A 72,089-nucleotide genomic window follows, 5' to 3' on the forward strand; every position below is an offset into this window, starting at 1 on the left:
GGTGTCGTCATCAAAATGCTGCATAGCCAACCACTTCTTCATTGCTGGGAATAAGTGGAAGTCGCTTGGTGCCAGGTCGGGACTGTACGGCGAATGAGGAAGCAACTCCCACTTAAAAGATTCAAGAACTTCACGAGTGGCATTTGGCGTGTGGGCCCAGGCGTTGTCATGAATCAGCAAGATCTTTGAGCCCAACTTTCCCCTGCGCTTGTTTTGTATTGCTCTTCTGAGGTTGTGCAGAGTTTGACAATACCTTTGAGAGTTTATTGTAGTGCCTCTTTCCAGGAAATCCACAAAAATCACACCTTTTCTGCCTCAAAAGAGGTAACCACGTGGTTGAAGGCACAGGCGGCCGAATTTTACGACGAAGGAATTTCCAAGCTCGTCCATCGCTATGATAAGTGCCTTAATTTAAATGGCAACTATGTAGAAAAGTAGTATTTAAGTGTGGCTTTCATCTGTATACAATAAAAAAATTTCCAATACTTTATTTATTTTTAATTCCTAAACGTAATGTACTTTGTGGATAGCTCTCGTATATTTTTGACACATAGTGATGAGTGCAGTCTTTATGTTTTGTTTTTGCTTGACTGTGAGGTCAGAGCAAATCAGTGGGTTAGGTCAGGGGTTGAGTTCAGTAGATAACAAGTGAACTCAGATTTATTTTGAGGAGGCACAAATATAAGTGCTAGTTTGCACCTGGTAGGGATGGGAAATATGAGTGATAGTATAGAGAAATGTATTAGTGTTACAGTTAAGAGCCCTCAAAATCTAATTCTGTTTCATGCAGAGCAAGCAAAATGGCTCAGTATTTAAGAATCTAAGATAGAGAGATGTTAGGACGGTGGTATGTTTAAATGTTTCTTTCTCATTTATGATTGTGTAATTGATAAGAGATAATCGCATTGTAGTCAGTACCATAGGGAGCAGGGATTTTGATACTGCAAGGGGCTACAACAGAGGAGATATTGAGAATTTTAAGAGGCAAAGCAGATAAGTTGCTTTTGGAGAAGGGACAGTGATATAAAAGGTTAGAAGCACTTGAAATAGTTTACCACAAAACTGTGGAGTATAGGGAGGGGCCAGAGAGACCATGAGGATTGGAAAACAGGAAGTGGGTGTCAGAATGTGAGGAATGTGTTGAAGAAAAAGAGAGGAAGCACAAAGGAGGGAGATGGAGGAAGCTGAAAGGGACAAGAACATGCATGTGGATAGTTTACTTGTTCCTGTGGAATGGCTGTCTGCTGTAAATGTAGTAGAACCTGTCTGTCCTGGGAAGATTAAATTAGATGTAGAGAATGACAAAGTACAAGTTCCTGAGAATTTACATGAGGCACTGGATAATGATATTATTAAAGTTAGGGTGGATAATGTAGAAGTGCCACCCCAATATCCAGGGGAATTGTGGAGTCTGAGGTAGCAGGAATGAGTGTGGGCTGTACAAAAGTGATTAAGTATGGGGAAGGCAACATGGGTGATTTAAATGTAGTAATATCTCCCCCATTGGGCAACAGTGGGTGTTGTGTTGAGGCCAGAGAGGTAGATCCAGATGCACAGGGAAGTGCATTGGGCAACAGTGGGTGTTGTGCTGAGGCCAGAGAGGTAGAGCACAGGGAGGTGCATGTGCTAATGATTTTTGTGTACTGCAGAGCGGAACTGCAAATGATTTTGTTGTTTTAGATACTACTCAGAATGCACAAGAACTTGCTGATAGTGTTGTTGCAGATAACCAAGTCAACAGGACTCAATCTGCTCAAGAGTGTATGCTATAGGTTCAGAATGTGGCACGGTTGCAAATACTGGATCATAGCCTTGCAGGGCAAGCAGCTGACATGTGCAGTGTGCTGTTTACTGTACAGCCAAAGTCTCACGTATGTGACGAGTATGAACTGGGTGAAGGGTGCTCTGCGAGCCTGACTGTTCTGATTGAACATCATGCCTAAGTTAACCTTCAGTGACACAAAGCTGTTGCCAGTGTAGAGCCGTCATGAGGTGTAGCTATTGTACAAGACAAACCAGTTAAACTGTATACAAATCCATTAAGGAGTAATTTACTCATCAAGAGTTGGCAGAACACATACATAAAAGAAGGTTATAGTTAGGGAAGTTTTCAGAGCCAGTGGCTCCTTCTTCAGGCAGAAAGGTTGAAGGGGAGGGAAGAGGGATGAAGTGAAAGGACTGGAGAGGGCTAGCAAAAGGGGTAGATTTCAGGAAAGTCACTCAGAATCGCAGGTCAGGGGAAACTTACTGCACAGGATGAGAAGGTAAGACTGCTGAGGCTGCATTGGACAAGATTTGAAAACCTGAGAGCTTACAGGAAATGGTTGGTATCTTTGGTATAAGAGGGAAGTCTTTGTACCATGGGTTGCAGGTATTGATCAACTAAGGGTGATATATGTACAGTGGGTGTTTCGAAACCAGTAACTATTGGATGTCCAGGATGATTTGGTTTATGGATCTTATGAAGAAGTGAAAGGTGGAGGTGCATGGTTTGGGTAGAGTGACGAGTTCTATGGAGTGAGGTGTTAGGCCTTGAGAGGGGCCTGTGGTTTTAAGGAGGGGTGCAGGTCAGTTTGATTCAGAAGGACAGGAGCCTGATGGCAGACACTGTATGAAGAGGTGTCAGACAACTAGTGTAGACCTTCACTAACATACTCCTTTCGGTCAAGTGCCACAGTGGTCAATCCTTTGTCTGTTGGGAGGATAATGATGGAGTTATCAACTTTTACAGAACATGTCTGCTTGTGTCTGTGTATATGTGGATGGATATGTGTGTGTGTGCGAGTGTATACCTGTCCTCTTTCCCCCTAAGGTAAGTCTTTCCACTCCCGGGATTGGGATGACTCCTTACCCTCTCCCTTAAAACCCACATCCTTTCATCTTTCCCTCTTCTTCCCTCTTTCCTGATGAAGCAACCGTTTGTCGCGAAAGCTTGAATTTTGTGTGTATGTTTGTGTTTGTGTGTGTGTCTATCGACCTGCCAGCGCTTATGTTTGGTAAGTCTCATCATCTTTGTTTTTAGATATATTTACAGAACATAGGTTGGACAAGCTCGATTTGTAGGAGTAGTGGTTGATGGTGTGGCTGTTTAAGAAGCTGCAGAGAGACAGGAAGGGAAACATCACTATTCAGGTAGTTTAGGAGAAGGTGGGATACCTTTCTGAGGTGAAGTCTGGCATGCTGTTGCCGCTTGAAGTTGGCTTGGAGGATGATACCATCCAAGGAAACATGAGGGGCAGATAACTGTAGGATTTTGTAGAAGGAGAGAAGTCTGGTGGAGTGGAAATTGGCTGGTGAGGCATATAGGTTACAGGTTAGCCAGGTTAGAGCAAGAGAATGCTGTATTTGAAACTGTAAAAGAGCCTGGTGTAGAGTAGGATTACATCCAGAAACAGGGACTTTCAATGATAGGCCTTTTGGAGTAACTCCAAGCACCCACCGAACTTATATCTGCCTTAGTTGATCAGTACCTTCCACACACAGTACAAAATTTCCCTCCAATATCAAAGATACCAACCATTTCCCAGATCACTGAAATCCATGCCCGTCCCACTCCCACCACACACCTTGCTTGTTATCATTGATGCCACCTCCCTGTATACCGACATTCCCTATGTACATGGTCTGTCTGCTGCGGAACATTTCCTCAGTCAGTGCCAATCTGACACAAACCTATGACATTCTTCCTACTCACTTTAATCAACTTTATACTTACCAACAACTACTTCACCTTTGAGGGGCATATATACATACAGCTCAGGGCTAAGGTCATGGAAACCAGGATGGCTCCTTCCTATGCCAACCTTTTTATGGATCACTTGGAAGGAACTTTCCTGGGTTCTATGTCTTCAGCTGCTGGTTTGGTTTAGATACACTGATGACATCTTTACCACATGGACTCATGGTGAGGCTGACCTATTAAAGTTCCTGGAATCTCTGAATACCTTCTCCCAATTACGTTTCACATGGTCCTATACCAAATCCCAAGCCATTTTCCTTTATTTTAATCTCATCCTCCCCATAGACCAGCTACACATTTCTGTCTACATTAAACCTACCAACAAACAACAATACTTACATTTTGACATTGCCATCCTTTCCATGTCAAACATTCCCTCCCATACAGCCTTGGCATTCGAGGCAAATGTATTTGTTCTGATGAACTCTTTATGGCAATGCACCACCATTCTAACCTCAGCCTTCACTGGATGTAATTACCCCACTGGGCTAGTTCAAAAGCAGATTTCCTAGGCCATCACATCCAATCCTGGTACTGCTGATACCTTCACACCACTGGTCACTCAGTATTATCCTGATCTGGAATGTATTGATCACCTACTTCAACAGGGCCTTGACTTCCTAAAATCAAGCCCTGAAAAGAGATCTATTCTGTCTGAAACCTTGCCCACCACTCCTAGAATAGCTTTTTGTTGACCTTCCAGTCTCACGATATTCTTGTCAGACCCCATGCTCCTTCTGCACCCTATGGCTCCTACCCCTGTGACCATCCCCACTGCAACACTTACCCTATGCACCCTCCTATCTCTACCTATACCTGTTCTGTAAAGGGCAAAACACTTACTATCTAACAGAGAGCCACCTATGAATCAACACCTGTCATACACCAGGTGTTATGTAAAGATTGTTTGGCCATTTATATTGGCATGACTACCCCCAAATTATCAATTAAGATGAATCAGCATAGGCAGAGGGCGTATACTGACAACATGCCATATCTGTTGCAGGGCATGCTCTAAAACATGACAATCATGACCCCGGTGCCCGTTTCATCCCCACGTGCCATCTGTATTCTTCCCCCAGGCACCAGTTTCTCAGAACTCCACAGGTGAGAACTAGCAGTGCAACATGTCCTTGGTTCTTGCCACCCACCTGACCTTAATTTATGTTAATTCCTTCCATCTTAACATTTCTTCACAGTAACTAGTCTTTTCTTCACTCTCTTTTAGTTCTCTACATCTTTCATTGTCTTACCTGTCTGTTTTTCACTGCCCTCCTTCCCACCTCTGTTATGTACAATGCACTTAGCTTTTCACTCTTATTAACTAATGCATGATATTTAAGCAGTAATTTCTGTCTTGCATATTATCGTGTCCTCCACCTTTACGCTCTCAGGTTTTCAAATCCTGACCCATGGTTCTGGATTACTTTCCTGGAGTCTACCCTTATTCTAGACTTCTCCGGTCCTTTTGCTTCACCCTTCTTCATTTCCCTTCAACCTTTCTGCCTAAAGAAGGAGCCACTGGCTTCGAAAGCTTGCTTAATTATTACTTCCTTTTGTATATGTGTTCTGTCACCGCTTGTGTAGATTTTTTATCTATCCAATTAACTTACTTTGGGAAAAATTAAGGAGTAATTTGTGTGCTTTAGCGCTGCCAGGCACCATGAAGTTGTTTTGGGTGAGCAAGAGTATCGGTAAACCAAGCGTTTAGAGAAGAATTTGGTTTATAGTGGACACTACAATAGAAGGGATGCATGGGAATATCTGTGAAAGTATTGTGAATGGTAGTAGTGTATGTGGTTTTCTCATGATAGTTTTTGAAGCATGTTGTCTTTGGAAGTATAAGGAGAACTGCTGTTGCAAGGACAAAGTGCTAAAAGTTGTTCGAAAACAAAGGATGGGCATTAGCGAGGAGGGTGGAATTGAAACTACAATAATACAGGTAATTATGGGAAGAGAGAAGGAGGAAATTAAAGGAATAATTATTAGGAAAGAGGTGACAGAAAAGAACCAGAGTGGAATGACAGGAATAAGAATGGAAGTAGAATATACAAAAATAGAAATAGATCATGACAGGGAAATAACAGAACATTTCACAACAATAGATATGAGAATAGGGGTAGTGATCAGATAAATTAGGTATCATTCCACTGGGGGCCTGTAAGTTTGAGGAGAGGAAAGGCAGACCAAATCAGGCTAATTATCACAAAAAAGATTATGAAACAGGGAGAAATTTTGGGCCCTAAAGGTAACGAGAAGCAATAAATAGATCATATTTTAATCGGAAATTTTGGCAGCGAATGAACATTGACACTTGTGGGGCAGATAAGTAAAAAGTTATTCACAGTGTGGAAGTAGGGCCAGGTGCATAATCATTAACAAATTTTACAGTCTTTCATGTAATGAGGTTTTATTGGGAGAGGAAAGAACTGATGATAATGTTCATGATGTTGAATTTGGGCTACATAAGTTAATGATTGAGAATATTGCAGATTAAAAAAGGGGAATTTACTGTTTTTTTATGTTGAAGATGGTCATTAGACAATGAAATTCCTGAGGAGGAGGTGGTGATGTCAGATAATAGCAGTAAGAAGAGTGAAGAGGATGTGATGTTTGAAATTTTCCCGACGTACTGATTGTTCTATAAAAACACGGAAGAACTGCCGTAAGTCAGTAACATCTTGCCACGATACTTCTCCAGCTGTACTCACCTGAAGATGGCCAAAAGACTTTGTGCCAAAATATCGTGGCAAGATGTTACTGACTTACGGCAGTTCTCCCGTGTTTTTATAGAACAGTGAAGAGGATGTTTTAGATAATTAATGAAGAAGATATGACTGCCATTAAAGTTGTTCATGACATCTTTCATAAAAAGTTTCCTGAAAGTAATATTCCTGCAAAATCAACAGTTCAGGATCTAGTGAGAAAGTGGCTTTTGACAGACAGTGTTGTTAATTCAAAGAGAAATAAGGCACCAACTCTACGTACACCTGAAGTTGTGGCAAACGTGATGGCACACATTGAAAGAAGTCCCTACAAGTCAACACGATGATTATCACAGCAATGTGGAATATCTTGCAGGTCATGTCAACGCATCCTTCAGGGCTTAAAATGTAACCTTACTGTGTGAGTGTTGTTCAGCAAATAAAAGAAGCGGACAAGGGTAAGCTTACACATTACTGTAATTGGTTGCTGGAAAATGTTGTTGGGGGCATCTTGATCCATTCCTCCTTTTTTGATAGATGAAGCTTGGTTTCATCTGGCAGGTTACATTAATTCACAAAACACACGACACTGGGCTACAGAGAATCCCCATGGCATTCTGCAAAAGCTGTTATGTGATTTAAAAATTGGTGTATGGTGTGCTGTATCTGGTAACAGAATTATCGGGCCATTGTTCTTCAATGAAACTGTCAACACACATGTTTACTTGCAATGAATTTTTGGCTCTGTTAACTCCAAATGAAAAAATGTGCATATTTCCAGCAAGATGGGGCAACTTCTCAAACATCAGAGTTGTCCTTAGTTTGTATACATACTGATTTTACAGAAGAGAGGACCATTAGTAAGGGCTTGTGGTCAACCCACTCTCCCGACATGTCACCATGTGACTTTTACCTCTGGGGATTTCTAAAGGCTAGATTCTACTGCAGCAATCCCAGTACACTTGACACATTAAAAAACAACAAATGAGAAGAAATTTTGAACATTCCTCAAAGAGTACTGAAAAGTGTTTTCCTTAACATCCTTTGATGTGCACAACTTTGCTTGGATGTTGGCGGAGAACATTTTGAACACAGACTTTAAATTCTTTTCTAAAATATGCTCATGAAACTAATAAAAGTAAGTCTGTCACTTAAACAGTTAATTACATAGTTAATAATGAAACTGAACAATAAAAATATAAGAAAGCAATGATGTACGTTGATTTTCTTCATTCATATCCCATTCAGTGCAGGGGTCGGTTTTATGTGTGCCACTCTGTACCTATAATAGTACTCAAACAACTGTAGATTAGTGCAACACTTTTAAAAAGGACTAAGAAATTTAAGTCACTGCCAAGACTTTCTAATACATATCAATCTATTTTCCTTAGTGCTGCAGTAGAAATGGCTACTTTTGGAAATGTCACCACAAAAATTTATCTAAACAAAGTGCAAAATTTAGAGAACTTTGCATGTACATTGCCTTTTACATACCCTTCATCCCAGGTTTGATTTGTCAATGCCTTAGAAAGAATATGTATCTTATGATCTGAGAAAATCATTTATAGGCTTGCAGTTTTGCAGGTTTCACTGAACCTTTCTTTACCTTTATTATCTGACAGTAATGATCCAAAGTGTCAAGATCTCTTATAAATACTTCACAATTTTCCCCTTCAGTGTCCATAAGTACATGGTCTAAAATTGAAGCCTAACTTTTTGAAATCCTCGTAGCAATGTTTACCATTCGTGCTATGCCAAAATTGCTCAAAATATTTAGAAAGTTATTACTAACTTTGCCCTCAGCACCTGATTAATATTCATGTCTCTCCACATTATTGTGCTAGTTTTGGGGGCTGAGATTCTTTTCAGGACTTCAGTTAATTTGTTGAAGAAAGTTTCCACATTACCACTAGGTCAGCAGTAGACAAACATAACGATTAGCTTCTTATAGGGATCTAGTTTTGTTGCTTCAATGGCTGACAATTTGAAATATTTATCTTCACTAATTGTGGTCAAATCTTCTGTAGCTTTAAAATGTGTACCACTCATTATATACATAAATGACCCTCCACCCTTTAAGATAGATCTACAGTAGCAACTTACACCTATATGGGGTGATAGCACTGTATGCTGCAATTCATCCTCTCTTAATCACTGCTCTATAATGCATACTACCATGCTGCTCAAAGACTAATTCAGCTTCATGATGGTGTACTTTATTTTCAATGAACTGAACATTTTTATGAATAATAGATAAATATGAGCAAATTTACATGGTGCTTACACACTCCATTGTGGTACATTCTATTTCTAACATACACAGTGCACGTCTCCAAGCTGGTTGAGATACTTTTAAGAGAATGGAACCTATTGTCACGGTGTATCATACCAAAGGCGTAGGTCTCCTATGCATGCAACAGGTATTTGATCATGTGTGGCACCACACCCATCCACTATACTCTCACTAATCAATTTCACCAACCTCTCTTTCCCAAACCCGTTGAGGTGCAGACCTGCCACGTGTAGCCTCATCTCTCTACAGCCCCACAAGCATCAACGCAATGTGTGACTGGCCAACAGTCATCAGCATCATTTCTGACTTTACATTGCATTGTCTTACAGCCCTGCCAAGATGAGGCCAATCATGCCACTGGAACAGCTCTACCATGCTCACATTGGTGCCACCAGTTAGGGAAGCTATCTTCTTCAGGTCACCACCTATTTGTATGCCATATCCCCATCCAGACTGTTCCCTGCCCCATCAATTGTCACAACCTGATCATTTTTTGTGAAACACTTACATAAAGGGCGTAAACCCTCAATCACCTGATCAAGCCCAACAATCAGATCATAAATACTGGTGTTGTTGTTGTTGTTGTGGTCTTCAGTCCTGAGACTGGTTTGATGCAGCTCTCCATGCTACTCTATCCTGTGCAAGCTTTTTCATCTCCCAGTACCTACTGCAACCTACATCCTTCTGAATCTGCTTAGTGTATTCATCTCTTGGTCTCCCTCTATGATTTTTACCCTCCACGCTGCCCTCCAATACTAAATTGGTGATCCCTTGATGCCTCAGAACATGTCCTACCAACCGATCCCTTCTTCTGGTCAAGTTGTGCCACAAACTTCTATTCTCCCCAATCCTATTCAATACTTCCTCATTAGTTATGTGATCTACCCATCTAATCTTCAGCATTCTTCTGTAGCACCACATTTCAAAAGCTTCTATTCTCTTCTTGTCCAAACTATTTATCGTCCATGTTTCACTTCCATACATGGCTACACTCCATACAAATACTTTCAGAAATGACTTCCTGACACTTAAATCAATACTGGATGTTAACAAATTTCTCTTCTTCAGAAACGCTTTCCTTGCCATTGCCAGCCTACATTTTATATCCTCTCTACTTCGACCATCATCAGTTATTTTGCTCCCCAAATAGCAAAACTCCTTTACTACTTTAAGTGCCTCATTTCCTAATCTAATTCCCTCAGCATCACCCGACTTAATTAGACTACATTCCATTATCCTTGTTTTGCTTTTGTTGATGTTCATCTTATATCCTCCTTTCAAGACACTGTTCATTCCATTCAACTGCTCTTCCAAGTCCTTTGCTGTCTCTGACAGAATTACAATGTCATCGGCGAACCTCAAAGTTTTTATTTCTTCTCCATGAATTTCAATACCTACTCCAAATTTTTCTTTTGTTTCCTTTACTGCTTGCACAATATACAGATTGAACAACATCGGGGAGAGGCTACAACCCTGTCTTACTCCCTTCCCAACCACTGCTTCCCTTTCATGTCCCTCGACTCTTATAACTGCCATCTGGTTTCTGTACAAATTGTAAATAGCCTTTCGCTCCCTGTATTTTACCTCTGCCACCTTTAGAATTAGAAAGAGAGTATTCCAGTCAACATTGTCAAAAGCTTTCTCTAAGTCTACAAATGCTAGAAACGTAAGTTTGCCTTTCCTTAATCTTTCTTCTAAGATAAGTCGTAAGGTCAGTATTGCCTCACGTGTTCCAGTGTTTCTACGGAATCCAAACTGATCTTCCCCGAGGTTGGCTTCTACTAGTTTTTCCATTCGACTTTAAAGAATTAGTGTTAGTATTTTGCAGCTGTGACTTATTAAGCTGATAGTTCGGTAATTTTCACATCTGTCAACACCTGCTTTCTTTGGGATTGGAATTATTATATTCTTCTTGAAGTCTGAGGGTATTTCGCCTGTTTCATACATCTTGCTCACCAGATGGTAGAGTTTTGTCAGGACTGGCTCTCCCACGGCCGTCAGTAGTTCCAATGGAATATTGTCTACTCCGGGGGCCTTGTTTCGACTCAGGTCTTTCAGTGCTCTGTCAAACTCTTCACGCTGTATCATGTCTCCCATTTCATCTTCATCTACATCCTCTTCCATTTCCATAATATTGTCCTCAAGTACATCGCCCTTGTATAGACCCTCTATATACTCCTTCCACCTTTCTGCTTTCCCTTCTTTGCTTAGAACTGGGTTTCCATCTGAGCTCTTGATATTCATACCAATCGTTCTCTTATCTCCAAAGGTCTCTTTAATTTTCCTGTAGGCGGTATCTATCTTACCCCTAGTGAGATAGGCCTCTACATCCTTACATTTGTCCTCTAGCCATCCCTGCTTAGCCATTTTGCACTTCCTGTCGATCTCATTTTTGAGACGTTTGTATTCCTTTTTGCCTGTTTCACTTACTGCATTTTTATATTTTCTCCTTTCATCAATTAAATTCAGTATTTCTTCCGTTACCCAAGGATTTCTACTAGCCCTCGTCTTTTTACCTACTTGATCCTCTGCTGCCTTCACTACTTCATCCCTCAAAGCTACCAATTCTTCTTCTACTGTATTTCTTTCCCCCATTCCGGTCAATTGCTCCCTTATGCTCTCCCTGAATCTCTGTACAACCTCTGGTTCTTTTAGTTTATCCAGGTCCCATCTCCTTAAATTCCCACCTTTTTGCAGTTTCTTCAGTTTTAATCTACAGGTCATAACCAATAGATTGTGGTCAGAGTCCACATCTGCCCCTGGAAATGTCTTACAATTTGAAACCTGGTTCCTAAATCTCTGTCTTACCATTATATAATCTATCTGATACCTTCTAGTATCTCCAGGGTTCTTCCATGTATACAACCTTCTTTCATGATTCTTAAACCAAGTGTTAGTTATGATTATGTTGTGCTCTGTGCAAAATTCTACCAGGCGGCTTCCTCTTTCATTTCTGTCCCCCAATCCATATTCACCTACTATGGTTCCTTCTCTCCCTTTTCCTACACTCGAATTCCAGTCACCCATGACTATTAAATTTTCGTCTCCCTTCACAATCTGAATAATTTCTTTTATTTCATCATACATTTCTTCAATTTCTTCGTCATCTGCAGAGCTAGTTGGCATATAAACTTGTACTACTGTAGTAGGTGTGGGCTTCGTGTCTATCTTGGCCACAATAATGCGTTCACTATGCTGTTTGTAGTAGCTTACCCGCATTCCTATTTTCCTATTCATTATTAAACCTACTCCTGCATTACCCCTATTTGATTTTGTGTTTATAACCCTGTAGTCACCTGACCAGAAGTCTTGTTCCTCCTGCCACCGAACTTCACTAATTCCCACTATATCTAACTTCAACCTATCCATTTCCCTTTTTAAATTTTCTAACCTACCTGCCCGATTAAGGGATCTGACATTCCACGCTCCGATCCGTAGAACGCCAGTTTTCTTTCTCCTGATAACGACATCCTCTTGAGTAGTCCCCGCCCGGAGATCCGAATGGGGGACTATTTTACCTCCGGAATATTTTACCCAAGAGGACGCCATCATCATGTAATCATACAGTAAAGCTGCATGCCCTCGGGAAAAATTACGGCTGTAGTTTCCCCTTGCTTTCAGCCGTTCACAGTACCAGCACAGCAAGGCCGTTTTGGTTATTGTTACAAGGCCAGATCAGTCAATCATCCAGACTGTTGCCCTTGCAACTACTGAAAAGGCTGCTGCCCCTCTTCAGGAACCACATGTTTGTCTGGCCTCTCAACAGATACCCCTCCGTTGTGGTTGCACCTACGGTACGGCTATCTGTATCGCTGAGGCACGCAAGCCTCCCCACCAACGGCAAGGTCCATGGTTCATGGGGGGAAATACTGGTGATGTCTTCTAATTTCTCATGTAATAGAAGGTTTACATGTCTGCCAAGACTGTTACTCATCAGTAGTACTCTTACTCCTAACACTAGTGTTATTCCTAACCTGGGCTGAGTCTGTTGTGCATATCATACTTCTACATCATCTCGAAACTCCTCTCTCCTCAAGTCTGGAAGCTGAATCCTGCTGCTGGTAGTCACAGAAAAACTGTCAGATCATGTCTTCCTCCTGCTAGTCCTTTTGTCAACTGTGTCAGTTCCTAACCATCCCCTTCACCACTGCACTGTCCGCTCCTGGTAGCTGAGTGGTCAGCGCGACAGAATGTCATACGTAATGACCCAGGTTCGATTCCTGGCTGGGTCGGAGATTTTCTCTGCTCAGGGACTGGGTGTTGTGTTGTCCTTATCATCATCATTTCATCCCCATCAACACGCAAGTCACCGAAGTGGCATCAACTAGAAAGACTTGCACCAGGCAACTGGTCTACCTGACAAGAGGCCCCAGCCACATGGCATTTCCATTTACCACTACACTGCCTCATCCTCAACAGCTCTTTCCTAGCTTGATCCTTTTGTTCATGAAGGACACAGATCTTCCCTTCCTGCCCCTCTATTACCATATTCTTGCTGCATATTTTGCACTTCCAGAAAAGGGCCTCATCGATCTCCCCAGAGTCTGCCCCACTCCCCACGTTGGCGCGCCAGATACATATAGTCTGTGGCCGCGAGCTCAGCTCCAGTTCATCACTGGCAATGGAAGGTGAAGATTTGACAATGCCAGCCGCTCATGCTGGCGAAACTTCAATAAAATCATTAGATGAACATCGGCCAAATAACCTGAGACAGAAGCCAATAGGCAGTTTGTCAACAAGTGGCCACGAAAGCCTTAACAATTTTCATGAGTACTGTCAGAAATGTCAGACCAATTCTGTAGGTCAGTAAAGTTGTGACAATTTATTTATATACTTCGACTCATTTATAGACTTTGATACATCATAACCTGGTAAGAACAGTGACACAACTCAAAAATGCAGACTAAGAATAAGAATCTTTATTAGCTGTTCAATATTTTCTTATACAAAGGGCTTCATAAATAAGTTCAATTACAGTATGAAGATGGTTATATTTTCATAACAATGTATATATAAATCATATGAAAGTTAGTGTAGTACAATAGCACACATTTGGAATTTTATATAATGTTAATTTCACAATAAAAAAGAAAACATTATACAAATTTATATTAAGCAGGGAGTATTCATGTTGATGACACCATGTCATTATCACATACATGTTGATAACACTATGTCATTATCCTAAGATATTGATACAAATATAGAGCACGTGAAATAGGTCTCTGCCTATATGTTAGATATTGTATTTCCAAATTTAGGTCCTACTACAGGCAGAGGTACCTTTCTCTATGTTAAAACAGCAAATCTGCCATATTACAATCTGTATATTCATCAACTGAGTAAAATGCTTTACCTTTGAGCCATTGACCCAATGTTGTCTTAAATTTATTTTTAGATACTGTTTGTACCATTTTAGGGAGCATATTAAACAGTTCGAGGCCTACATATTTATAACTATTACGTATCTTGGACAATCTAGAGTATGGCAGATCAATTGTGTGGTTTCGTCTCGTATTATGGATGTGGACAGATGACCTAAGGGGATATTGAGCTATGTTTTCTTTTACGTGTAATAAGCAATAATAGATGTACAAACAAGGAACTGTCATGATGTTAAGTTTTTTTGAAATGTTCCCTGCATGTATCCCTAGGAGATTAACCCACTATACATCGAAGAGCTTTTTTTGCCATCTGAAAATTGATACTGAATTGGGAGAATTTCCCCAGAGCAGAATACCATATGAAAGATGGGGGTGGATATAAGCAAAATATGAATGCAGCAGTAAGTTTTGGCTGACATTATTCCTAAGCTTATAAAGTAGGAACATAGCACGTGCCAGTTTAGAACAGTCGTATGTGATATGTTTATCCCAGCTAAGTTTCTGGTCAATCATCATTCCTAACAGTTTAACAGACTTATTTTCTTTGTCTGATACCTTCAAATTAAAGAATATTTCCTCAGTTTTTGTTTCATTTATGTATGGGGAGTTTACACTAAACCAATGAACTGATGTTTCAAATTTTATATTATATTTTTCTCATAGAGATTCAAGAGTCTGTCCTGAATTGTATGAATGATATGTGTTAGCATTAATAAACACATTATTCTTTTACTTTTCTAACTGTTAATAAATTTTATGTTATTGGAGAACTGATGAGAGTTTATTTATTTATTTTTTGCTGCATAGTGAACTCCTTTCTGAGTCACAGACAGCTTCAATAGTGGGTAGTAAACATCATTTTTCCCTCTGGTGTTGTAGGTATGGACATTATTATTCTTCTCAAATTGTGATATATTATTTGTGATGATTTTCATAAGCAAATATGTGTATTGTGACAGCACAGTTAGAATGCTAACTCCTTGAAGAGGTACCTACATGTGATTTCCACGGGTGAACACCATATATTATTTGTACAGCTCACTTTTGTGCAAGCAGTATTTCCTTTCTGAGTGACAAGTTACCCCAGAAAAGGATTCCATAAATCATTATTGAGTGAAAATATGAAAATATTCAAAATACGTCAGAAAACCACTTTATAATTCGTTGGAAGCTATCATTTATCATCTCCTCTGTTAACAGAGTTAACACTAATATCATCAACAGAAAGTACTGATTCTGCCTGTTGAATGTTACGTGGAAGGTCATTCACGTGTATAAGGAATAGTAGAGGACCCAAAATTGAACCCTGTGATATACCCTTTGTTTGTTTGTGTGTTTGTGTGTGTGCGTGTGTATGTGTGTGTGTGTGTGTGTGTTTGTGTGTGTGTGTGTGTGTGTGTGTGTGTGAGAGAGAGAGAGAGAGAGAGAGTCTGTTTCTGTGTGTAAAAGGATCTATTCCTTAAAACTTGCATTTCCCTAAGAGAGTAACATGTTCTGCACAACCAAATGCATTGAGAAGATCACAGAAAATACCAATTGGCAATATTTTAGTATTGAAGGCCTGTACTATTTGATGAGTGAATGTATAAATAACACTCTCTGTCATGTGACCCTTCTGGACTCCAAACTGTGATATGGTAAATAAATAGTTTCCACATAAGTGTGAGACTACTCTTGAGTACATGGCTTTTTCAAATAGTTTGGAAAAAGATGTCAGTAATGAAACTCAACAGTAATTGTTTAAGCATGTCTTTTCACCTTCCTTATGAGGATGTTTAACAACTGCACGTTCGAACCATGTTTTTTTTTTTTTTTTTTTTTTTGGGTGGGGTAAAGATTTTTGAAAATGGGAAAATGGCATTTTTAGATAAATATCTAGAGAATTTTTCAGTTAAAATTTAAGCCATTTGCTATGGTTAGTTAGTGAGATACTTGCAGCCCACCATGCAAAAATGGCTAAGAACTGGTTTTTGCAGTTTTCTGCGTATGTACAGTAACTTCGAATCTCTAGATCCTGGTAACAGATGATGATACTGAAAATTTTTTTGAAGTTTCCTGAGAATATCACGTTAAGAACACATGGTAAAAATTTCAACAATTTGCCATGAATGTAATTTTTTCTTTTTTTTTTTTGGGGGGGGGGGGGGGTGAGGGTCCTCTCACACCCACCCACAAACGAATGGTGCTGTTATAGGCCCATAAAGCCCATCCACACCACACCTAATGCAAAAGAACCAACCGATTTGCTCTATTTACCAGGGCTATAGGGAGGGTGTAATGTTTAAATTTTGACCCTTTACTGTAGGATAGCTATAGTATGCCTATTCTTCTGATAGATACACAGATGGCAGCTACGCTGAGGGCTATGTTAAGTGTAGTCAAAAGCATTCAAATGAACATCTGTGGACTTGTGTGAGCCACGACCTTTTTATGCCTCTGCATTTATGTAGTAGATACTTATGCTTTGCTCAGTCTCAGTACATGCCTACTTGACTGTCTGTCGCTTGCAGTGTATAACTGTCATTGTGTCACGTAATGTTATGTCCCCTGTATACTACATCATGTAGCACTCAGTGCAGTATAATATGTGAGTTTGTTTTAATCTGGTATGGTCTAATAAAGTGTCCAGTAATACATTTGTCAGTGTTCTCAATAGAAGTAATTTCCTGGCAGTATCTACATGTATATCCATGTCCATTACAGCTCCCAACATGAATCCAAAACAGTTGACCCCTTATTTCTGTGATCAGTAGAATCTGAGATGTGAGCTCCTGGAAAATTGCATTTTCATATGCAGCTTTTTGGGATATATTGACACTGTGCACTGTTGTGAATGTTCCAATATATCTGAAATGAAAAATTACACTACATCCAGCTGCAATTTTTTTACACACTGTTTTCAAAGTGGTATTTATGAATTTGAGATTGTTTCCAAATGTGTCTAAATTCACTGTATCATATTTACACTCTGTTATGTTACACTGTATACATAGTAATTGACATTACACACGTATATATGAATTATAACATCATTATAATATCAAGCTGAATGAGACAGGATTACTATGTTACCCTGATACAGATTCACTTCTCATCTCTTCTATTCCTGCATTGCTAGCTCACTGACTTGTGATACATCAAACTCAATGTTACTGCATAACTTGTGCTTATGAATACAATAACTACACTGAAACATGAACCATGGACCTTGCCATTGGTGGGGAGGCTTGTGTGCCTCAGTGATACAGATAGCTGTACCATAGGTGCAACCACAACGGAGGGGTATCTGTTGAGAGCCAGACAAACGTGTGGTTCCTGAAGAGGGGCAGCAGCCTTTTCAGTAGTTGCAGGGGCAACAGTCTGAATGATTGACTGATCCGGCCTTGTAACACTAGCCTTGCTGTGCTGGTACTGCGAACAGTTGAAAGCAAGGGGAAACTACAGCCGTAATTTTTCCCGAGGGCATGCAGCTTTACTGTATGGTTAATGATGATGGCGTCCTCTTGGGTAAAATATTCTGGAGGTAAAATAGTCCCCCATTCGGATCTCTGGGTGGGGACTACTCAAGAGGACGTCGTTATCAGGAGAAAGAAAACTGGCGTTCTACGGATCAGAGCGTGGAATGTCAGATCCCTTAATCGGGCAGGTAGGTTAGAAAATTTAAAAAGGGAAATGGATAGGTTAAAGTTAGATATAGTGGGAATTAGTGAAGTTCGGTGGCAGGAGGAACAAGACCTTTGGTCAGGTGAATACAGGGTTATAAATACAAAGTCAAATAGGGGTAATGCAGGAGTAATCCATGGAGAAGAAATAAAAACTTTGAGGTTCGCCAATGACATTGTAATTCTGTCAGAGACAGCAAAGGACTTGGAAGAGCAGTTGAATGGAATGGATAGTGTCTTGAAGGAGGATATAAGATGAAAATCAACAAAAGCAAAATGAGGATAATGGAATGTAGTCGAATTAAGTCCGGTGATTTTGAGGGTATTAGATTAGGAAATGAGACACTTAAAGTAGTAAAGGAGTTTTGCTATTTGGGGAGCAAAATAACTGATGATGGTCGAAATAGAGAGGATATAAAATGTAGACTGGCAATGGGAAGGAAAGTGTTTCTGAAGAAGAGAAATTTGTTAACATCGAGTATAGATTTAAGTGTCAGGAAGTTGTTTCTGGAAGTATTTGTATGGAGTGTAACCATATATGGAAGTGAAACATGGACGATAAATAGTTTACATAAGAAGAGAATAGAAGCTTTTGAAATGTGGTGCTACAGAAGAAAGCTGAAGATTAGATGGTTAGATCACATAACTAATGAGGAGGTGTTGAATAGGATCGGGGAGAAGAGAAGTTTGTGGCACAACTTGCTAAAAGAAGGGATCAGTTGGTAGGACATGTTCTGAGGCATCAAGGGATCGCCAATTTAGTATTGGAGGGCAGCTTGGTAAAAATTGTAGAGGGAGACCAAGAGATGAATACACCAAGCAGATTCAGAAGGATGTAGGTTGCAGTAGGTACTGGGAGATGAAGAAGCTTGCAGAGGATAGAGTAGCACGGAGAGCTGCATCAAACCAGTCTCAGGACTGAAGACCACAACAACAACAAATGAAATACTATATTGTACCCACTGTGACATCAAGCTATTTGTATAACTAAGGGTTTGAAACCAATCAAGAATTTTCACCTGGCAATGCACCATTTGAGCAAGAACTTGTAAGCAAGTGTACCTTATACCAAGAAATTAATATCCTATAAACAAGAATATTACCTAGTTACATGAAATGAGGTGCTCTAAACTTGTACACATAGTTAATACTGAGCTAATTCAGAGAATGTAATACATTTGAAGCTTTCCCTTATTAGTGACTGCAAATTCCATTACACCCAAAAGAAACAAATGCAGAGTTTTCTCTTGTTAGTTCTTGCCAGCCCTTGCCAGTTCCAGTATACTCATAAGAAAAAAAAATGTTAAGTATCATTTAGTAATGTCCAACAATTCCAGTATATTCACAAAGCTGTAAGAAGCATAAGGAGATTATCATCTTTGCTGTAGAGTTATATTACTGTGAAAGCAATACTTACAAAAGTCCATACTTGATGAAACAGAGTTAATTATACACTATTATAGTGTCACATAGAAGGAGGTGTAATCAGATGAATGACAAACACCAACTTCACTTAACGTAGGTTTATTCAGCACTCGCACATACAAGAGTGTGGAGCAAACTGCCTCCGGCCAGAACACATACAGCATATATGCAGCAACAGAACATTCGAGTACAATGATTCTTGACATTTGTGGATAATTCTAGATTGTACTCGAACTGAATATAGAAATTAAAATTTTACAGTCTAGGTGAGTTTTGAACTCACAACACTCTATGCAACACTTTAGTATCATAACCACTACACCATGGAGGTCCTCAGGTTCTTCTGTGATATTGCTCCCTCCTTAAGAGAACAGCATCTCGGTGTTATGTCCTAGTCCAGGAATGAGTCATCAGTCCTGCACACTCTGACTCCTGATGACTAATTTTCACCCTGGTGGTGATCTTCTTAGAACTTCTTTTGCTGCTATGCTCTTCATCTCCTTTCTGCTTCTTGCCTGTCGCTGGAGCTTTGAATTTACCCTTGGTTGCAGGGTCCTTATAGGGCTTCATTCAAAGGATGAGGACTGTATCTCTGATCTTTCGTCGTCTTGTGTTGGGGTCGAAATCTTCAACTTCACAAGTAACATCAGACAACTGTCTTACAACCTTATAAGGTCCAAAGTAGAGCCTGAGGAGCTTCTCAGAGAGACCAGCCTTCCGAACAGGAGTGAAGATCCAGACGAGGTCATCAGGATGGTAGGCAACAGGGCAGTGGCTCGTGTCATACCTTCGGCGATCGTTTTCTTGAGCCAGCAGTGCACGAAGTTGAGCTAACAGCTGAGCTTCCACAGCTTTGGTTAACACCTGGCCGATATAGTCATTGTCCACGTCATCAGGATGTAATGGAAACACAGTGTCCATCATTATAGTTACCTCACGCTCATGCACGGGGAAAAATGGTATAAATCTTGTGGTGTCTTGTTTGGCAGTGTTGTAAGCAAACGTCATGAAAGGTAGCCCCTCATCCCAGTTGCTCTGCTCAACATTGACGAACATTGACAGCATGTTGGCCAAGGTCTTATTAAGGCTTTCATTTTGTTTGTGGATGGTAGGCAGTTGTCATGTGATAAGTAATGTTGCACCGACAGTTTATCTCTGTCACAAGATTTGACTGAAAAACTTTCCCTCAATCCGTAATTAACGACCTTGGAGCACCATGTTTTAATATAATGCCTTCCATGATGAATTTAGCTACTTTGGATGCTTCGGCTGTTTTCGCGGCCTTTGTAATGGCATAGCATGTTAGATAATCAGTGCAAACAATAATCCATCTATTGCCACTAGCAGACATTGGAAATTGTACAAGGGGTTAATCCAACATGCTGGAAAGGTGTTTTGGCTGGTGGAATTGGTATGAGTCGGCCAGGTGGTTTCAGAGGAACTGTCTATCTCCTATGGCACTACTGACAGTGTGACACATAGTGATGGACGCTCCTAAATAAACCTGGCCAGAAAAATCTCTCGTGGATTCTATTGTATGTCTTAATAAATCCTAGATGTCTGGACTCAGGTATGTCATGGAATTTCTGTAGAACATGTGTTTAGGAACCACTGGTAGCCACCTCTTTCCCAATGAATCAAAGTTTTTCTTGCAAAGTAATCCATTAACTACCTTAAATTGTCCTTTCATATCCTCTGACCAATTTAAGGCAAGCATAATTTGAGATATCTTGGCGTCCTTCTTCTGCTCAGCAGAGATATCCTGGAGTGCAGTGAGACAGTCACTATCTTCATCAAAGTCTTTATGGTCTTGCACAGGGTTTCTTGACAGACAGTAGGCATCTTGGTGTTTTCTTCCACTTTTTTACACTATGGTAATGTCATACTCTTGAAGACGTAGTGCCCACCTGGCGAGTCGTCCTGTTGGATCCTTAAGACCTGTCAACCAACAAACTGAATGATGGTCTGTAACAACTGTGAATGGCTTTCCATTGAGGTGCTGTCAAAATTTGCACATGGCCCAGGTCACAGCAAGACATTCTATTTCTGTAATTGAGTAGTTTCTCTCAGCTTTTGTAAGTGTCCTAGAAGCATAGGCTATAACCTTCTCTTTTCCATCCGAAATTTGGACCAGAACAGCACCGATCCCATACCTGGTGGCATCTGTGTGTAGTTCTGTAGGTGCTCTTTCATCATACAGACCAAGTACATGTTTAGTCATCAGAGCTTTTCACAGCACATCGAAAGAACCTTGTTGATCACCACCCCAGATAAATTTAGCATCAGCTTTTAACAACTCTTGGAGTGGCCTGGCTTTCATACAAAAGTCTTTGATAAAACGATGGTAATAAGAACATAATCTGATGAAGCTTCTCACATCTCTAATACTTTTAGAAATAGGAAATTCCGTTATAGATCTCATCTTTTCTGGGTCTGGCCGCACACCTTTATTTGACACAAGGTGTCCAAGTATTTTGGTTCCTTTTGCTCCAAACAGACACTTTCTTGGATTAAGTTTCAATCCACCTTGTTGGAGACACTTAAGAATGGCAATCAGTCTTTTTATATGTTCATCAAATGTCTCTGAGACCACTATAATGTCATCTAAAGAACAAAGACATATCATCCACTTCAGATGACCTAGATTATCCATCATCCATTCTAAAGTTGCTGATGCATTACACAAACCAAACGGCATTACTTAAAGTCCTACAGACCCTCAGGGGTGATGAATGCAGTTTTCTCACGATCACCCTCATTTTTCAATCTACCAGTATCCCAAGTACATGCCCATGATTGAGAAAAACTTAGCCCCCTTCAGACAATCTAGTGTAATGTCAATTCGTGGAAGAGGGTAAACATCCTTTTTAGTTATCTTATTAAGCTTCCTGTAATCAACACAAAAGCGCCAACTGCCATCCTTCTTCCTGACGAGAAACACTGGTGACGACCTAGGGCTCTGTGAAGGCTGAATGATCTCATTCTTCATCATTTTCTCTACCTCATTGTGCATTATTTGATGTTCCATTGCTGATACACAGTATGCTCTCTGGCTTATTGGTTGATGGTCTCCAGTGCTAATCCAGTGTTGCACCATCGATTTGTCTAATTTGATCTTCACCTGTGGACTGAAGCATTCAGAGAACTCTTGAAGAATGGTGAGTAGCTTCTTCTGTTGTTCCTGAGTGAGATCTGGTGATAGTCGAGCTAGAAGATCTTGTCTCGTAATGGTAGCACCAATTTTGCCCACAGACTCGGCATGGGAGATTTCTATGACACTCAGCTGTTCTTCAATTAACGGCTCAGCATTTGCTATGCACATGCATCTTGGAAGTATCTGTGGTTCTTGGTGACAGTCAACTATCCACAATTCACTGAATCCATTCTTAAATGAGATGACAGAGGCTGGAATGACCAAGTTGTTCTTCAGTGGTACGCTTCTCTTACATTCCACTACAAGATCCATGGGTTGATGCATGGCATGAGACGTGACAGTAACCTTTCTAGCACTGACTGCAAGAATGATCACTTCATCCAGCACACATAGTCTCCACACACTCGGATGCACATCTTCCTGTCCACAGTACCTTATCTCATCTAGCATAATCTTCGAGTGACCACAATCTATAAATGCCTGAGAAGCTTTCGAAAAGTCCCATCCAAGAATGACGTAATGACTACACTCCTGTAAGATGATGAATTCTAAGGGCTGTGTATGTCATTCCTATAGGTTTTACATATTTCCCATTCGCCACCTTCAGCAGAGATGTTTTGTTGTCGACGAATACGGTTTTCTGCAACTGGCAATGGTACTTCTCCAAAATGACTGAATATGATGCTCCAGAGTGCACAAGAGCTTGGGCTGGTTGACCATCCATGAGGATACCGACGTAGTTTCCTATCATTTTTGTAGTGATTGACGACAGAGGATTTTTCTCTTCATCGGCCTCACCTCCAAGGAAGGTCACACCCTTTAGTTTTCCAGGTTGCAGCAGCTAGGTGATTGGCTGGAGTTTCTAAACGGCAATGGAGACCTTGATCAGCGTGTCGGGGTGTGTCCTCTCCAGCAGCTAGCTTGCGGCAATGGTGACCTACGTCGTCCTGCACCCACATCTTCTTGTTCATCTTCATCGTCCCGGAGCTGACATCGACTGAAATCAGTCTGCCGTCTTCTGGCATGGGTGCCATCATATATCCACTGCCTTTCTTGACAATAGTGCACCACATGTCCCAGTCATCCTCAGTGGAAACATACTGGCTGGTTATCCTGGTTTCTCCAGACGTCTTCCTTGGTGCCCAAACAGGTTACTCATGCAGCATTGTAGGAATGTAACTCCGCCTGGGTCTCGACTTTTTCACCGTTTTAAAGGGAAATGAAGGATGAGGGATTGGGTTCAATGTCTGTTCCACTTCCTCCCTTATGACCTCTTGAAGCATCTCGGTTTTTTGCTCGCCATTCAATCCAAGTGCCTTCTGAACTTCCTCTCTCACTATCTGACAAACAACACTTGTGAAATGAGTTCCTTGCCCCATCACAGACATCGATATGACATTTGGAATCTGTTCAAACTTCTTGTGTGTAATTCTTTTTTGATGCATTGTCTCAATATACTGGCACCATTTTATGAAGTCGTCTGCTGTGGAAACCTCCTTCAGGAGCAGGGCTTGATACATGTCCTCAGCAACACCCTTCATGAGATGTGCAACCTTATCTTCCTCCTTCATTCTAGGATATACTACTTTACACAGCTCCAAGACGTCTTGAATGTAGGATGCTGTAGTTTTTCCTGAACACTGTGCCCTGCACTTTAATTGATCTTCAGCCTTGCACTTCTGTGATTGAGTGTCGCCGAAATACATGTGTAGTTTTGCCTGGAATACTTCCCAACTTGTGAACTTCTCCTAGTTGTTCTCATACCATTGCTTGGCAGTGCCCTCCAAGTAGAAAAATACATTAGCCAAACACACGGTGTCATCCCACTTGTTAAATTTGGGTATACGCTCATATACTTGTTTGGATCTTGGCCATAATCACCAGAAAACCCGGAAAGATGTCTCATGTGGTGGCATACAGTTGCAATCTGTTGAATATGGATCGAACTCAGGTTTCTCGCCACATAAATGGTGGCTCTCTCGTGGCCTGATGGGAGCCACTGTGTCGTCGATAATGTGTGCTATCACAAGTTCCAAAACCCAGCGCCTCCACAAGAATAATGTCATGTAGAAGTAGGTGTATGTAGATGAATGAGGAACACTAACTTCACTAAACAAAGGTTTATTCTGCACTTGCACATACAAGAGCAGGGAGTGAACTGCCTCCGGCCAGAACACATACAGTATATATGCAGCTACAGAACTTTTCAGTACAATGAGTCTTGACATTTGTGGATACTTTTAGAATGAACTCGAACTGAATATAGAAATTAAAACTGTACAGTCCAGGTGAGTTTTGAACTCACTACCCTCCATGCAACACTTCATTATCATAACCACTACACCACGGAGCTACTCAGCTTCTTCTGTGACAATATGAACTTCACAAGTCCACAGGCTTGAAAATACACATAAGACCATTTGTATCATAAATGTTTAATTACATGAGAAATGATGAGAGGAAACTGTTTTCAACTGGTTGAAACCTGTATTGGGTACAGATATTGAATCTAGTATAATGTTATCAACTAAAATAAATACTACACTAATGTTGTTGTTCAAGCTAAAGAATTTGTATTTACTGAGGATTCACACTGGTGTTCCATTACATGTATTACCTTTTACAAAACTATTTCATAACAGTAAAACCTTTTGCAGGGACAGCAACATCCAGCATCTTTTTATATGGAAAAATGACTGTTGTTATTTAAGATACATGATCCTTTTAAAGATAGCTTCTGCGTGGAAAGTCTTGCCATGTCATTTTTGTATGCATAATTTCATATAGAAATACTAGTTAACATTGTTGGAAAAGATAGATTGCTACTTCCCTTGCAAAAGGGCATGTTAAGTTGCAGACAGACATAATTAAAGGACACTTACATAAAGCTTCTGGCAAGAGCTTTCATCAGTAAAGGAGAAATGCACACTATTCATACACACAAGCAAGCACACCTCACACAAATATGACTGCCAACTCCAGCTGCTTGGGCCAGAATACTTGTTACATATTTGAAGAAACACTCTCAGATGATTATTGCTTATATGAATTCACTTCGATGGGCCACAACAGTATAATATGGTGAAGATAATTTACAATATTTGTTTGTGATTATTATTTGAGATGCACAATTATGTAAATATTGTCATGATATGAAGAAAATTGCCATTCCTTATACAAACATTATGCTTAAACACTTACAAGTATGTACACTATACTAAATGGAAGATGAAGAGGTGCCTTTACTAGAATGGGGCGTAAGAGGCTGAAACTGATTTACCACTGAAATATGTTCACATAAGAAAATAATTATCAATGCAGAAACCAAATTTCATAGAAAAAGGAACTAACACCTGTCAGTTTAGTAGCTAGTACTAATGAAAAACCAAAGCAAAGTTCAAAGACGAATAAGAAAACAATTTATATTTCATTTAATGTTTATGCTGTCATATTTTAAATGCTACTTGCTGAACTGACAAAACAATCAAATTAATTTGTCACTACTAATGCTTTTGATTAGCATATTATCTTGTAAAATTTGGCTCCACATATGCTAGAACCATCCTCAATGCTAGAACAAGAAATACTAGTTACTAGAAACGTATATATAGAAATAAGTTGCACTATCTGAAATGTAAATGATTTACTCATATGCTTCAACCATATACTAACACAAGTACTCGAGACATTTAACTTTTAACTGTGTAATATTAGGAACTGTAAAACCTAACCATGCATTTTGATCATTTAAAATTATTTATATTTTTCTGGAGTTGCACTCTGACTGAACTGTTGGTAATGGAGACTGTCTATTATTTTAGAAAAAAAACGTTAGGGTGAAGTTGAGAAGAAGTATGACACCGAATAGTGATCTTTCAAACATCGGCTTTGGTTATGGATACAAGTTCATAGAGTGGAGGGAGGAGATCCACAATGCGTTTATAAAACAACAATGTATGTTAATAATCTGTGTAATTATATGTCAAAACAGTACCTTGTATGAAATATCTATGTAATGTAAACAATATATTAGAATTTATCATTCCTTTATTTCACAAAAATATACAGACACTACCGTCTCTTTGTATAACAAACTTCCTATTCAGATGCATGCATATTATGACAACATATCTCCCACAGTTCGTATGTGCAGTACTCTGTGAGTCTATGTAATGTGGCAGTATGGAACAGTATCAAACGCATTGTACGATTCCTTCCATTTCAGGGATAGCAATACTATCATGCAATCTTTACTCAAAGTTATATGTGTGCAGAAGTTTTAATTGAAACGTTTTTAGCTTACTATATCTATCAAAAGTACTTGATGTTTGATGAAATTAAACTAATAGTATTTAATTATCATCAATTTATAGAAAAATGTTACTGGAAACCAAAAATATTTCAAATCAAATGTAAACACAGATTGAAATCACCCTTTGTACAAATAGTACACAAAAGAGTAATAGTAATAATGACAGAACTCATTGCAAAGCCACTGAAATGATGATGCATTCAAAAGTAATGCTGTGATTATGAAGTAATGAACAAATATAGGCAAATTATTGTTATCAATGTATATCTCATGAAATTTCATCATGAAAACAGACATATTTCAACATGCCAATTATCACAATTTTTAACCAGTTTTAGGAAAGCATATAAATTTCATTTGGAAGTTTAATAATGTTTAGTTTAAACAATATGTAACGTGATTTTGTTAGTTGTTGTAAAAGCAGCAATGGGAGTAGCCATAGAGCATCAGTATTTGTCAGTATTAACTCCATTATAGTATCAAGTTTTGTTAGTCTGGATGAGATTTTGGTGTATGTCTCTGTAGAAATAAATTAGTGAAAGTGTAATCCCAGTGTATTGACTGTCTTGACATGCTCACTGCAGGTCCCCCGGCCAGTGTGGCCGAGCGGTTCTAGGCGCTTCAGTCTGCAACTGCGCGACCGCTACGGTCGCAGGTTCGAATCCTGCCTCGAGCATGGATGTGTGTGATGTCCTTAGGTTAGTTAGGTTTAAGTAGTTCTAAGTTCTAGGTGACTGATGACCTCAGATGTCAAGTCCCATAGTGCTCAGAGCCATTTGAACCATTTGAACTATAGGTCCGGTCTTAGCTGGCACGGGGCTAAGTGCAAAACTTCTGTGCAGTGCTCTCCCATATGCCCTCCTTCACGTTCAAAAGAATTCTAAGTTTCTTCATTGACATACTACCAACATATCAAAAGACTGTTACTACAGCAGACTTATTGTTGTGATAAGAAAATAATTAATCGGAGAAGGAATCTTAATAGGTATGGTAATTACTAAAATGTTAATCATACACAAATCCTTCCAGTTTAATGAAATTTAAAATCTGATAAGGTTCACAAGTGTTGTTCAGGATATACACTTAAATGTTTTCATCACTTGGCAGTGTTTTATATTTACAAGAAATTAAATGAGTTGTAGGTTATAAAAACTAAAGGTTCTCTGCTTTACACACTTTGCACAAAACATCTTTTCCTTGCTTTTTGATGAGCAAATTCATAAGATATTAAAAATTCAATTTTGAAACCAGATAGTGTTCCACTGACAGCATGGCAAGAGAAGACAAGTGTTCTTGTGAGATGCTGCTTCTGAAATAATTCTTGATAAGCTTTAAATGTGAAAAGCTCCTTTCAGCAGAGACAATAATCACTGGCACAGTTAGAACAGTTCTTTAGGCAAAATAAGTGTTGGGAAATGGTTTTCCAATGTCATTCAAGTATTTCAGTATTAACATTGGAGTTTTCACATCCCCAGGCACCATTTCTGTAAACTGTTCAACTTCTGTCAAAAGGTCTGGTGCAACATCTTTCAAACATTCACCATTTATGTTTACACTTAGCTATTTTTCAAGATTTTTACATAGTATTTTCAGTTCTTCATCCTGTTTGTATTTTTAATCTTCACAAGAAAACAAAAAGCCAACTTATTTTGGAGTACTTTACCAGCTGCCCAAACCTTTCTTTCAAACTTTTAGCAGTGTATCAATTACAGGGTATAAAAAATTGATTTTCTATTTCTCCTCTGAAGGCTGAGCTCTGCAAACCATGTCATCACCTTCATAATCAAATTGCTTCACCTTCTTGCCAATTCTCTTTCCTCAAAAGTTTGGTTCAATATGTAAATTTTCAGATATTACTTTTGCTGTTATTGGTGCATTAACAAAACCTTCTTCACAGAAATTCTCAAAAAACTTTACTAGACTGTTGAGGAATTTAGTTATTACTTTCATGTCCATGTTTTCTGCTTAAAGTGTCTTACCAAATTATAATGCCTACAATAAACTTGACGCTTTCTAATTCATTCACAGCAAACAACTGTGCTTCATTCTTTGTTCATTCAACAGTACCATTGAACACCTCATGAAAGGCACCTCTGACTTCTATTGTTTCATATCTTACAGTTTTGACGCTCTCCACCGTACTGTCCATAAGAGAACCTCAAAGCTTCTTGACTGTTAAAGCTGGTACCCTACTCGTTAAGGTTTCCCTTCTCTGAGTGTATGCAATGAATACAATGTATAGTCTTGTAATTAGAGCAAAAATGTGAGTGCTTATGCTGTGTATGTTGCTGCATCTGATAACACAAGATTAATACTGGATTGTACTTTAGGTATTTGGCTTGAGCTTCCACTTCACTAATATTTCATATTTGCACAATTATCATAACTTTCGCCTCTGAAATCATGAATATTGAGTCATAGTTGATCCAGTTTCGACAAAAGGATTTCAGTTAAACTTTCTCCTGTTGCTGAAGTAATGTTCAGAAAGTTGAGAAGTGTTCTTCTACAGTCACTGCATCTTCTGATAAATGTACAAACCTAACAATTAATGTCATTTTTCCATGGCAGCTTTTATCAGGAGCAAAATCAAATGTGACAGGAAAATGCTTACTTTCTCTTACAAAATTAACAGTGCTATTTTTACTTTGTTGGCAAGCAAATGTATGAGTTGATTCTGAATGTTTTTCCCAAGACAATGGTCATGAATTTCTTGAGTTTTTACCTGCATTAAATGATCCTGCAAAACAGAGTCAAATTCTGCCATCATTTCAACCAAACCACAAAAACTACCATTATTTTCTTGACACAGCCTGTCACTGATTCCCCTAAGGCCATATTATGTTGAACTAGGTACTTTATGGTGAGTATAATTCTTTTTAGAACCTGATGCCCATGTTCCTTCTCTTTTTCCAGTAGTTCATGGTCAGTTTGGACCTCACATTTTATCCATTTTTTGCACGATTGTTCATTCCCTTGAAGCCAATTTCCTGAATGAGCCCAACCATGGAGTCCATCACTTGACAGCATGTTTGACAGAGAGATATATATATATATATATATATATATAAAAAAAAAAAAGTGGCGGTGGATTTAATACACAAGCCATGTATGATCCCTTTTTTCTCCATTGGGTAAAGTTCTTCCGTGAAAATGAGTTGAAAATTTTCTTCTGTTCTCATTTAAGGGATACTCAAAATTTACAATTTTAATAGAGCCTTTCTGTCCAATTTCATGTACCATGGAGAATGTTAACATATTACACCAAGTGCCTGAGTCCGAATTTGCCTTTACTTCACAACTGCTACTACTAGGCCTACCTGAATGTGGGCTAGCAGGAGGTTTGCATTCCAATACCTTATGCTCACTTCTATCTAAAGAATCACATGATGAGAAGCTACTGTTAATGTGATCATCCTTTAAACATGTTTTAGTCTCTCAGTCTGAAGTCGTTGGCTGAATAAATTTTTTTGAAAGTGCCTTTCTGTGAGTTCAAAAGCTGTTTATGTTTTAGCTTTATCTTGATCTTTTGAAGCACCTGAATCATATTTTCTAAATCTGTTCCTCTCATGAGATATTTTCCATTTGGCACTTTGAACTATAAAACAGACAAAAACACTGTATCTTCATACAGAGTGCACACACAACATGTGAAATGCCATGAAATGGAAAAGTACCTTACGTTTAAACTGACAACAATGAACAGATCATTCTGTGGGGAACATCTGCTGACAAAACAATGTAATGCTTGATTATTGGCCACAACAATGAGTAGACAGGGCTCAGAGAGGTGTTCACAAACAATGAATAGCATAACTCTTAATTAACACAAGAACAGTAATCATGTGTTGACAATAGATATTACTATAGCGCATCAATATCGTAGATCCTGGATCCCCCAACTCTGATGTAGGCAGAATTTTCTGAGATGTACTCCAGTGGCCATAGCTGTGTCACAGTGGGCATATAATTGAATTACATTACATTAAACGTAGTTTCAGAAACACCTTACTTTATTTTTTTCAATTCACCTGTAATAACAAAATTACAGGTGACAGTTTTCAGATTACTTTCTAATGTTTTGTGCAGGCCCCTAGAAGTGAGGGGCCCCTAGAACTTCAGGGCCCTGCATGGTTGCACCGTTTGCACATCCATAAGGCCGACCCTAGCTGACTGAATTACCAACTGTGCTTCATAAACCATGCATTATTTATTTAATGAACAGTTACATCACCCATTCAGTGAGAACAACTATAAACATTAAATATTCAAGATTGTTCTCAGAATCAATGAAGCATTGTACACCACCTAACTATAATTCTTGTGTGTCCAGGTGGGATAGGATGGATACATGCTCTGTTTCTGTTTCATTTCTTTGAAATCTCTCTTGCATTTTTGTGTTCACTGACAAAAACTTTGTTTCTTTAATGATCCTTGCAAACTTAGTTTCCAATGAAAATCTACAAAAATTGCACAGACCAAAAACAGAGTGCAGTAGTTTCTTGCCTTTACGTGTAGGTAAATGGCAAATTGTCTTCTGTTTCTCTGGGAATGGTGCAATACTCTCATAAGTTATAATGTAAACAATAGTTTAGAATTATTACTTATTGTCAAAAGCTCGGTCGTATGGGGTATCCATCAAAATTTGTGACTGAACTGAGAACTTTTTGTTAGGGAGAAAATTGCTTGTTATCTCCAATGAAAAGTGTTCACAAGATGTTGAAGTAACTGCAGGTATGCCCTGGGAAATGTGATGGGACCCTTGTTGTTCATATTGTATATTAATGGCCTTGCAGACAATATTAATGGTAAGGTTAGACTTTTTGCAGATAATGCAGTTACCTATAATGAAGTACCATCTGAAAGAAGGTGCATAAGTTTCCAGTCATATCTTGATAAGATTTCAGAGTGGTGCATAGATTGTCAGCTTGCTTTAAATTTTCAGAAATGTAAAATTTTGCACTTCACAAAATTAAAAAGAAAAGGTAGTAGCCTATACTATCAATGAGTCACAGCTGGAATTGGCCAGCTCATAGAGCTACCTGGGTGTAATACTTTGTAGGGATATGAAACAGAAAGCAAGTGGTAGACTTCAGTTTATTGGTAGAATACTGGGGACATGCAATCAGTCTACAAAGGAGAGTGCTTACAAATCACTTGTGTGATCCATTCGAAAATATTGCTTAAGTATGTGGGACCCGTACTAAAGAGGATTGACAGGCAGTATTAAATGTATACAGAGAATGGGAGCATGAATGAGCACAGCTTAGTTTGACCATGTGAGAGTGTTACAGTGATGCTGAAGAAACTGAACTGGCACAGCCTTGAAGATAGACATAAACTATCAAGAGAAAGTTTACTAAGTTTCAAGAACCAGCTTTAAATGATGATGCTAGACATATACTACAATCCCCTACTTATTGTTCACATGGGGATCATGAGGACAGGATTAGAATAAATACATCATGCAGAGAGTCATTCAAACAATCATTCTTTCCATACTCCATACATAAATGAAATGGGAAGAAACCCTAATAACTGGTTCAATGGAACATACTCTCTGCCATGCACTTTTCAGTGGTCTGAAGAGTATGGATGTACATGTAGAGTTATAATGTGACCAACACCTTTTTCATTTCCTCCGCCGAATTCAGGTTTCTGTAAATTTGTGGTCACTCCAGCTTTCTTGAAATGATCAAGTACTTCTGCAATCAGCTAGTCTCCTAAACAGTTATCTATTATTGGATGAAAGTGGTCAATGACAGGTTAGATCTGAATGGTAGCATCCTGTACTGCTAGCACCCACCCGCACAGAGGGACACAGTATACTACCAAAATGCTTCATGCAACTAGATTCAGTGTTAACCCAGTGTGAGATGCATGTTGTTAAATAGTCCAGTCCCATTACATTTTTGCAAGAGTTCCTCCAGATTTTCTGGATGATCTAGTTCTTTCCTTATAAATAACAAAATAGTGGGCTCCCCATTCCATTTCTCCACTAAAAACAACAGACTGTTATACTGGCTAGCAGACCTTTCCATTATACCCAGTTTCTTTCTCGATTGATGTTTTCTTGACATGTGGTATCAGGTATGGCTTCGAAAAGTACAGTTCGCATGGCTTTATTTTTATCTTATATGGTGGTGCTTTTACTATCCCCAACTTCCTGAAAAATACTATCTTATACCCATTCAGTAAGATGGCTAATTTATTCTTTATTGTACAACAAGTATTTCCTATTTCTGTGATCTTCTGGGTAATTTCCTGTTCTTTAATTGTGTATTCTTCACTTGGTAGATGCTGTTGTATTTCATTGATGTTTTTCTTCCTACTTCCCAGAGTACTTTTACTGTAGAGTAGTAAATCCTTGTAAATGGCTCCATGTCCTATATGTTATTCATTCTCCTCCTCTTTAATGTAACCTTTTGCTACTTTTCACTCTTCTGAATCTTCACTGCATTTTTACTGAAATTAACCTCCACTTGATGCTCAGTCATCCACCCTGTTTCCAATATATGGCCCATACAATAAAATCTGGTGTGTCCCAAACATCCATTTTATACATTTCTCCCTACTTCACCATTCCAATATACTTGACATTTTATAGGTTTGCTCATAGCTCCTATTGTGCCTATGATTTTGTTCCCAGGGAACTTACTAACTTGTCTCTATTTTTCAACAGCATTTCATAGAGATTTTTTGAAATACTAGAAATATCACTTTCTGGGTCTAAAAGAGCTTTCACTCCCTATTTCTTGATTTTGATGTTTATTGTTGGTGACCTTTGTTCTTTTTCCCATATCTTGTCCTCTGACTTCAATTTCTGGTGGTCTTCTTTTAGATTATCACTATGTATTACTAGCATTTGTGCTGACCCTGCAGTACCAGATCAGGTCTCTTCTAGAACTTCACTTAGTTCTCCAGTTCCTGAACAAGGACTCCTCCTTCCCTTTGTTCTTCCTGCATCTGCTACACCTATTCATGCCACTGATAAATCATTCCATGTCCACAGCTGCACCTAATGGTGCCGCGCCTCACCTCACTTCCTCATTTGTAGCAGCTGTGTTCCTGTCAAGTTTGTGGAACTGGCCCATTTATGCCATCACCACTCCAATCATAGTCTTGTTGTTGGTAACTCATTTCTGCTTCCTACCAACTTCCACATTAATTACTGTTCACCTGTTGTAGGTTCCACTGGAAGTGCTTTTCTTGCTTGAATTTCCATTATACAACCTACTGTGCTGCATCCATGGATTCCATGACTGCCCAGCTAGCTTGGTTTGCAAGTCCTATGACAATCTTTTATTAGAACCAGAGATGAAAAATTCTGCTCAATACATTTGTAAATGTCAAGCTGTCAAACCCACAAGTGAGCAATTATGAATGAGAATGAAGAGAAAACAAATTTAAAGACCCAGACATTTCAGTATGTAAGGCATAGTTTCCTCTTACAGAACCATAAAATCACAAGAGAATAGCCTAGGAGGTTCAAAAAAATGTGAACAAATAAAATTAATATATCAAAAGTTGGAAAGTTTAGAATGAAAGTGTTTACTGTATATGATCTGCTAAAAAGTCACTTTTCGAATAGATCTTAGGAGGAAAAAGTGAAATTTAAAGAGTGAAGTAGATCTTCTCCAAGTGTAAATCTAACATCATGTGCACCTGGATGAGGCTCACCAATTTGACTCAAAATACGTTAATAGAAGCAAGTAAATGCCCCTTTCAAGTTCCCAGAGTATCTTGCCTGATAGTGATAGTGCCACAAGGGAAGGCAAAATGGTCTACAAAGATTTATGCGTATAGTATGAGGAAAATTCATACAACAGATGTCAACAGGCATGGCAGGTGAGTGCTTAAGAGTGCAGACTTGCAAACTAGCAATTTGATGGCCTATGTTTGAATCCTGCTGTTACCATAATTTTTTTCTATTATTTTATTCCTCGTAATGTTAAAAATTGATTATAATATTTAAATACACTCAAACAGTTCTATTTATATAATTAAAATTAATATATTCACCATAGCTATGATTACTACCATTGTAAGTCAAAAAGCTATACGGCACCTTATTGTAGAACATTTGTCGAATTTTGCATGAACCACCACTGGTACTAGCTGAACAATCACCTTCTTAGCTTGAATATAAATATAAAATACAGTTGTAATACACTTCATTCCCAACTGTCACATGTTCCACACCCCAAGGAACACAAAAACTTGATAGTTCTGCACAAATGCCCTATGGTGGCAATGTTAGGCAAACTACTGTCTTGGTTCATACAACAGTTACTTTTCATGATCTTGCACTGTTACAGCTATGTGGTGTGATGTGTACTATGATGCTGAAGGCTGCTCCCTGTCATTGTTGTAGTTTCTTCTGTCATTTCACTTTTGTGAATACATTTTGTTTGTTCAGTTACCATGTGAAATTCCACCATTTCATTCCAACTGCATTGTTCACTATGGTGCCTCTCTGTTCAGCAATAGGTATGGTGCATTTGGGAGCACAGGGTGGGGGGGAGGGGGGCGGGGAATAGTGAATACCCAGTAGTAACATACTAGCCACTCAATGTGTTGATCATTTGGAAAGATAAATAACTTTTCACACACCATAGTCATGTCAATCATTATACTGAAACGGCTTCTTTATCACAAAAGAATACAAACACACATACTTGGGCCTATTTATGTAAATGTTCCTGCTTCAACTTCTGACAATAGCTTTTGGTATGATGACTATTCATGGCAACTGTGTGCCAACTACTTGCACTCCACATCTAAAAATAAAGATCACTGTAAGGAAAAGATACCTTACAATGGCCTTTCATCCCATGAAGTTTCATTCTATTTCCTCCTCCCTTCCTGTGTGTTTAACTTTTTTTGTCAGCTAATGTATATTATTTATGAGAAATTTCATTATGGAATACATAAGCTGGAAAGTAGTAGTTAGTACTGACAGATCCTTGAACAGTCCTCTACAGGACAATCGTGAGTTCACACCAAAAACAATTTGTACTACATGCTTTTAAACTTAGACAGCTTTAGCACAGCTTCATGAATTAAATCATCCCTATGATTCCTCATAACAATGAAAATAATCAATTTTTGGCAAATAACTTAATTGGATAGATAAAAAATCTACACACCAAGAAGCGGCAGGAGAACACACGTACAAAAAAGGTTTTACTTATGAAAGCTTTTGTAGCCAGTGCCTCCTTCTTCTGGCAGAAGGATTGAAGAGGAAGGAAGAGGGGTGAAGGGAAAGGAACTGGAGAAGTTTAGGAAAAGGGGTAGAATTTGGAAGAGTCACCCAGAACCCTGGGGAACGGGAAACTTACCAGACGGGATGAGGAGGCAAGACTGATTGTTGGGGACTGCACAGGACAAGATTTGAAAGCTGAGAGCTTAAAGGTGGAAGGTGGTATGCAGGACAGATTGATGCTAAAACATCGTGCATGAGTTAACAAGAGTGAAAAGCTAAGTGCATTGTTTGTAACAGAGATGGGAGGAGGATGGCGAAAAATAGACAGGTCAGAAAATGGAAGATGTAGAAAACTAAAACAAAATGAAGAATGGAGGAGTTAACGTGAAGAAATTCTGAGACAGAAGAAATTAAAGTAAATTAAGGCCCAGTGGGTGGCAACAACCGAGGAAATGTTGTAGCACTAGTTCCCACCTGCAGAGTTCTGAGAAATTGATGTCTAGGGGAAGAATACAGATGGCACATGTGGTGAAACAGGTGCCAAGGTCACAACTGTGCTCTGCAATATGATATTGTGTCTTGCCAGTATACACCCCCTGCCTATGCCCATTCATCCTACCCAATAACTTGCTGGTAGTCATGCCAATGTAAAAGGCCAAACAGTGTTTACATAACACCTGGTATGTGACAGGTGTCATTTCACAAACGGCTCTCCCTTTGATAGCATATGTTTTTCCAGTTACGGGTCTGGTATAGTTGGTGGAAGGAGGGTTCATTGGGCAAATTTTGTAGCGGGTTTGGTCACAGGAGTAGGATTAATATGACAGGGAGATGGGTGCAGAAGAAGCATAGGGTCTGACAAGAATATTGAGGAGATTAGGAGGGTGACAAAAAGCTACTCTAGGTGTGGTGGACAAAATCTCAGACAGAATGGATCTCATTTCAGGGCACAATTTTAGGAAGTTATTGCCTTGTTAAAGTAGCTGATTAATACATTCCAGGCCAGGATAATACTGATTGACAAGTGGTGTGATCCAAAGTTTTTTTTTTTTTTTTTTTTTTTTTTTTTTTTTTTTTTTTTTTTTTTTTTTTTTTTTTAAAAAGGAATAAGCAGTTCTAGGGTTGGATGTGGTGACTTGGGAAATCTGCTTTTGAACTAGGCTGGTGGGGTAATTACATCCAGTGAAGGCTGAGGTTAGAATAATGGTTTATTGCTGTAAAGAGTGCATTAGAACAAATATGTTTGCCTCAAATGCCAAGGCTGTATGGGAGGGAATGTTTCACAAGGAAAGGATGGCAACAATAAAAAAGTAAGTACTGTTGTTTGATAGTAAGTTTAATCTGGACGGAAGCCTAGCTTTTATTCAGTGAGGATGATATCAACATTGAGGAAAGTGGCATGGGATTCAGAATAGGACCACATGAAATTTAATTGGGAGAATTTATTTAGAGATTCCAGGAATTTTAATATGTCAGCCTCACCATGAGTCCATATGGCACAGATATTATCAATGTATCTAAACCAAACTAGAGGCTGAAGTTTTATGGGTCCCAGGAAAGCCCCCTCCAAGTGGCCCATAGAAAGGGTGGCAGGAGCCATCCTAAATCCCATGGCTGCATCCCTGATCTATTTGTACGTTTGCCCTTCAAAGGTGAAGTAGTTGTTGGTAAGTATAAAATTGAGTAAAGTGAGCAGGAAGGATGTCGTAGGTTTGGAATCAAGTGGGCATTGACTCACAAAATGTCCAACAGCTGACAGAACATGTACATGGAGATGCTGTTATAGCAGGAGATGTCATCAATGGTAACAAACAAGGTGTGTGGTGGGAGTGGGACAGGCACATTATGAAATGCAATGAAGTAATGCTATCTTTTTTATTTCTGTATCATCTATGTCTGACAACATCCACAATGCAAATAAAAGTTTGGTTATTGGCTGCAATGGTTCTTTGGTATTCTTCACTCAATTCAATTGATTACTAAGTTGTAATCCCAAGAATTTAACACTGTCAAGCTCTTCTATTAGTTTCTTATTATATTTTAGACACATACTCTGGTAAAACCTATAACAAGTTCTCAACAGCATATAATGGGTCTTTTAAAAATATAATTACAAATAATCAGCTAAAAACATTTATTAAGATCCAAGAAAATTTTATTAATCAATCTTTCTATAACTATACTTGATTTGCTATGTATTTGGATGTTTATGTCATCAGCAAAAAAAAAAAACCTTGACGTGTGGTAATGTTACTGATGGAAAGTCATTAATATACACAAGAAAAAATAAGGGCATCAAGATGAAATATTATGAACACCACATGTAATTAATTATTTCCTGAATGGACAATGACCAATAGCAAAATACAGGATCATTCTCTACTGAAACCATTGTTTCCTGCTAGAGAGATATGATTTTAATGATTCCCAGTTATACTGTAATAATCAATTTATCTAAAATCATAGTGTTATTTACTTAGTCAAATACTGTTGACAGACAACAGAATATTCCAGTATCCTGTAATTAGTTATCTAATGAATTAAATACATACCAGCTGTATTCGTAAACAGTGTCCTCAACAGTGAAACTGTTTAGAAATCTACATTGTAACTGTAACAACATATTATTTATAGTCATGTGGTTAAGAAGATGCTTGTATATTAAGTTATCTAATTTAAAAAAATGCTGAAAAAAGTGATATCGGATGGAAGTCTGGGGATACTTATTTGTTTCCTTTTTTATAGAGCTGCTTAAATTCATGATATTTCAGCCAGCTGGGAAATGTTCCAGCTCAATCTGGCGCTGGTGACACAACTGTGCAGTCACATAATGATGTTTTATTTGTCGCAACGCTATATGTCCAGATATTAGCAGTAGGATGGATAGGGTGTGTGTGCGTGCTGTGTGCGGGCACAGGAGGAACTGGCCGCAGTTCGCGAGCAGCTGAGCATGCTGTTGGCCACGGTCAGCCGCCTTTAGGCTGCTGCCTCGAGGTGCAGTGACGGCGGAGGGTCTGGAGTGTCACTTGAGACACCCCAGGTGTCGCTTGCTGCATCTGCTGACTCAGCCGCCGAGGGACCTTCTAGTGTGTAGTCGGCGCGTTGGGGCCGCCCTCACCTCAGGGTGAGTGGCGGACTGCAATGCGTTCGCGTCGCTCGAGGCGGAGGGTCGATGTGGAGGCTGGCTGGCTGGCCTCGTCCGTTCCTGTCAGTGGGCTGGTGGCCTCTCCTTCAGCAGGGCCCAAGCAGGCACACGGGGGCAAAGGCTTGCTGGTTATTGGGAGCTCCAATGTTAGGCAGGTGATGGAGCTCCTTAGGGAAATAGCGTACAGGGCTGGAAAGAATTCCAATGTGCACTAGGTTTGTCTGCAGGGGGGCCTCATCCAAGATGTGGAGGCGGCCTTGCCTTCGGCTATCGAGTGTACGGGATGCAGTCATCTGCAAGTAGTTGCTCACATCGGCACCAATGATGCCTGTTGCTTGGGTTCTGAGGCGATCCTCAGTTCATACAGGCGGCTGGCGGATTTGGTGAAGACCACTGGCCTCGCACGCAGGGTGCAAGTAGAGCTCTCTATTTGCAGCATCGTTCCCAGAGTAGATCGGGGTCCTTTGGTTTGAAGCCGAGTGGAGGATCTCAACTAGAGGCTTCGTCGACTCTGTGACGGTCTTGGCTGCAGATTTCTAGACTTGCGCTATTGGGTGGGGAATTGTAGGATGCCCCTAGATAGATCAGGATTGCACTACACAAAGGAAGCGGCTACTTGGGTAGCAGAGTACTTGTGGCATGCACATGAGGGTTTTTAGGCTAGGCAGTAGTGCGAGGTGTCCTGATGAACACTCACCAGTCAACATGCAGGCAGGGAAATCAGGACGCACTCAGTGTAAACACACTTCAGCTATCAAGATATTAGCAGTAAATTTTCAGAGTGTTCGGAATAAAGTTCCTGAATTTAATGCCCTCCAGCAAGCGTGTGGCGTGCAAATTATTCTCGGGACTGAGACCTGGCTGAACCCTGAGATAGGAAGTTCTGAAATATTTAGTGAGGGTTGGAACGTGTATCGGAAAGACAGGTTAGACACCGTAGGAGGTGGTGTCTTCATTGCAGTTGATAAAAATATTGTGTCTACTGAGGTCGAAGTAAAGTGTGATTGTGAAGCTCTCTGGACATGTTTAACAGGGCTTCGAGAAATAAAGTTAATTGTTGGGTGTTATTACCGGCCACCAGGTTCCACCGTGACAGTTCTAGAATCATTCAAAGGGAGTCTACACTCTGTATCGCAGAAGTACCCGGATCATGCTATATTAGTCGGAGGCGACTTGAACCTACCTAGTATAGACTGGGATGTCTATGGATTCATTACAGGTGGTACAGACAAGCTGTTGTGTGAATTACTTTTGAACACATTATCCGAAAACTGTTTTGAGCAGCTAAATCGACAGCCAATGCGTAATGGAAATATTTTAGATCTGGTAGCCACGAACAGACCAGACCTCATTGACAGCGTCAGTGTTGAGACAGGGATTAGTGATCATGATGTTGTCATTACGACTATGGTTACGAAAGTTAAAAAGTCGGTCAAGAAGGCTAGGAGAGTATTCTTACTAGAAAGAGCAGATAAGCAGTTGTTAGCATCCCACTTAGTAAATGAATCGACTTCATTTACTTCCAGTACGATGGACGTGGAAGAATTATGGGCAAATTTTAAACACATTGTAAATCACGAATTGGAGAAGTATGTGCCGAAAAAGTGGGTTATGGATGGAAAAGACCCACCGTGGTTTAACAGCGCAATTCGGAGAATGCTCAGGAAGCAAAGATAGTTGCACTCGCGGTACAAGAAAGATCGGAAGAATGAGGACAGGCAAAAGTTAGTAGAGATTCGTGCTGCTATAAAAAGAGCGATGTGCGAAGCATACAACCACTACCACCATCATACCTTAGCAAAAGATCTTGCTGAAAACCCAAGGAAATTCTAGACTTATGTAAAATCGGTAAGCGGGTTGAAGGCTTCCATCCAGTCACTCACAGATCAGTCTGGCCTGGTAATGGAAGACAGCGAAACGAAAGCTGAAATTTTAAGTTTAGCATTTGAGAAATCTTTCACGCAGGAGGATCATAAAAACATACCGTCGTTTGAGTCTCGTACAGATTCCCGTATGGAGGACATATTGGTAGACATCCCTGGGGTTGTGAAGCAGCTGAATGGGTTGAAAATAAATAAATTGCAAGTTCCTGATGGGATTCCAATTCTGTTTTACAGACAGTACTCTATTGCATTGGCTCCTTACTTAGCTTGCATTTATCGCGAATCTCTTGCCCAACGTAAAGTCCCGAGCAACTGGAAAAAAGCGCAGGTGACGCCTGTATATAAGAAAGGTTGAAGGACGGATCCTCAAAATTACAGACCAATATCCTTAACATCGGTTTGTTGTAGGATTCTCAAACATATTCTCAGTTTGAATATAATGAATTTCCTTGAGACAGAGAAGTTGCTGTCCATGCATCAGCATGGCTTTAGAAAGCATCGCTCCTGCGAAACGCAACTCGCCCTTTTTTCACATGATATCTTGCGAACCATGGATGAAGGGTATCAGACGGATGCCATATTCCTTGACTTCCGGAAAGCGTTCAACTCAGTGCGCCACTGCAGACTCATAACTAAAGTACGAGCATATGGGATTGGTTCCCAAATATGTGAGTGGCTTGAAGACTTCTTCAGTAATAGAACCCAGTATGTTGTCCTCGATAGTGAGTGTTCATCTGAGGTGAGGGTATCATCTGGAGTGCCCCAGGGAAGTGTGGTAGGTCCGCTGTTGTTTTCTATCTACATAAATGATCTTTTGGATAGGGTGGATAGCAATGTGTGACTGTTTGCTGATGATGCTGTGGTGCATGGGAAGGTGTCCTCATTGAGTGACTGTAGGAAGATACAAGATGACTTGGACAGGATTTGTGATTGGTGTAAAGAATGGCAGCTAACTCTAAATACAGATAAATGTAAATTAATGCAGATGAATAGGAAAAAGAATCCCGTAATGTTTGAATACTCCATTAGTAGTGTAGCTCTTGACACTGTCACATCGATTAAATATTTGGGCGCAACATTGCAGAATGATATGAAGTGGGACAAGCAAGTTGTGGGGAAGGCAAATAGTCATCTTTGGTAGAATTTTGGGAAGATGTGGTTCATCTGTAAAGGATACCTATTCTTGAGTACTGCTCGAGCACTTGGATCCCTATCAGGTCGGATTGAGCGAGGACATAGAAGCAATTCAGAGGTGGGCTGCTAGATTTGTTACTGCTAGGTTTGATCATCACGCGAGTGTTACGGAAATGCTTCAGGAACTCGGGTGGGAGTCTCTAGAGGAAAGGAGGCATTCTTTTCATGAATCGCTACTGAGGAAATTTAGAGAACCAGCATTGAGGGTGACTGCAGTACAATTTTACTGCCGCCAACTTATATTTCGCGGAAAGACCACAAAGATAAGATAAGAGAGATTAGGGCTCGTACAGAGGCATATAGGCAGTCATTTTTCCCTCGTTCTGTTTGGGAGTGGAACAGGGAGAGAAGATGCTAGTTGTGATGCGAGGTACCCTCCGCCAATCACCGTATGGTGGATTGGGGAGTATGTATGTAGATGTAGATGTAGATAATTGACTGGTTACACAAATAACTTACTGAATTCAGAAGAATACTGGCTTATTAACTTTTCTGTTATTTCATCATAGTCATTACAATTTTTTGATTGTCAAGATTTTATGATGGACATAACATACCCTCTATATGTTTACATGATTATTCTGCAATTCACAATTAAGGGCCTGGCAAAGGTTCATTGAACCAGCTTCAAGCTATTTATCTAACATTCCACTCTCAAACACTTAAATGTTTCTGTGTGTGCTCTGATTTCTCTTATTGTGTTATGATGATTATTTCTCCCTATGTAGGTGGGCGCCAGCAGAATATTTTGTCACTCTGAAGAGAAAGTTGGTGATTTAAATTTCATGAAAAGATCCTACCACAATGAAAAACGCATTTGTTTTAATGACTTCCACCCTAATTCGCATATCATAACTGTGGGACACTCTCCCCTGTTCCACAATAATACAAAATGAGCTGCCTTTCTTTGAGCTTTTTTTATGTCCTCCGTCAATACAATGTGATGTGATCCCATACCACGCAACAGTACTCCAGAAAAGGATGGACAAGGGTTCTGTAGGGAATCTCTTTAGTAGACCTGTATCTTTTTCTAAGTGTTCTGCCAGTAAATTGCAGTTTCTGGTTTGCTTTCCCGAAGACATTTGAGTTTAAGAAACTTCCTGGCAGATTAAAACTGTGTGCCAGACCGAGACTCGAACTCGGGACCTTTGCCTTTCGCGGGCAAGTGCTCTACCAACTGAGCTACCCAAGCACGAGAGCTTCTGTAAAGTTTGGAAGGTAGGAGACGAGGTACTGGCAGAAGTAAAGCTGTGAGGACGGGGCGTGAGTCGTGCTTGGGTAGCTCAGTTGGTAGAGCACTTGCCTGCGAAAGGCAAAGGTCCCGAGTTCGAGTCTCGGTCCGGCACACAGTTTTAATCTGCCAGGAAGTTTCATATCAGCGCACACTCCACTGCAGAGTGAAAATCTCATTCTGGAATCATTTGAGTTTAAGTTATTTGTAACTGTAATTCCTAAGTATTTAGTTCAATTTACAGCCTTTAGATTTGTGTGCTTTATTGTGTAAGCAAAATTTAATAGATTCCTTTTAGTACTTATGTGGATGACTTCACACTTTTCATCATTTAGAGTCACATGCAATACCAACATTTTGACTGATGTAGTGCAGCAACCATTATCAAAGAGGCAGTCTCCAATCACCACTACGCTGAGGGCAGTGCCTCGGACTCTTGCGAGCAGTACACTGCCAATGTAGACAAGTTAGAAGTGGCCTTGGAAGGAAGTTAAAAAAATCATTGTGCCATTCAGCACTCTAAAATGGTGTGTCAGCAGAATCTGTTCCCAGAGCTGTGAATACTTCAGGACAATGCAAAAGGGACCCACACTACAGCATTATTATGAAATGTTTTTTATAGTAAGAAATATCCTCACAATACTACCATAGATGCACTGCTGGTGGGCACTCTTGCATTTCTAGAACTCCTACACTGACTGTTCTGCCAGTTTGACAAAAAAAGAGCACTTCAGGATAAATCTCATAATCATCCACAGACTGCAATAGCCAGGTGATAGTACCGAATTAGAACAGTTGTAACGGTCAGTCGATGATCTATTGTGACTTTGCAACTTTCCACTTTGTGTTTGTACATAGCTCTATGAGCAAATACTACTAGTACAGCAGTCCAATGTGTTAAATGGTGTAACCTCCTTCCAAGGCCACTCTGAAATACTCTAGTCCAGCTGGAACCAATACACCACTTGCCAGAGTCCATCACAGCTCAGAGTGTATGCAAGGACTTGAGCTTGCCTCCACAGTGTTGATTCCAGTGCAAAGCCAGACATAACACTTGCAATGTACCTGCAGTATGTGACAACTCTATTTTGCAACATGGCATCATATACTGAACATGATCTTTTTAGTAAAAGTTATGAAATGCTCCTTAAAAGTTTTGTAAGATTGCAAAAATCTGTAATCATTGAGGGCATATTTCCTGACAGACTTAAATGTGCTGCAGTAACCCCCAACTACAGAAATGGAGCTAAACAAACCACCTGTAATTACAGATGATACAACACTAAGTCATTTAACTGTGTAGAATTTGTTACTACTTCTCAGTTCGACTTTCCTCAAAGAGTCTACACAGAGAAAGCAACATAATACTTCTGTAATGAAACACTAACAGAGCCAAACAAAAATTATTTTCTACATCTATATCTAAATCTACAGCCATAATCTGCAAACCACTGTGAGGTGCATGGCAGAGGGTACATTGCATTGTACAAGTTCTTAGTGCACCCTGAAATTAATCTAATTTTGTCCTCGCAATCCCTATGGGAGCAATGTGCAGAGGATTGTAGTATATTCTTAGAGTCATCATTTAAAGCTGGTTCTTGAAACTTCGTAAGTGGCTTTCATCTGCCTTGAAGTCTTTGCCACTTTAGTTTCTTCAGCATCTCCATGACACTTCCTTGTGAGCTGAATAAACCTGTGACCATTTGTGCTGCTCATTAGTTCTATGTGGTATGGATCCCACACATTTGACCAATATTTCAGCATGGACCGCACAAGTGTTTTGTAAGCAATCTCCTTTAGAGACTGATTGCATTTCCCTAGAATTATGTCTATGAACCAGAATCTGCCACCTGTTTTACCCACAACTGAGCCTATGCCATTGTCCCAGTTCATGTATCTTCGCATTGTTACACTTAGGTATTTGTATGAGTTGGCCAATTCTAATTGTTTGTCATTAACATTGTAGTCATAGGATACTGGTTTTTTTTTTTATTCTGTGAAGTGCATTTTTATATTTCTGAACATTTAAAAAAAATTGCTAATCTTTGGACCAATTTGAAATCTTATCAACACCTGACTGAATATTTGTGCATGCGGGTTTTTTCAGGCAGCATTTCACTGTAGATCACCATTTCTTCTATGAAAAGTCTGACATTGCTATTAATAATGTCTGTCAGGTCATTAATATAAAACATGAACAGCAAGGGTCCCAACTTCTCTGGGGTATACTTGAAATTATTTTTACATCTGCTGATGACTCTCCATGCGAGATAATAAGCCCTGTCATCCCTGCCAAGAAATGCTTAATCCACTCAACACAATGTTGGTATATTATGTATCCTTGTTAAAGCCTTAGACTGTGTGGATCCCAAAATTCTACTTTGCAAACTAAAGTCTTATGGCATTAACACCATTCCTTCTTAACAGAAAGCATATGCACTCATTAACGGGGTGTGTTGCAGGCATGAGACTAACCTCAGGTTAGGGAAATATAAATGTTGAATGTCACAAGGAAAGGCCTAGGATCCAGTGTTGTTTCCAATCAACATAAATTATCTTCCTATGATTCTGAAAGGTGACTGAAAAATTTTAATGTTTGTTGATGATATTAGCAATCAAAGACCCAAGCTCAATCCTAACAGGCAGGTCAGAACATGGCTGAACAGGCCTACAAGCGATTCACAATGAGTTATTTGAATCTTAATCTCGCTATGATCATATTATGCAATTTTAAACCAGCAAATCTGCTAGCTCTGGAAGAAGACCTCAATGGTCATACACTAAATGAAACACACTATGTAAAATTTCTTTAAGTCCAATTGGATAACAAGTTAAAGTAGAGTCAACACATAGATATACTAATCAGAAAGTTCAGTTCAGCATGTTGTGTCCCCGTAAGCATCTCTCATTGTGTTGACCTTGGGAGAAAATGCAAATGTTGGAGATTGAGCCACAAACAGTGTTTGAGGCCTTCATAGAGCATTTTTGTAATGAATGCAGATAACAAACTGATTAATCAACAGTATAAATAAACTAATTTTTCTCACAGAGAGTAATAGAATGCAGGGTAATGAAAATAATGTCAAAACTCAAAATAAAAACACCTTGTGTTTGGGATGACATATTGTCCACATTACTTAAAGAATGCAGAAATGAATCAGTAAAACCACTTAACACATTTAATAAACATTTCAGTTGGCCAGGGGACATTTCTTGACCTTTAAAAATCATTGAGATACAACCAGTGTATAAAAAGGGAGCAACAACAATTGACATAAATGTTTACAGGCCAGAATTGTTAACTTCAGTGTTTGGCAGTCTACTTTTAAGAATAATTTTAGAGAAAACTTAATCTTCCTTCTATAAATACAACCAACTAAACAACTCAGAGCAAGGGTTCCAAAAAGGGAAATCCACAATAACAGCAGTAACATTTTGTGTGAACTGCTAAAAAGGTTGAATACGGGAAACAAAGCCAATGGGACTTTTCTAGATTTGTTAAGATCTTTGAAACTGTGAATCATGCAGCACTTCTATCAAATTTGGAAACTTACATTGTAAGAGAGGAGCCACTAAATTTCTTGAGTTCTTGTCTCTGAAATAGAAGACAATCCACTAAACTACATTATAAGAATGAAAGTAAGATCCTAACAGTAAAATCAACATTTTAGGCTCTCAAATATAGAGTCCCACAGGGAACAATTATTGGGAAATTTTCGTTTCTCATGCTTATAGTTTTATGACACAACACAGTCACATAACTCATAAGCTAGAGAAGTAGGTTGACCATAATCCTTATTATCTGGGGCTGTACTGAACAGCTAGTATCACAAAACAATAAATAGAAATTTGATATGATCACAGAATATCTAACCAATGAATAAACTTACTTTCAGTAAGAACAAGACTGTATTGGTGAAGTTGTTCTTAAATTATAACCATTCTCCAGAGGATATAAAAACTGCGTTACTATCTATGGCTGAAACATCCAATACATACAAATTTTTAGGTATTGTGGTTGATGAACATTTTAAGTGGAAAGAGCATGACAGCTACATACATAAAAAATAGCTGCAACATTTAGTTTTTAAACCACCTTGCAAATATAATAACTTCTCCTCTTCTTATACAAATATGCTATGGTTTAAGTCATTTGTATGTGCAATAAGCAAATGAATATTGTAGCAGTGCACCCTCAGTCAACATGGATAGGATATTAAAGCTTCAGAAGAAAGCAGTTTGAATAATTGCTAATATAAGTAAATGCCAGTCCTGTAGCAGTACTTCATCAAGTATAACTTAGTGGTTGTTTGCTCTTTCTATGTCCTTCAGACAATTATGCTTCTACAAGAGAATGAAGAATTAATTCATAATTACAAAACGTGAACCAGTGTGATTATCACTGGATACTGAATAATAAAAGAGCTACAAATCGTAGTCCACTTGCTGGTAGAAGACAACTGCCAAATAAAACCAAGCAACTCTAAGGAAATGTTTTTAAGGGAAATTTAAAGTAGTTTTTAATTAAAAGATTTCTAGACTCCATTAATATTTTTGTTCATTAGAGCATATTAGTAGTGATAAATATTTATATAATACTATCTAAGAGCAACTTGTATATATTGATTACATTTATGAGATAGGATCATTGTAAATATTTTTTAAAAAATTATGATATCCACAACTGCAAATTTATTATGGACAAATAAAGATTATTATTATTGAAATGATAATTAAATGGACACCCTAGCTGCAAGCAGGCGTTGATACACTTCATTGGGGACATGTTGAAAATGTGTGCCCCGACCGGGACTCGAACCCAGGATCTCCTGCTTACATGGCAGACGCTCTATCCAACTGAGCCACCGCAGGCACAGAGGATAGTGCGTCTGCAGGGACTTATCCCTTGCACGCTCCCCGTGAGATCCACATTCCCAACATGCCCACAACACTACATTCGTAGTGCGCCTAATAGATGTTTGCCCATCATACTCATTACTCGTGGCAGATTAATCTATCAAGTCCCGTACGAGTTCGGGCATAGCGTGTGCGTTCGCACAAGAAGGTCAAAGGCCAGGAACCCATATTTTAACTATATTTAAGGGATAAGTCCCTGCAGACACACTATCCTCTGTGCCCGCGGTGGCTCAGTTGGATAGAGCGTCTGCCATGTAAGCAGGAGATCCAGGGTTCGAGTCCCGGTCGGGGCACACATTTTCAACATGTCCCCAATGAAGTGTATCAACGCCTGCTTGCAGCTAGGGTGTCCATTTAATTATCATTTCATTTCTAGCAAAGCTGCATGGTCATCCACGGTAACTGTTCTTTCGGGAACAGATACTACCGTCATATATTATTATTATTATTCTGGGGAATTGCACATAATGTAAATAACATGTTTCTTCAGCAGTAAGAATACTGTGTAAACTAGATAACTGTATCTTTTGCAAAACCCTTTTTAAGCATCTTGGGATTCTTACACTCACTTCCTAGCACATTTACTCATTAATAGTTTTTGTTCCCGATCGTGAAACATATATGTGCCTAACAAAGATTCAGGACCTCAATTACTTAGTGAGTTGTTACCTTAACTCCTTAAGTTATTTATGTGACTTAATAGCTTGAGGGAGATTTCTTTCAAATTAGCATAAAACTTTAATGATCTACTGTAATACTGTCAGTAATGGAAGAATAACGAATTTTGAACAATCTTATTTTTGTATTTTCTTCAGTGTTCCTACATTATTAACTGGACTATTGGTGGTAAATACTATGACTGTCACAAATGTCTAATGCATCTATATTTGATTATGTATTGATAGTATTTATTTTTAATGTCTAAGAAACAGAGAGGGGTGAAATGATAGTGGTAGCATAAGAAACCTCTGCCACAAACCATAAAGCAGATTATGAAGAATATATATGTAGATGTAAATGCTTTTGGGAAAATATCCATCTTCTTGGGTAGCCAATGTTTTCAATTACTGGCTGGGAACCATTTCTTGTTTCCATGTTCATCGCCAAGCTGTAGTGTTTTTCTGTGCTAGTACATGTCTCAACTGGGACCACGTTTATTCTGCAGCTTGTCATTTCAAAACGACCTACTTTAGAAAAAGGCCAAGTACGCTCATTGTTAACCACAGGAAATGGACAGATACTGCTTTGATCAGAGTGAATGCTTCTAGATATTACCTATCAAATAGAAGCATACAAATGCAGTCCAGGTTGTGTATGATAAAATCCAATGATGGAGAGTAGACAGGACAATATATAATATGTTCCACATAAACCTATAAAGCCACTGCATATTTCTTGTTAAACATTTTAACAGCTATATGTGCTAAATTTTCAATCTAATATCTATTCATTATCCTTGTTAAGACATGTAGTAATTAGTAAAATTTACACTAAACTTTTTTTTACCATGAAACAACTATATAAAAAGTGCAGGAAACAGACCTGCAAGATGACAACCAGTGTGCAGACAAACAGTACCACTGCTCTGACAACATATCTGCCACCACCAGTATACTGTGTGCACAATTTGTTCACACATGAATTACTGCAAAGAGCAGCACGCATTATTGTGAGGTATGGTACATGTCACAAGGAAATTCAGAATCTAAATGACAAGCTGAAACAATGACTTTGTATGTAAGTGTGTGTATCTTATCACATATATGGGCTAAACACTTACTGCTTTCATTTAGTCCAAGATAAGAAAAAAATGACTGCTGATAAAGCAGACAGTTATTAATATATCAACCATATTATGATCAACAACAGTAAATCACACTCTCTTTTAATATGAATACTGAGATTTACTGCTGTCATTATATGCACCTATGAGATTCACATAAAAATAAGAAACAACATGCAGAAGATACAGAATATTTTATTTCAGTATATGACACATATCGGTTCTTGGTAAGGTACACTGCAATAGGAATCTAACTCTTTATCACACTGTTCACTATAGCATTCTATAAACAAATTAATAACACATGTGTGTATCCATATATGAAGCATCTTAACAAATCTCTATTTGCAATGTGAATTGTGTCAGACATAGGGGATATAAAAATGAAAAAGCTGGCATACTATGCTTACTTTCATTCCATAATGTCATATGGGATTATTTTTTGGGGTAATTCATCAAGCCAAGCTAAAGTTTTCTGGGCACAAAAACGTGCAGTAAGAGTTATATGTGGTGTGAACTCAAGAACATCCTACAGAAGCCTGTTTAGGGAACTAGGGATACTAACTACTGCTTCCCAATATATTTATTCCTTAATGAAATTTGTCATTAAAAATATATCACTTTTTCAGACCAACAGCTCAATTCATGGAATCAATACAAGAAATAAGAATAATCTTCACAAGGATTTAAAGTCACTTAGTCTTGTACAAAAAGGTGTGCATTATTCAGGAACACACATTTTCAATAACTTGCCAACAGCCATAAAAAGCTTAACAACCAATGAAATTCAGTTTAAGAGAAGCCTAAAGGATTTATTGGTAGCCAACTCCTACTCCATTGACGAATTTCTCAGTAAAACCAACTGATTTGTGTATACAATATAACTTCTGCACAATTTCAGTGCAGTAATGCATTCATTGTAAATGTGTAAATGTGTGTGTGTGTGTGTGTGTGTGAGCGCGCGGGCGCAAGTACAATCTCACTTCTGCACCATTTCAGTGCAGTAATGTGTTCATTGTAAATAAGTGTTATAGTAGTTGTATTACATGTTTATTACCTTATAAATAAATAAAAAACTTTTTTATTTTAAATTCAGTGCATTAGTATTTGTAAACTGACTATTTCATATAGTGTTCATTAAAAAATGACGATCATTCCACTTGGGACCTGTGCAATGGTACATTAGCTTATTTGTTTTAGTTGTAAATATTTGTCATGTATTGTTGTTTTTCTGACATGTTCTGCATCCTGGAGGACCTCCTCACTATGGATCAATCGGAATGAAAGTAAATCTAATGTAATGTAATTAACTGAAGCACAGCCTACTGATTTGTGTGCATTTTTGTGTTGCTTGTATTTCAGTTCTCTCTCATTATCATTATTATTATTATTATGTTATTATTATTATTGTTGTTGTTGTTATTATTAAGTAAGGTCTTTTGGTATCCTGTGAACTGTACATGTGGGATACATGCCATGACAAAGCATGCCATGACAAAGTACATTAGGCTCAAATAGTTGCAAAGAACATGAGATGATAAATGAATAAAAATAAAACAGGAAAATTGGTAATAGCCACACTGCACAACCCAAGTTAGTAAAAACAATTCTTTGAGCCATGCACAACTACCACCATTATTTGAATAATGTTGTGCAGATGTTGTATTGTCTATGAGTCTTGTCTGCTCCTTGTTGAAATGATACAGGATGTTCTAGTGATGTTTAATTGTCTCTTCAAATACAGATATGAGTTAGTACTTCCTACCCATGATCTGTTACTCAATACAAAAATGTAAATTATTCTGTAAAAGGAAAAACTGTTTCAGATTGTTTTCAAATTTAACTCTGCTGTCTGTCAGACCTACATCAGAGGGTAGGTGATCAAAAATTTTGTGGTAGCATTGTGAAACTATTTTATGCTAAAGAAAACCTTAATGTGGAGTAATGAACATCATTTTTTCTTCTGGTCTGGTACTTGGGTATATCAGTGTTCCTGTTGAACTGCTGTGGAACATTCACAACAAATTTCATGAGGGAATAAATATACTGTGAGGCAGTAGTCAAACTGCCATCCCTTAAACAGATGTCTATAAGATGATTGTGGGTGAGCACAGCATATTGTTCTTCCATTACTTTTTTGAGCAAGGAAAATGTTCTTTCTTAAAGAAAAATTACTCTCTGAATGTTTTTCCATACGACATTATTGACACAATAAAAAAATAAAAAGATGACATTACTGAATGAAAATATTCAAAACATGTCAATTTACTGATTTGTTCATCTCCAAAATTTACAATGATTGGACGTGCAAGTATGGTTGAACTAACTGGTTTTCTGAGTTCCAGTTTTAATTCTCATCATGGAGGACACCTAAAATCTTTGAAGTTTCCACCCTAGTCATTATTTTCTCACCATACGATACATTTATTATTGGTGTAGTAGCTCTATATGTGTAGAACTGATTATGTTGTCTTTCTGAAATTGAGATTGAGACCATTCACAGAGTACACTCAACAATATTTTTAACAACATGACTCAACTTTTCTTCTGTTGCTGTATGTATAAATGAATTCATTATAGTACTAGTGTCATCCACAAAAAGAGCTAATTGGCTTGCTGTATATTAAATAGGTTGTTCACATAGATGAGAAACAACAGTGGACCTAAGATTTAGACTCATGGAACCATAAAAGTGATTTCTCACCAGTCAGATGAGTCTTCCTTCTTACACTGATCAAATTATTAAGTACAACTTTCTGCATTCATTTGGTTAGATATGACATTCATTGGTTGGCTATAACCCAATTTATCTGGGAAAATATTGTGAGTCACACAGTCAAATGCCTTGGTAGGTCACAGTAAATACTAACACATGCTACTTTGTTACTTACTGCTTGTGAAATATGGTGAGAGAATGTGTAAGTTGCTTTCTCAGTTAAGCATCTCTTTTGAAATCTGAACTGTGATTTAGTGAGGGTCTTATTGTTGAACAAGAGGTATACCATTCTAGAGTACATCACTCCCTCCAAAATTTTGGAAAACGATATCAGTAATGAAATGGGTGGATAGTTATTGACATCTCTCCTATCACCATTCTTACAGAAGGGTTTAACAATGGCATACTTCAATCTCTCTGGGAAAATGCCTTGAGGTGATGATAAATTACATATTTCGGAGAAGACAGCACTTATTATACAGGAACAAGTCTTTAATTTTCTGTTGGAAACACCATCAAATCCAGATTACCTTTCATTTCTGAGAGAATATGTAATCTCGTTACTTTCAAAAGGAGAAGTGGGTGAGATACCTATAGGATAGAATTTTATGTGAGTTGCTTTTTCAACATGTTTTAAATTTTCTCTTGAAAACTTTGTCCTTATATTTTCTGCTATATTTAAGAAATCATTTTAAACATACCTGCAACCTGTGATGTATGAGGTGTGTTTTTTTAAGTAAGTACCATTTTGAAATTAAAAAAAGACATGCTAAGATATCTCAATAATTTTATTTTTACATGAAAGCCTGTACCTTAATCTACTTTTCTACATAATTTCCGTCAATATTGAGGCACTTGTTATAACGTTGTACCAGTATTTGAGTACCCTCCTCACAGAAGTCTGCCGCCTGACTTGTTAACCACTGCATCACCACTGTTTTGACTTCATCACCGTCTTGAAGACGCTGACCGCCCAGGTGTTTCTTCAAGTGCAGGAACAGATGGTAGTCACTGGGCACAAGTTCGGGGCTGTATGGAGGATGATCTAGAGTTTCCCATCCAAAAGATGTGATGAAATCTTTGGTCCGATTCGCCACATATGGACGGGCATTGTCTTGCAGCAAAATGATGCCATTGCTCAACTTGCCACGTCTTTTGTTCTGAGTTGAACGGCACAGATTATGCAATGTCTTACAGTAAGCTGCTGTATTGATTGTCTCATTATGAGGCAGAATTTTCACAAGCAATACTTCTTTTCTGTCCCAAAAAACTGTGCACATGATGCAGTGGTTAACAAGTCAGGCGGCAGACTTCTATGAGGAGGGTATTCAAAAACTGGTACAACGTTATGACAAGTGCCTCAATATTGACGGAAATTATGTAGAAAAGTAGATTAAGGTACAGGCTTTCATGTAAAAATAATGTTTTTTAAATTTTGAAATGGTACTTACTTAAAAAACACACCTCGTATTATTTATAGTCCTTACATTGTAATCAATACTGATGTTATCCTATTCTGTGGTCTTCTTTTCACTAGAGTCCAAATACACTGAAGAGCCAAAGAAACTGGTACACCTGCATAATATCATGTAGGATCCCCACGAGCATGCAGAAGTGTCACCACATGACATGGCATGGACTCAACTAATGTCTGAAGTAGTGCTGGAGGGAATTGACACCATGAATCCTCCAGGACTGTCCATACATCCATAAGAGAACAACAGGGTGGAGATCTCTTCTGGACAGCACGTTGCAAGGCATCCAAAATATGCTCAATAATGTTCATTTCTGGAGAGTTTGGTGTCCAGCAGAAGTGTTTAAAATCAGAAGAGTGTTCCTGGAGCCACACTGTAGTACTTCTGAACACATGGGGTGTCACACTGTCCTACTGGAATTGCTCAAGACTGCCAGAACGCACAATGGACATAAATGGATGCAGGTGATCAGACAGGATGCTTACTTATGTGTCACCTGTCAAGAGTCATATCTAGATGTATCAGGGGTCCTTTATAACTTCAACTGCACACACTCCACACCATTATAGAGCCACCATCAACTTGAACAGTCCTCTGCTGACATGCAGTGTCCATGGATTCATGAGGTTTTCTCCATACCCATACATGTCCATCCGCTCAATACAATTTGAAATGAGACTCATCTGGCCAGGTAACATGTTTCTAGTCATCAACAGTCTAACATCAGTGCTGACAGGCCCAGGTGAGGCATAAAGCTTTGTGTCGTGCAATCATCAAAGGTACACAAGTGGGTCTCCAGCTCCAAAAGCCCATATCAATGACGTTTTGTTGAATGGTTTGCACATTAACACTTGTTGATGGCCCAGCACTGAAATCTGTAGCATTTTGAGGAATGGTTGCACTTCTGTCATGTTGAACTAATCTCTTCAGATGTCATTGTTCCCATTCTCACAAGATCTTTTTCCAGCTGCAGCGATGTCGGACATTTGATGTTTTACTGGATTCCTGATATTCATGGTACACTTGTAAAATGGTCTTATGGGAAAATCCCCAGCTCATCGATACCTCGGAGATTCTGTGTTCCATTGCTCATGCACCGACTGTAACACCACATTCAAATTCACTTAAATCTTCATAACCTGCCATTGTAGCAATCTTCATAACCTGCCACTGTAGCAGCTGCAACTGATCTAACAACTGCGCCAGACACTTGTTGTCTTATATAGGCACTACTGACTGCAGTTCTGTATTCTGCCTGTTTACATATATCTGCATTTGAATATGCATGCCTATACCAGTTTTTTTGGTGCTTCAGTGTAGATATAAGTCTGTTGTCAGAATTATTGATTTTTGTAATATTGTGCATGTTCTTTGATATTTTTTTACTTTTTTCTTAGGAATTGTAAGTAGTTTTCCTAATTTGCAATTACTGCAGAATTTTCACTTGTTGGTGCCAACAGATACATTTACCTTTTCCTTTCACAACATACTTTAATCCCTCTAGTGATACATGCTTTGTTACATGACTGTTTAATGTTATTTCTGATCAGTTACATGGAAAACTATTTTCAATTGATACGAAATTATCATGGCATAGATTAATTTTTATGTTAGCATTTGCTTTCTTATAAATTTTGTGCCAGGTCATCTCTTGTACACTGTTCTTAAAAATATTTGTCATCAAGTCATTATTTATTCCAGTTTCCACTGAGGAGTACCTATACTGTAAGACACTGTATTATTTACGCTAACAAATTGTGTATTGGAGAGCATTTGTTACTTTGCCAATTAGAATCTTACTCTCTTTATGAAATTTGTAGTAAAGTTAATTAGTGACACCAATTTTTAGTATCAAAATAAGGCTCCCAGATCATTTTTATCAACAAAATCCTTTAGGAAGTCTACATTGAAGCTACAACAGTCTCTGAACTGATTGGTGCTGTCTGACAGATAATTTAGTAAGGACTCCAAATTCCTCATAAACTGTTCAAAATTTCCCAGTGGGATCTATATCTTGTTGCAATTATAAGTGAACTATTTTTCAGTATTAATTCATGAGCACACACTTCTAATCACTACAGAATCTACTAGTCTCAATCTTTTTGAACTTTTGTTCTGTTAATGTATGAAATAACTCCTCCTTTTCCAATATTACTCCTACATGAGCAAGAAGCTGGAGTGTAATCTTTTATGTTTGACAACTCTAACTCTGTGGTTATGTGGTGCTCAGATAGGTACAGGTTGTCTATCTTTTCAGTGCTCTCTAATTTCCAAACAGACCAAAAGCTCTTCTACTTTAATATCCAATTTCTAATACTGTGATGAAATAAAATAACCTTACTGTACAGTGCTTTCTTAAGAATTTTGTGGGGCTCTTCTGTTGTATTAACTTCTTTCACAACAGGGTGCCTGATTCCTGACTGTAACCTAAAAAAGGTACCTCTCTGACACCAGTAACAATAGGGATCCTGCTTCGTGTAATGGTAGGCACTGTACATTTTCTGCTTGGTAAGGCTTGTCTGAAAACTATCTCTAAACATGAAGTACTCTATTCAGCTATGATTTGGGTGATGAGACTAGGACATATTAATCCTTGGATTGAGTATTTACTGTTTACTAACATGCTGACTGATTAATGAAATTTTCATACTATACCACAGTGTGGTATCTATGGTGGGTACCAGTACTGCACTATTGTGACCATTTTAGATCTTAAAATCATGAAAACTCTAAATTACAAAAATGAAGAATATGTTGCAACAAGAAATCCCACCTGCACAATTCAGAAAACTCTAAGGACTCAAAGATACTTTTCTTTTCTTTCTTGGTCTGTAATAGCTTAATTTGAAAGAACAATATGGACATATGTGGTCCATGTAAGGAATCCACTGCATTGTGGTTCTATTCACTTTAATCACAATATTATATTTTAACAGTTCATCCGGTAGAAGAAATGGTGAGTTTCTGTGACAGATTTAGCTGGCTTGGTTGCAATCTGTTCAACCACCACTGCTGTCATGTCACTGAGATGATAATTAGCTATGTTTGTCACATAGAACCTTCATATTTTTATTTAATGAAGTCCAATGTAGAAATGTAAACAGAATTTGGTGCGTGTATTATTTTAAATTTTGAAATCATGGAATTCTTGTAACCAAGCCACTTTATCCTAAGGAAACATTTCATGTTCCATTTTTTAATGAAATTCAGAGCGAGAAGTATTTAATAATGACAATATTATTATTTCTTTACTTTCTCAGACGTTAAGTCTGGTTAAAAATGGAAAGTGACACGGACCTTGATCAAGCGTCACTTCCTTTTAACTGTATGGTATGTGTTATATTGCATTTAGGAACTTTCGGGTAATTGAACATGTATCAATAATTACAGATTTCTGTAGTTGTATATATAAGTTTGGATGTAGCTGTATTGCATTGATGTACTGGTGGATATTGTGTGGTATGACTCCTGTAGTTGATAGTATAATTGGTATAATGTCAACTTTATCCTGATGACACATGTCCTTGACTTCCTCAGCCAGTTGGATGTATTTTTCAATTTTTTCTCCTGTTTTCTTCTGTATATTTGTTGTACTGGGTATGGATATTTTGATTAGTTGTGTTACTTTCTTCTTTTTATTGGTGAGTATGATGTCAGGTTTGTTATGTGGTATTGTTTTATCTGTTATAATGGTTCTGTTCCAGTATAATTTGTATTCATCATTCTCCAGTACATTTTGTGGTGCATACTTGTATGTGGGAACATGTTGTTTTATAAGTTTATGTTGTAAGGCAAGCTGTTGATGTATTATTTTTGCTACATTGTCATGTCTTCTGGGGTATTCTGTATTTGGTAGTATTGTACATCCGCTTGTGATGTGATCTACTGTTTCTATTTGTTGTTTGCAAAGTCTGCATTTATCTGTTGTGGTATTGGGATCTTTAATAATATGCTTGCTGTAATATCTGGTGTTTATTGTTTGATCCTGTATTGCAATCATGAATCCTTCCGTCTCACTGTATATATTGCCTTTTCTTAGCCATGTGTTGGATGCGTCTTGATCGATGTGTGGCTGTGTTAGATGATACGGGTGCTTGCCATGTAGTGTTTTCTTTTTCCAATTTATTTTCTTCGTGTCTGTTGATGTTATGTGATCTAAAGGGTTGTAGAAGTGGTTATGAAGTTGCAGTGGTGTAGCCGAAGTATTTATATGAGTGATTGCTTTGTGTATTTTGCTAGTTACTGCTCGTTCTATAAAGAATTTTCTTAAATTGTCTACCTGTCCATAATGTAGGTTTTTTATGTCGACAAATCCCCTTCCTCCTTCCTTTCTGCTTAATGTGAATCTTTCTGTTGCTGAATGTATGTGATGTATTCTATATTTGTGGCATTGTGATCGTGTAAGTGTATTGAGGGCTTCTAGGTCTGTGTTACCCCATTTCACTACTCCAAATGAGTAGGTCAATATTGGTATAGCATAAGTATTTATAGCTTTTGTCTTGTTTCTTGCTGTCAATTCTGTTTTCAGTATTTTTGTTAGTCTTTGTCTATATTTTTCTTTTAGTTCTTCTTTAATATTTGTATTGTCTATTCCTATTTTTTGTCTGTATCCTAGATATTTATAGGCATCTGTTTTTTCCATCGCTTCTATGCAGTCGCTGTGGTTATCCAGTATGTAATCTTCTTGTTTAGTGTGTTTTCCCTTGACTATGCTATTTTTCTTACATTTGTCTGTTCCAAAAGCCATATTTATATCATTGCTGAATACTTCTGTTATCTTTAGTAATTGGTTGAGTTGTTGATTTGTTGCTGCCAGTAGTTTTAGATCATCCATGTATAGCAAATGTGTGATTTTGTGTGGGTATGTTCCAGTAATATTGTATCCATAATTTGTATTATTTAGCATGTTGGATAGTGGGTTCAGGGCAAGGCAGAACCAGAAAGGACTTAATGAGTCTCCTTGGTATATTCCACGCTTAATCTGTATTGGTTGTGATGTGATATTATTTGAATTTGTTTGGATATTAAGTGTGGTTTTCCAATTTTTCATTACTATGTTTACGAACTGTATCAATTTAGGATCCACTTTGTATATTTCCAATATTTGTAGTAACCATGAGTGGGGTACACTATCAAAAGCTTTTTGGTAATCAATGTATGCATAGTGTAGTGACCTTTGTTTGGTTTTAGCTTGATAAGTCACCTCTGCATCTATTATCAGTTGCTCTTTACATCCTTGTGCTCCTTTGCAGCAGCCTTTTTGTTCTTCATTTATAATTTTGTTCTGTGTTGTGTGTGTCATTAATTCCTGTGTAATGACTGAAGTTAATATTTTGTATATTGTTGGTAGGCATGTTATGGGGCGATATTTTGCTGGGTTTGCTGTGTCTGCTTGATCTTTAGGTTTCAGATAAGTTATTCCATGTGTAAGTGTATCAGGGAATGTGTATGGGTCTGCAATGTAACTGTTAAATAATTTAGTTAGATGTGAATGTGTTGAGGTGAACTTCTTTAGCCAGAAATTTGCTATTTTATCTTTTCCAGGGGCTTTCCAATTGTGAGTAGAATTAATTGCTTGGGTGACTTCATGTTGCAAAATTATCACTTCAGGCATTTGTGGTATCATCTTGTATGTGTCTGTTTCTGCTTGTATCCACCGTGCATGCCTGTTATGATGTACCGGTTTTGACCATATGTTGTTCCAGAAGTGTTCCATGTCTGTTATGTTTGGTGGATTGTCTATTTTAATGTGTGTGTTATCTATTGTCTGGTAAAATTTCTTTTGGTTTGTGTTGAATGTTTGGTTTTGTTTCCTTCTATTTTCACTATTTTTGTATCTTCTAAGTCGTTTGGCCAATGCTTGTAATTTCTGTTTCTTTTCATCTAATTGCTCTATCGCTTCTTGTTGTGAGATTTTACCTAACCTTTTTCGTTTTTTTTCTGACATTTCATTTCTTATAAATTGTGTTAGCTGTCCGATGTCCTTTCTCAGTTTTTCTATTCTGATCTGTAGCCTGTGTTGCCGTGCTGGTTTTGTGGGTTTCTTCTGTGTGTTGGTTGGTTCTGATCTCTGCCTAGTGTGTATATTTAGTGTAGTGAGTGCTCCTATATAAACCAGTAGTTGTAACTCTTCCATAGTTGTGTTTTCATTTATTTTGTTGTGTATGATTGTGTTGATAGTTTTTATTGTTGTTTCGACTTGTGGGTTATTTGGCGGTCTTTGCAAGAATGGTCTAATGTCTGTATTTGTGTCTTTGTATTCTATATATGTCAGCTGAAATTTTTCTTCTATATCTAACATGTGTGTCACTTTGTGTTCTATTTGTGCTTGTTCTGGTGGCTGTCTTAAGATTTCGTTTTCCTCTGATTGTTTAATTGATGCGTGTTGTTCTTTGTTTGTTTGCTCTGGGACGTTTGAGTCCATTACTGTATTTTCTTCTTCTTCTTCTGATTGCACATTATTTTGTTCCAGTATTTGTTGTACTTGTTGTTTGATGTTTTCTAATTCTGACTGGGGTATCCTGTTATTTTTGATTATTACACGGATCTGATCAGCTAGTCGTTGTTCTGTTAAAAATTTTAATTCTGGGTATCTGGTAATAAATGTTGTGTATACTTGTGATCTGTATCCAGTTGTGTTGGTTCCTAGGTTTGTTGCTTGGTAATAACAGAACATGAGGTGTCGATTAACTTCATCTGACCATCTCATCCTCTGTCTTTGTTTTCCTTCTAGGGTGGTTGCAGGAAGCATATCCTGCAAAACACCTCTATTTGGATTTAAATCATTTTCCAGTTGGCTAGCAGTGTCGTTACCATTGTGGGCGGGCATAGGGTTCAAGCGTCGTCCCCGACCATGACGGCGCTTGTCCGAGGCTTCTTTAGTTCTGTCCTGAACCAACTAATCACACTAAAAGGGGAGTTAGCCCTATTAGTGGTTTGTTCTTTTCGTCGCCTTTTACGACTGGCAGAACATACCGGAGGCCTATTCTTTTCCCGGGCCTCCATGGGGTATACTATTATTATCTTTGTGACAGAAATTTAATTCAGTTTTCTCTCTCTGTTGAATCCGCATTTTTATGTGGTGTGAAACCATGATTCGTTACTGAACCAGTCTGACTTTAGATGCTGTTACAACACAATGATTCTTTGCAATTCTTTTACTGCTCAGAATCCATATAAGTGCCATTATAAATCCTGGTTTTGTGAGAAGGACCCACATGCCAGAGGCTGTGAAGCAGTTGTTGAATTCTGGAGAGAGGATTCAATACACTTGTACCAAAATATTGTGTCCCAGTAAAGGGTGTTTACTAAACAAGAAGATAAACCATTTCAATATTCTGACTAGTACAGACCATTTAAATACTTGTTAATTATTATTTATTAAGTTTCAGGTCCTATCTCCAGCTAAAATGTTTTGTACTCTCCTCCTACAAAAAGAGAGGGAGGGAGGGAGAGAGAGAGAGAGAGAGAGAGAGAGAGAGAGAGAGAGAGAGAGAGAGAGACCGTGTGTGTGTGTGTGTGTGTGTGTGTGTGTGTGTGTGTGTGTGTGTTTGGCTTATGATTTAAAAAATAATAATTAAAAAAATGCATCTGATGAGAAAAAGCAAGTGGATGCAATAAGAGAAACAGAATGCAGATAAGGAAAAGAAATCAGCAAAGGACAGTGAAAGTAAATGCTTGAAGTCACAACAATAAAGAAAAATACCAGGCACAACCATCACTGGATAGTGTACCATTTGCAAAATTTTCTCTCAGTTGTAAATTCTGCACTAAGTTATGGCCTACAACATTTTTTTTTTTAATTATAAAATTAAAGTGTGTAGAATCTTATCTTTTCAAAATTACTTTTCTTATATAACTGGAAGCTATGCAACATTTTTCAGTAATGGAAAAATGTGGAACATTCATGTATGGTTGTCAAAAAAAGTGCTACTAGATTGCATCCATTGCTTGCACAGCAAAAAATATTTCGGAACTGACTTACTTTTGTTACACATGTAGTTTTTACAAACTGATGTGGTAAAATTTAAATTATTTTCTATTTAACTACATGGTCTTGAATAATGGATCCAAACAGGAATATTACTACCAGTATTCAGTCATATTTGCAGGATAAGATGCCTTGCAAGGTAGAACACAAAAAGTAACTATAATCAAATGGGCCCCTATTATTAAAATTGCAACAATATTTTCCAAATTAGAATTACTCACAGGTTTCGTGGACACAAATGCTGGTGAGCAAAGCTGTATGTCACAGACTCTTGGTCACCTGTCACAAAAAGTAGAAAGTATGGCCAGAAAGCTGGAAAAACTGTTAGAAAAATACTTAATTGCGTATTAATCATTACTTATTAAGTTACAGCTAAACATTTTATACTCTCCGCTCATAAAAAAGTAATAGTAAATATTCAGGAAAGAAAACACCTATAATAACCAAATAAGAATAATGAACACCACATAGTTTACCACCTTTTGTTGAGCGGCATATTTGGCAACCAAGTTGTCTAGTAGGTACTTTGACACTGACAGTGGTCATTCACCTGGGGGTGTCTTTTTGGGGTTCTGCCCATGTAGAATGATGCACAGTGGTAACAGAAATTTGTTACCTGATGTGTCTCCACTTGTGGCCAAGCTCCTGCAAGGGGTTTGGAATAGGAGGTGGTGAGTAGAGTGCGTTTGAGTGTTCCACGGGCATAAAGGTTCAAATATGGATACAAAGCAGTCTGGGTAGGCGGCAGACTGAGACTTGGGGGGGGGGGGGGGGTGAGATGGAAATGACAATGTAGAGGATTTCCACATTTCAATTCACAGAATTTTCTTCTACACTGACAGCTTTGGGTCCTAAAACACTGAAATTCGGTAAATGGAGAAAAACAAGAATAAGCTGTGGTCACCTGGTTCTAAGCAACTAAAGCTATCACATCATTTAACGTAAAACGTTGTCAAATTTGCTGGCATACTACAATTCATGCAGATATTAGTCTCTTTTTACTGCTGAAAATTATTTTGAAACCAAAACACAAATCAATATAATCATTTTCTTCAAACGAATATTTTTAGTTTTAACTAAAAATATGTAAACAACTGTAATATTATTAAATTTAAAAATCAGTTTTTGAAATTTTGAGATCAGTCAGAACACAACTACTGCAATGAAATCATTAATTTCATTTAATGCAATCATAATGAAAAATCAGTGCTATGAAGTAAACAGGAAATAGTTTTGATTACAAAAATATAATGTAAAAATTCATCATAACTTTCACAGATATTTTTATTTATTTGAACACATAGTTTGAGCACAAAAGAATCTGTTGTACCACAGACATTATCTCTAAATGTAAAATGAGCAATGTGGTATCAGTCTAACACTATGGCAGCCAAAAGTCCAAATTTCTATCCAGCCAGCCAGCCAGATTTAGGTTTTTTATGGTTTTTCTAAACTGCTTAAGACAAATTCATGGAAACTTCCTTTGAAATTAACACAAATGACTTCCTTCTCCATTTTTTCCCTAAATGAAGTTTAGTTCAGTGACAACGCATTTTCAGTGAGAACTCAGATTCATGAAATCTCATCATGATGTGGAATATGTCAGAAGGTTTACAAATGAGATATTCTTTCTCTGTCAAAATGTAGTTATACAGCTAGCCATTTGCATAACAACTTGGTTTGAATGCTCAAAAACATAAAACTGTGTACTTCACAAAACAAAAAAGCATAGTATCATAAGACTACAGTATCAATGACTCAAAGCTGGAGTCAGATGACTTGTACAGATACCTGGGCATAACACTTTGTAGTGATACAAAAGAGAATGGTCACACTAAACTAAGCTAGCAGGGAAACCAAACAGATAAGTGCAGCATGGGTGGTCACAGGTTTACTTGGCCCTTGGGAGCATGTCACACAGATACTGAAGAAACTGAACTGGCAGGCATCACAATAGACACAAACTATCACTAGAAAGTCTACTTACAAAGTTTAGAGGACGAGCTTCAAATAATGAATCTAGGGATATACTACAACACACTTCATATCTCTCCTGCATAGATCATGAGCCCACGATCAGATTAATTACAGTACACACAAAATCAGCTTTAAATTATGAATCTAGGAATATACTCCAACATATTTCATATCTCTCCTTCATAGATCATGAGCACAAGATCAGATTAATTACAGCACACATAGAGTCATTTAAACAGTCTTTCTTCCCATGCTCCATAGTGTAAATCTGGGAGCGGTGCTGCATGCAGTATAGACAGCATGCTCTGCGTAGTTTCGGCAAATACTGACACAGTATGTGTGTATCAGCACTGCACTTGCTCAGTGGATGGGAAGTTTTACATGAGCTCTGGGGGAATAACTGAGGTATGTCTATAAACATTATTACACAACCATTTTTAAGCATAATGATTAGTCCTTAATGTATTTTAAATAGTTAGATATGAAGTCTGTTCAAAAAATTCTGGAACTTTGTCCACAAAATTTTTCTATGCTTACCTTTTACTTATTGTGCATGGTCCCGTTTGAAATAGTCTCATTCAAAACTGATACACCACTCCCAACACCATTTCCACTTCCAGAAGCAGTCTTGGTACATCTCTTGCTGGATCGTGTGAGGTGCCGTCTGTGAATTTTCTTCTGTGCTTCGAATGGGGTTTCCAACTCTGGAAATAGGAAAAAGTCCACAGGGGGAAAGTCTGGAAAGTTCGTAGGATGAGGCAGCACAGTGATTTCGTTTTTTGTGCAATAGTCACACACAAACAGGGATGAATGTGAGGGTGCATTATTGTGATTCAAGAGCAATGAATTTTCTCACCATATTTCAGGCTGTTTCCTTCTCACATTTTCTCTCAGGCATTGCAACATGTCCTGATAGTACCTTCAATTATCATTTGTCCCTGTGGCATGAATTCATGATGAACTAATCCTTCAAACTCAAAGAAAACAACCAGCATGGCTTTGACATTTTTCCTGACCTGACCCTTTGTGAAGACTGAACCTTGGTGTCAACATTACAACCATAGACCCACGTCTCATCACTAGTTATGATTCTCTTAAGGAACATCTTGTTCTCATTTCTGTGATCCAAAAGATCTGCATGGATTGCTAGGCAAAGGTCTTTCTGGTCTTGGCCCATGAGCTATGAGACAAACTTGGCAGCAACAAGTTGAATACCACAATGCTGTGTCAGGATTTCATCACATGATCCAACTGAAATGTTGCATTCTTCTGCAATCTCTTGGATAGTCAATCTTTGATTGGCATGCACAATTTCGTTGACATTCTTGATATGAGTGTCATCGGTAGATGTAGAAGGGCGTCCTGAATGAGGGCCACCTTTAACTTACACCCGGCCACTTTTAAACCATGTGAACCATTTGTAACAACAGGTACGGCTTAAGCTCTCATCACTGTAGGCTTCCTGCATCATTTGGTGTGTCTCTGTAAAGGTTTTCTTGAGTTTCACACAAAATTTAATGCAGGTGTGTTGCTCCCCTAACTCTGCCATCTCGAAATTCGCAAACTGCATGACACAATGTTCTACTCAATACAGCACTGAACAATAACTAACAGACATACAACAATGAAACTTCTGGCAGTTGCACATAAAACATAGGCATGTGCAGGGACACAATCCACAGTTTGCTCCAATACACCAATGACATGAAATTATGAATGCTCTGGAATTTTTTGAACAGACCATGTATTTCCAGATGTTTGAGTAGTTGTATTAAAAGTAAGTTCTATTGGGCATATTTTTATTCTAGTGTGAACATCTTGGACAAATTAGATAATGGTTTTAAAAATTTCAGACCCAGATGATGACACAAAAGAAACAAAAAAAGTATCCCTACGTATGTATAAGGAGTGGAGCAGAGAATTATACCCTGAAGAGAGAGAGAGAGAGAGAGAGAGAGAGAGAGTGTGAGTGAGAGAGAGAGGCGGGGGCGGGGGGGGGGGGGGGCACTGCTCACGTTGTGCAGCTCTTAAGATTTAGTTACACAAAGGTTGCACAAATTTAAATGTGTTGTTTTGATTGTTGCCAAGAAAATAGAAAGAAAACCAAATAAACCAAGTTTGTAACTCTCACTTTTGTTTTTGATTTACTATTTCAGTAGGGATAATTGAGTTCATTAACTTACGATAAATGGATTATATGTCTTAGTTTTAGTGTTCTCAACTATCAATAAGTAAACTAGTTATCAAAAACAATGAGCTACTTAGGTATATGAATAAGATATTACTAAAAAAAACTATTGTTAACATTTCATCATTATTTCTGTGCCCCCACAGCATATTTATAACCAAAATTGTATTTATAAGTATATACATATAGGTTTTGACTTAAAAAACAAGATATGTTTGCAGTTTTTAGCATGTAGCATATCACCCACAGCACAAGGTATAGATGTCTCAATGTAAAGATGTTTTCATGGTTCAATATTATGTTTAAATGTTACACTGAAGAAAAAAATATCAGTAAAATTGTATGTCATAGACAACTGGTGTGTTTAGCTGTACAAAAAGAAAAGTTTTAGTAAAAGTATACCATAGGACTTCAAATATGCTCTCCCAGATTTACCGTACATGAATGGAATAGGAAGAAGCTCTCTTAAAACTTGTATGATGGGAAGCAGCATCTGCTGTGTGCAGAGTATGGATGTAGATGTAGAACTAGATTTCTTTTCTTTTCTTTTTTTTTTTAAAAAAAAAAACAGTGACTGAAAAAAACTGCAACACCAAGAAGTTGTGTGACATAAACAAAAGTTGGTAGGCATGTTTCTACAACTGAAAGATGATCTCTATTCACATTTTGCATGAGGCGCATAAGAGTGGCTGCAGTAGTGCCACTATGAAGATGCAAATCAGATCTGATTTAAATACATGCTGTGACAGTAGTGAATAGCAGCTACCTTTGAGATTGGATGTGGTGAGTTGATTTTTTTAAAAAAAGGAGAACATCTCACTTAGTTTGAATGAGGTCGTATAATACAGCTATGAGAAGCTGGATGTTCCTTCTGCAGTGTTTCAGAAAGATGTGACAGGAATGTAGCCACTGTACATCCTTGCTGGCAGTGTTGGTCACAAGAAGGTATGGTTGCAGGAGGACCAGGCTCTGGATGGCTAAGTGGCACTACTGAGAAGGAAGACCATCATGTTTAGTGTCTGGTTCTGGTGCATTGTACCGCATCTGCAGCAGCAATCTGACCAGCAGTTGGCACTACAGTGACACAATGAACTGGTAAAAATCAGTTACTTCATGGTCAGCTCTGAGTCAGACTCCCTGTAGCATGCATTCCACTGCCTCCAAGCCACCACCAGTTGTGGCTTCAGTGGGATCAAGCAAGCGCTCATTAGAGGACAGGGTGTTGTCTTTTCTGATAAAAGTTGGTTCTGCCTCAGTGCAATTAATGGCCAACTGCTGGTTAGAAAGTGTCCTGTTGAGATCTCGCAACAAACCTCCCTGCATGCTAAACATACTGGACCTGCATCTGGAGTTATGGTCTGGTGTGCAATTTTGTATGACAGCAGGAGCATTCTCATGGTTATCCCATGCACTCTGACTGCAAAACTGTACATCAGTCATATGATTTGACCTGTTGTGCCACCATTCAGGAACAGCATTCCAGGGGGTGTTTTCCAACAGGATAATGCTCACCCCACAAACTGCTGTTAGGACCCAACATGCTCTACAGAGTGTCTACATGTTGCATTGATGTGCTTGATCACCATATGTGTCACTAGTCGAGCACATATGGGTCAACATCAGATGACAACTCCAGCATCATCCAGAAACAGTATTAACCATCCCTGTACTGACAGACCAAGTGCAACAAGCATGGAACTCCACCCCACAAACTGATATTTGGCAGCTGTACAACACAATGCATGCACATTTGCATGCTTGTATTCAGTATTCCTGCAGTTACACTGGTTATTTATGTATCAGAATTTTACAATTGCAATGGCTTACCTCGTGCTTACATCAACCTGTGATCTAGCAATGTTAATCACTTGAATATGTTACTTAGACTAGTGTATACCTGAAATTTCATCACTCTACATTAATTACTGTTTGGTGTTGTTGTTTTTTCCATCAGTGTATCAAACTACAACGACATCTCATCAATGAAAGCCAACCACATACATACTCAGATATTCAGCTGTGGACTAGAGGTAGTTGTCAAGTAGAAATAATTTCAGTATGTTTTTCAAAAATTCATTATGTGCTAGCATCTTTAATTCACAGGGAAGGCAGTCAAATATATTGATGGCTGCAAGCTTTTCTCCTTTCTTTACAAAAGTAAAGTTATGGATAGTGGAGGCCTTTTGTGTTCCTAGTGTTACATTTATGAATGCCACCAGTATTTACAAATTGTGCCTGATTTTTCACAATTTAAGAAATCTCATAATAGATTAATGTAAGGTTGTTTAAACTATGTCTAATTTTGCAAACAGTTGCCTACAAGAAGTTGAGGATCAACACCAGGTAATATTCTTACAGCCAGGGGCGGTGGCAAGGGGGGGGGGGCTATGGGAGCTATAGTCTCCCTCCCCCCCCCCCCCCCCCCCCTCCAATGGAGTATCATATTACACTGGATAAAATGACTTCAGAAATCAGTGAATATATTACTTCAACAGATTCAGAAGGAGAGCTGAAACTACGGAAGAAAAAGGGGATTGATGAAAGTAAAAGATCTGAAACAGCAACTGAAGATTTAAAGAACTGTGACAAGCAGCTTTCCTAAATGCATATACTTTACTTCTAATATTTGGGACTATACCTGTCACTGCAAGCACTCCTGAACAAAGCTCCTCAACTTTGAGACGAATAAAGACTTATTTGCGTAACACAATGGGGCAGGTGAGACTAAATGGATTGGCTCTTGCAAATATCCATAAAGAAAGAGATATGGATATTGAAAATATCATTGCTGTATTCAGTAAAAAGAAACAGAGATGAATGAGCATGACAAATTGGGCAGAAGACGGAAATAACGAGTGAATTTTGTAACAGAAGTTTTTTTATATTCATGTCAAGTTCAAGTTTTTACATTCATGTCATCTTCTGTATCCAGAAAATTAATGAAAACATTTGTTGTAAGTTGACCTTTTCTATGGTTTATGTAATTTATAAAATCTCCCATGTTAAAATAAGTTTTTTTTCTTGTTTTAATGACTTTAAGCAACACCAAATTTTACCAATTTGTCAGTGGAGGACTCTCCTTTTGTTAAGCTATAGTCCATTCCCCCAAACCCCCTCCCCCCGACTGACTTCTAGAATCGCCTCTGCTTACAGTGTTTCTGTGTAAAGGGTATTTGGGCCTATGCCCAATGAGAAATTATTTAATTTGTAGATCCATACAGTAGAGTACAGTGCAAAATACATACAACATGATATGGCATGGAATAAAAGCTGTATTCCGCTCAAACAGTACACAGCAAGAAAGCGTGTCTGCTTGATCTAAAACCAAAGAGTGCACTAATTACACAGTCAACTCCACAGATAATCCCTAGTGAAGCAAGATCAGTTGTCAGTGGGGTTATACAACATGGTGTCTGCCAGTGCTCCATGATCTGTATGGATTTGCCTCATAGACTATAAGGAGTTCATAGTCAAAGGCAAACCATTCGCTTTGAGAAATATTCAGTTTTTGTGTGAAAAAATCAGAGTGGTTGCTGTATGCCTCACACTTTCTGCTGGAGGACCATACAAATAATGAAGCCACTTGCATCCAACAATGTGGTTAACTGTGCATGTGGAAGTGGGTGTGCCAGTGTCATTGCCTGAGTGAGGCAGTCTTCGAACTAGTTGATGGTCTGTTGCATGTCAGTTGTCTATGTCAGCTTCCATTTACTGTTAGTGTTTTTCCCTTTGAGGGCCTCTGTGAGTAGGGCCTGAATGGTGGCTTGCTGCAGGAGGTGACACGAATAGAAATTGATCATCCTTAGAAATCGGCACAATTCTTGGTAGTCTTGTAGGGGCAGTAGGTGGCGAATGAGTTCTGTTCATTGTGGTGTAGGACATATGCCCACAGGTTTGATAACATCGACCAAGAAAAATAACTTCAGGTTGTCGGAGTTTGCTATTTTTCTAATTAATTATCACGCCATTTGCAGTAAGCACACTGAAAACTTGTTTGAGGTGAGAGTTGCAGATGTCATTACCTTGGGGAAAAATAAGGATATCATTGAGATAAGCAAGAGGAGAAAGGTAAATTAAATAGAATACCATCTTGTCACGCATGGTTGAGACCTGGTGCACTGTACCATTTCTGATGGTGCACTGGGTGAATATCATTTGAGGAGAAATCAAGGTTGGTTGACGCACGGGGTTCGGGGTGGGAGTGGGGAAACATTTGAGTATGTGGTATGTTACTAACCTTGCTGGTATGTGAAGGCTGTGTAGGTGTTGGTGGTTTCTCAGAAGCTGCTGTATACACATCAGAAGGGTGTTGCATCAGCATGGCAGACTCATTGTTAAAGGATGTCATGCTGTGGTGAGCTCCTCAGACAGTTTTTGGGTTGCGAGTAATATTGTTTCATTCTCGTGTTTGAAGCGCAGAGACTCCAGTCAGATCTCAAAGTAAAGAAACTGATTTTGTTGAGTTTTAGTGAGTGAGTTGATTCAGTTAAGTAGATGATGATAATGGTTATCCACTGAGGAATGCTGCTGTGTGTCGAGTGGAGAAGATGTAGTGAGGTTGTGTTGTGTTTCCAGGAGAGGACGGCCAATGATGCCAGCGACTTCACATCTGGTGTCATGTTGAATCAGTATGCTGTTGGACAAGTCTACTAGAAGCTGGGAATGGCAGAAGAAAAAGTTTGGCAGTGTCTATCCATGTGGACAGACAGCTTGTTAGTTGTCATGTACATGTAGAAAGTAGCTCAGTGATTGAACCTAGGTTTGTAGACCACATGACTGCTTTCAAGTGGTACTGCCTTTGATGGGGTGAGATAAGCCAGTGACAGGACTACGGTAGGTGGTAGATTACATTAGAAGTACTTTTTGTTCCAATACACCCATTGTGAGGAGGTGTTCCTGAATGTAGACCACGTCAGAAAAACACACTAATTACAAACGAATGTGATAATGTACCTCCCACAGATTCCAAGTGATAAGACCCTCATGAATGCGGAATATGTAAAAAAAATCTGAAACATTTTCACTTAACCCTTGCAGTACCATGTGTTGGGAGTGAGGTTACTTTATTTTCATCTTTTGAAAATATTGTAATGTAGTCAGTTACTTTTTATTTTAAAATTTTGAAAGAAAAATTTTTACTGTTTTAAGAATTTTTCTACCAGATTCCAAACATGTTTCAAATTTTTCAGCTAAACGTAACCCAAAAATTTAAGCAAGCTGATGTCACTTTCCCTGAAGATTGCTGTGTTCAGTATTTTGAGGTTCAGAGCCTTACATGTCCATATCTCTTTAAAAAAAAAAAAAAAAAAAAAAACAGTATGTTGAGAGTAAAAGTTAACAGTAACAAGATCTGCATTTTCAAATTTTTTTGTGGTCATGAAGGCAGTAGAACTTGTTATTGGAAGTGCACTGATATTGGTAAGATGTGCTAATAGGTATTTTCAGGTTCTAGACCCCATGGACACATCAATACCTTTTTAAAAAGTAGATTGTTAAGATAATTCAACAACAATTAATGAATTTTGTTATTTTTTAAATTTTTTGTGGGCATGAAGGAACCTCCCCCTCCCACATTTTGTAATGTGTGTAATGGAAAATGACTTGGTATTGCTAGGGTTAAAAGGTAATAAATACCTTGCAAGAAAACATGTAAGTGTTCAGTACACTGAGATGCATATGATAAATCTTAGGCTATTGTAACCATGCATTATCAA

General features: G+C 38.4%; 2 non-coding genes across 2 annotated transcripts; one reads left to right on the top strand and one right to left on the bottom strand.

The window, feature by feature from the left end:
• Positions 1-48,127: 48,127 nt before the first annotated feature.
• Positions 48,128-48,202, bottom strand: Trnat-ugu. The gene has a single exon. It is a non-coding gene; the product is annotated as a tRNA-Thr (tRNA).
• A 262-nt stretch (positions 48,203-48,464) lies between these two features.
• On the top strand, positions 48,465-48,539 carry Trnat-ugu. The gene has a single exon. It is a non-coding gene; the product is annotated as a tRNA-Thr (tRNA).
• Positions 48,540-72,089: the final 23,550 nt, after the last annotated feature.

This window comes from Schistocerca americana, chromosome 3 (genome assembly GCF_021461395.2).
Source record: "Schistocerca americana isolate TAMUIC-IGC-003095 chromosome 3, iqSchAmer2.1, whole genome shotgun sequence".
In the NCBI taxonomy this organism is placed as follows: domain Eukaryota; kingdom Metazoa; phylum Arthropoda; class Insecta; order Orthoptera; family Acrididae; genus Schistocerca; species Schistocerca americana.